Here is a 72,089-nt window from a genome sequence, read left to right as displayed (position 1 = left end):
TTGCTTTGATTCTTTTCCTCTATTATTATTAAGGTCTTCCGTTTCCAACGGAAGACCTTATTGTTATTGCTTTGTTTCTTTTTCACTATTATTTTTATTGTTTTTTTTTTTCTGTCACGTTTTCTCAAAAATGCTTCAGCCAATTTTCATGAAATTTTCAGATTTCATTCATGACAAAATTTGTAAGAAAAGTACACGGGCTTTTTTTGATCGTCACTTCCGGTACCGAGATATTAAAGATTTTACGTTTTTGCTTGTTCACGATTTTTCTCAAAAAGTATTTACGATAGAACCTTCAAATTTTCAGAGAAGGTAGAGAGTGAACGGCCGCAGTGCCCTTCGTATATCCGAACGTCCGCCGTCACTTCCGGTCGTCACCGGAAGGAAATGAAAAACCTTAATTTTTCAAATTTTTAGATTTGAATTTTTTTTATATTTTTATTCGATAGAGACGCTTAAAACACCTCAGAATATGAAATTCGTGTTAAAATCGATCCAGGCATTCCCGAGATTTTGAGTTCAAAAGTTCTGAAGCGAGAGTCCGCGTAGCTCAGTCGTTAGAGTGTTGGACTTGTGCCCAGGCGACCCGGGTTCCATCCCCGAGTGCCGATTATTTGTTCTTCCCTAATTTTGTTTTGTTTAACGATTTTACCTTTAAAATGATGGTTTTTATTGTTTTCCGTTTTATTTTTATCATAAATAAAAATAATAACAGCTTTTTTAGTACAAATATAGAGCTCGTTTTTGTCAGCAGTTCGCATCGCCGCCATCAAAGACATGCCGCTGAAGCGCCCCTGCAGTACGACCGCATTAGAGTTCACTGGGTCGCTTTGCCGGCATCAAAGAAATGCCGCCATCTCAATGACTGTATGCACACAACATTTAGCAATGCATCAACGTTATTCTACATGGCTTTAAAAGGAGGACTGATTAGTATTTGTTCACATATATAGATACACGCTTGCATGTATGCATGCGTTTATTGACATACGTTGCTGATATACTAATTCCCTAAACACTATAAAAAACTAGAAAATCTCTCTCTCTCTCTCTCTCTCTCTCTCTCTCTCTCTCTCTCTCTCTCTCTCTCTCTCTCTCAAGTACATAAGAACTAAGTACAGGTAACATGCAGTAAATTGGATAGAGGCTAAATGTACATTGGCGTCAAAAAATTATACATGTATTTATTTCAAGTTACGGGATAATGTCTATGGATTCAAATAATTTGAAATTCATTGTTTAATGATTGTCTTCTTACTGATTGGAAATCAACGCTAAAAAGTCATTTTTATTAATGATGGTGTACTTTTTCCTTTTTTGTGCATGTCTATATACTGATACAAATCTGTTGCCTGTCTGGGATTAAGAAAAACCTCCGAAGTTTATACTCGTAACTATACAAACGAACGGGTGACTGCGACAAGATTTGAAAACTGACCACCCGTTTATGACTGTTTGAGCCTAAAAATAAACGTTTTTAACATATGTATTTTATTTAATACCACATATTGCAATATGTGATATTTAGAATTTAATTTTCTACGTTTAATATAGAAGTCACCGACCGACCCCCCCCCCCCTCCAAATTCATAAAATCATTTAGTTTTTAGGGCCCGATTTTACTTGATCTTTGATCTTCGACCTTTAATTTCAACTAATTACCATTATAGATTACTGTACTAATTACCAGACCAATTCGTTCATTATTAACAGAGTTATGAAGCTTTTGGCATTTGAGTTTTAGTTGTTGTGTTTGACATGTACTGTAAAAAAAATTCTGACTCCCAAGCCCTTCACTCAATCCTAATGAAAATTCGTGAAAATGAACCTCTGACCCCATTCTTATTGTCTGTCAAATATGCAGCGGATTGAACAATTAAGACGAAATTCCTGAGATTAAACGGCGCTTGTTGCCTATACGTGGAAATTAAATTTACACACTGTACACGCACCGACCCCCCTTTCCTATTCACAAAATCATTTAGTTTTTCTGGCCTTATTTTACTGGATCTTTCATCTTGAGCCTTTATTTTCAATCTAATTCAATTCTAGATTACTGCACTAATGACCAGACATATTCGTTCATTTTTAAGAGAGTTATAAATTTTTGGGCATTTGAGTTTCGATTGGCGTGCTTGACATGACTGTAGAAAAAAACCTTGGACCCCATTCTTATTGTCTGCCAAATATGCAGCGGATTGAACAATTAAGAAGAAATTCCTGAGATCAAACGGCGAGTATAGCCTGTACGGAGACTTAAAATTTACACAGTACAAGGGATGTAAGCAGCCGCGTTATATTTCTGTTGCATGTATATTTCTTGTTTTCTATTTTGTCTGCATTTACGATAGCGTGTGAACTACTTATGAATGTTAGAACTGTGGAAATTACTGTCATCAAATTTTAACCGAATAAATTTACGTGTTACTGATTTCGTTATTTCTACATTTATAAAGATTTTATCAATCAAATCAAACAGTCAAACATAATAGAAAACGACACGAAAAAAAATCTCAACACTGAAATACATGGGTAAAATGCATCAGTCATTGTTTTAGGACTTCCCCTAATTGTTGTTAACCGCATCCGAGATCCACACCTCAAAATTCTATTTTCGATTTATTTAAGACGAAAATCAAGCTCGGGTCTTTTCAACCCCCTCCAGACACAAACACGCATTAATATTTCAAATGACCTCGCACTGTTACCAAACCTGAATAGTCAGACATCTTACACGTTGTTTTTCATTTCATACAAAAACTCAGCTCCTCTTCCGGGCGAAAACGCCCCAAATTCAAAGACAAATTCGGGAATTATTTCGCGTCAGCCATGTTTTGAGATACCTGCAAAGGTTGTGTGTTCGAATCTCGCTGGAGCCAAGCTTTGCTCTTTCTCTCTATTACTTTCTCTCCTTTTTGTTTCTTTTTCTAACTAAAATATTCAACATAAAAGGGTTGTTGGACTATAGTACAAGTCGAAAAACACTCTTCAATTAAGATTTAGACAAAAACAGTTTTTTATTATTAGGGTCTTCCGTCTTCAGCGGAACACCCTTCTATTCTTATTGTTATTAGGGTCTTCCGTTTACAAAGGAAGACGCTCTTTTTTTCTTTGGTTTCTTTTTATTACAGGTCATTAGACCTGTTATTAGGTCAAAAGATCTCTTATTTAATATGATATAAAATGGAGCTGGTCCTTCAAATTAGGAATCCAACGGGGTCTATAATCCTTCATCCATCGCTCTTTTAGATCACATCTGCATTTCTTGATATGTTTCGTTGATGAAGATAAAAGGCAAGGTCATTTCCTCTTCTAAAAATCGGACGGAAGACCTCCTCGTTGCTCGCAACGAGATCGTATCTAGTTATTATTCTTTTTTTTTTCTCCTACGTTTTCTCAAAAATGCTTCAGCCGATTTTCATGAAATTTTCAGTTCTTATTCATGACAAAATTTGTAAGAAAATTACACGAGCTTTTTTTGATCGTCACTTCCGGTACCGAGGTATTAAAGATTTTACGTTTTTGCTTGTTCACGATTTTTCTCAAAAAGTATTTAAGATAGAACCTTCAAATTTTCAGAGATGGTAGAGAGTGAACGGCCGCAGTGCCCTTCGCATATCCGAACGTCCGCCGTCACTTTCGGTCGTCACCGGAAGGAAATGAAAAACCTTAATTTTTCAATTTTTTGAACTTGAATTTTATTTATGTTTTTATTCGATAGAGACACTTAAAACACTTCAGAATATGAAATTCATTTTTAAATCGATCCACGCATTCCCGAGATTTTGAGCTCAAAAGTTCTGAAGCGAGGGTCCGCGTAGCTCAGTCGTTAGAGTGGTGGACTTGTGCCCAGGCGACCCGGGTTCCGTCCCCAAGTGCCGATTATATTTCTTCCCTAATTTTGTTTTGTTTAATGATTTTATCTTTAAAATGATGGTTTTTATTGTTTTCCGTTTTATTTTTATATTAATAAAGATAATAACAGCTTTTTTAGTACAAATATAGAGATCGTTTCTGTCAGCAGTTGGCTTAATTCAGATGCTCGTCGCATCGCAAGCATCAAAGACATGCCGCCGAAGCTCTTTGCAGTACGACTGCATTAGAGTTCACTGGGTCGCTTTGCCGGCATAAAAAAAATGCCGCCATCTTCTTGACTCTATGCACACAACATTTACTTAGCAATGCACAAACGTTATTCTACATGGCTTTAAAATGAGGACTGATTAGTATTTATTTACATAATTATATAGATTAACGCATGCATGAATACATGCGTTTATTGACATAGGTTGCTTATATATTAATTTCCTGAACACTATAAAACACTATGAAATATCTCTCTCTCTCTCTCTCTCTCTCTCTCTCTCTCTCTCTCTCTAAAGTACAACTGTTTTAGCATTTGAATAAGAACTAATACAAGTAACATGCAGTAAATTGGATAGAGGCTAAATGTACACTGCGCACAAAAATTATACAGGTATTTATTTTAAGTAACGGGATAATGTCTATGGATTCATATAATTTGAAATTCATTGTTTAATGATTGTTTTCTTACTGATTGGAAGTCAACGCTAAAAAGTCATTTTTATTACAGATGGTGTACTTTTTTCTCTTTTTTTTGGTGCATGTCTATATACTGATACAAATCTGTTGCCTGTCTGGGATTAAGAAAAACCTCCAAAGTTTATACACGTAACTATACAAACGAACGGGTGACTGCGACAAGGTTTGAAAATTGACCACCCATTTATGAGTGTTTGAGCCTAAGAATAAACAGATGTAAAAAAAAAAATCAAAAGTTACATCTTTCAAACAACGCTTATACATTGTTCTAACATATTTATTTTATTTAGAAATTGTACATGTGTAATATGTGATATTTAGAATTTAATAATCTACGTTTAATATAGAAGGCACCGACCGACCGACCGACCGACCCCCCCCCCCCCCATTCATAGAATCATTTAGTTTTTCTGGCCCGATTTTACTTGTATTAATAACAGAGTTACGAAGCTTTTGGCATTTGAGTTTCAATTGTCGTGTTTGACAATTACTGTAAAAAAAAATTCTAACTCCCAAGCCCTTCACTCAATCCTACTGAAAATTCGTGAAAATGAACCTCGGACCACATTCTTATCGTCTGTTAAATATGCAGCGGATTGAAGAATTAAGACGAAATTCCTGAGATTAAACGACGCTTATTGCCTATACGTGGAAATTAAATTTACACAGTACACGCACCGACCCCCCCCTCCTTCCTATTCACAAAATTATGTAGTTTTTCTGGCCTGATTTTACTGGATCTTTCATCTTGAACCTTTATTTTCAACCTAGTTCAATTCTAGAATTTTGTTCTAATGACCAGACCTATTCGTTCATTTTTAAGAGAGTTATGATTTTTTGGGCATTTGAGTTTCGATTGGCGTGCTTGACATGTACTGTAGAAAAAAATTCTAACTCCCGAGCCCCTTACTCAATCCTAATGAAATTTTGTGTAAATGTATCTCGGACCCCATTCTTATTGTCTGCCAAATATGCAGCGGATTGAACAATTAAGAAGAAATTCCTGAGATCAAACAGCGAGTATAGCCTGTACGGGGACTTAAAATTTACACAGTACATGGGATGTAAGCAGCCGCGTAATATTTCTGTTGCATGTATATTTCTTGTTTTCCGTTTAGTCTGTATCTACGATAGCGTGTTAACTAGAACTGTGGAAATTACTGTCATCAAATTTTTTACCGAATAAATTTACGTGTTACTGATTTCGTTATTTCTACATTTATAAAGATTTTATCAATCCTGCTGAAATAAAACAGTCAAACATAATAGTAAACGACACGAAAAAACATTCTCAACACTGAAATACATGGGTAAAATGCATCAGTCATTGTTTTAGGACTTCCCCTCATTGTTGTTAACCGAATCCGAGATCCACACCTCAAAATTCTATTTTCGATTTATTTAAGACGAAAATCAAGCTCGGGTCTTTTCATCCCCCCTCCAGACACAAACACGCATCAATATTTCAAATGACCTCGCACTGTTACCAAACCTGAATAGTCAGACTTCTTACACGTTGTTTTTCATCTCATACAAAACTCAGCTCCTCTCCCGGGCGGAAACTCCCAAAATTCAAAGACATATTCGGGAATTATTTTGCGTCAGCCATGTTTTGAGACACCTGCAAAGGCTGTGTGTTCTAATCTCGCCGGAGCCAAGATTTGTTCTTTCTCTCTAGTTCTTTCTCTCCTTTTTATCTAATTTTCTAACTAAAATATTCAACATAAAAGGGTGTTGGACTGTAGTACAAGTTGAAAAACACTCTTTAATTAAGATTTAGACAAAAACAGTCTTTTATTATTAGGGTCTTCCGTCTTCAGCGGACGGAAGACCTCCTCGTTGCTCGCAACGAGATCGTGTCTAGTTATTATTATTATTTTTTTCCAAATTTTGTGCACGCGATTTCTCGGAATCTATTCGACCGATCTCAACCATTTTTTCACAGATGTTAGGGCGTGATCTAAACTTAATACATTTTTCTTAATTTTTTCGTAGTCACTTCCGGTACCGAATTGTCGGCCATTTTGTAATTTTTGACGACCCATTTTGTGCAGCTATAAACTCGGAAACCATAAGAGATATGAATATCAAATTTTCAGGAAAGGTAGACGATAGTTTGGAGTTGTGCAGCATGTAGTTGTTTAATGCCTGTTGCGCCATTTCTTGGAGCTCGCCTGGGCACAAAAATTGGGTACGAATTTTCATTCAAAATTTTCACACGTTTTGATTTATATCTTTTTATCAGTTGATATTTTGTTAAGACATATATAACAAAAGAGGTAGAGAATCAAAAGTTCTTTCCAACAAAATCAAAAAAAAGGGGCTGGCCCCTTTAATCAGGGGCCAGGGCACTCTTAAACTCTATTACAAATAACTTAAAAACGATAAAGATTTTGTAATGCTTTATAGAAGCAAAGTTGTTGATCGTACCAATATCTATTAGAAAAAAATATTGCCATACCCATTTATTACGTTATTAGGGATTTTTAGGGGCCAAAATACTTAAACTTTGACGCAATATAACTATAGAAGGAGAAATATTTTGTTAGACATCATAGAAGAGAAAATGTTTGAAATAATGATTTAAATCGATTCCGCTTATCAAAACACGAATTTCTGTCCCCATTAAGGATCTAGAGGGCTGGCCCCTAAAATATTCATACATTTGTATCTCAAAAATGATCAACAATTTTAGATGGGTGTAAGAACAAAAATTGTTAGTATTCTTAAGACCTTTTCAAAGAAATCAAGCAAAAAGGGGCTGGCCCCTTTATTTGGGGGGGGGGGGGGGGCAAGAAACTCGTAAAGTCTATTACAAATTACATAAAAACGATTAAGATTTCGTAATGCATTATAAAAGCAAAGTTGTTAATTGTAGCAATATCTATCTGCAAAACTCATTGTAACACCCATTTATTACGTAATTAGGGATGTGTATACATTATCTGAAAGTGTGTGTGTGTGTAGGGGGGGGGAAATTCTAAAATTATATCGATTATTCATGGTATGATTAAAAACAGAAATCGCAAGGAAGACCTACTCGTTACTCGTAACGAGATCGTATCTAGTTATTATTATTTTTTTCCCAAAATTTTGTGCACGCAATATCTCGAAAACTATTCGGCCGATTTCGACCATTTTTTCACAGATGATTGCCAGTGGTCATAATTCTAGAAGTTTTTTGAAATTTTGAAATCGTCACTTCCGGTTCCGATTTACGGCCGATTTTGTCAGTTTTTACGACCCATTTTGTGCAGACATAAACTCAGAGACTATCAGAGATAGGAATATGAAATTTTCAGGATAGGTAGACCATAGGTTAAAGTTGTGCACAATGTAGTTTTTTAGCGCCAGTGGCGCCATTTCTATGAGCTCGCCTAGGCTCGAAAATTGGGTACGAATTTCGAATCAAATTTTTCATACGTTTTGATCTGTATCTTTTTATGAGTTGATATTTTGTTAAAACATATATAACAAAAGTGGTAGATAATCAAAAGTCCTTTCCAACAAAATCAAGAAATAGGGGCTGGCCCCTTAAATTAGGGGCCAAGACACTCATAAACTCTATTACAAATAACTTCAAAACGATAAAGATTTTGTAATGCATTACAGAAGCAAAGTTGTTGACCGTAACAATATCTATCAGGCAAGATTGTTGCTACGCCCATTTATTACGTAATTAGGGATTTTTAGGGGCCAAAGTACTAAAACTTTGACACAATTTATCTAGAAAAATAGACATATTTTGTAAAGCATTGTTGAAGAGAAAATGCTTGCATTGATGATTTTAATCGATTCCATTAATCAAAACACCAATGTCTGTCCCCATATAGGTCTAGAGGGCTGGCCCCTAAAATATTCAATCATTTGTATCTAAAAAATGAACAACAATTCTAGATAAGTGTAAGAACAAAAAATGTTAGTATTCGTGAGACCGTTCAAATGAACTCAACAAAATAGGACTGGCCCCTTAAATTAGGGGCCAAGATACTCGTAAAGTCTATTACAAATAACTTAAAAACGATAAAGATTTTGTAATGCATTATAGAAACAAAGTTGTTTGTCGTAACAATAGCACTTTGTAAAACGAATTTCTAAACCAATTTATAACGTAATTAGGGATTTTAGGGGACTAAAATCTTAAACCTTAAATGTGCTGTATGTGAAAAAGCAAAACTCTTTGTTAAGCATTTCAAGGGATATTGACAATCGTTTGCATTATCTGAAAGGGAGTGGTTGAGGGGGAAATTTGAAATTTCATTGATAATTTAATCGTATCGTTTAAAAATTGAACGGAAGACCTACTCGTTACTCGTAACGAGATCGTATCTAGTTATTGTTAACCATTTTAAATAAAAGCTCGTGGCATAGATCGATAGCCTTCAACAGGGATTTTATTCTCGTACTTAACTTGTACATGCATTTCGGATGGCAGGTGTTCATTTGGTAAGCTAAAGTAAAAAAAAATCACTTTAAGTTGAAAAATATATACTAGTACTCGAAGGATATGGAATGTTTTGAAGCCATTCCTTTATGCATTTTATCCGAAAGTAAAAAAAAAAACCCAACAATTCCAAAACTGTACGGAAGCGTATTAGTGCCACTTTGTATTTTTTTCTTTAAATTTCCAACTTTAAAGTTGGAATTTCCAACTTTAAAGTTGATTTTTCCAACTTTAAAGTTGGAATTTCCAACTTTAATCTTGGAATTGCCAACTTTAAAGTTAGAAAAATCAACTTTAAAGTTGATTTTTATTATATTTATATATATAGATAGATAGATATATACTATGATTTTTTGTTCAGTGTGAATTAGGCTTTACTCATAAAAAGAATGGGGGAGCTCATTTGCTTTCAAGAAGAACTCAATATAATAATACAACAACTCGAACTCACTGGAATTAATAGAACATGTCATAATTATAAATTCAATTTTATTTTTTGAATTCCGTGAAAACAATAACTACCGGTATGTCATAATCAATATATATATATATATATATATATATATATATATATATATATATATATATATATATATATATATATATATATATATTTGTGTGTGTGTGTGTGTGTGTGTGTGTAGAAAAGGTTGCTTGATTGTATCATATACATATAAGATAAATTTTAAAAATCCTCAATAAATAAAAGAATTAAAAGGATTAAGCATAATGAAGCATAGTACTGAAAAACATTAACGAAAGTAATTATAAAACAATAATCTATTCTGCAATTTTCAACAAAGAATTTTCAGTTAACACATACATATACGGTAGTATGTGCATGATAATCTTGAACAATTAATAAATATGTTGAATCCCATTATTAAAGTTGGAAATTCCAAGATTAAAGTTGGAAATTCCAACTTTAAAGTTGGAAATTCCAAGATTAAAGTTGGAAATTCCAACTTTAAAGTTGTTTTTTCCAACTTTAAAGTTGGAAATTCCAAGATTAAAGTTGGAAATTTCAACTTTAAAGTTGGAATTTCCAACTTTAAAAGTTGGAAATTCCAAGATTAAAGTTGGAAATTCCAACTTTAAAGTTGGAAATTCCAACTTTAAAGTTGGAATTTTAAAAAATAAAAATATATTTAGAGTGGCACTAATACGCTTCCGTAAAACTGAAATAGAGCATTTTCAACAATAATATACTGTGCATTTTATAAATAGCAAAGAATGAACTCTTCATCACTTAAAGATCCTTCATTGAGAATTCTTCTAAATGTTACATAATAAGTATCGGTATCATAAATACACTGTTTTGTATTACAGCACTTAGGTCATCCCAGAAAAAATAAATCTAAAACAGGTGTCGATTATAAAGTAGGCTGGATGGTTGTGGCCATTATAAGACCATCTAAATCTCCTTACAAAGAGGATCTCTGTATAATGATACATGTATAGCAAATCATTCAAATTTTAATGTTGAAATTTATTGATTTTTCTTATCAAAGAAAAGTTTATGGTTAAACAAATCATCTTTTAAAATTAGGGTAGATCTGATGGTTATTGCTGTTGACTATCCAGCCTCCTTAATTTGCTTGCTTAATAAAATAAAAAATGAATAAAATATATTTAAATTCATCCTATAATGTTTAAAACTCAGTTACTGTATTTTGTGCTTGCTTAAGAAATGGAAAGCAAATATACTGGCCAAAATTTCTAACGCCCCACCTTTATTTTTTTATTATTATCAAAAATTTAAAATCAATTTTTAAGTCGTTGCCACTATCGACTGCTGTTTAAAATGCTCATCTGTTTCATGTCAAACAATTGTTATCGAGTAAGTAATAACTCGACCATGGCCGTTTTTGTTGAAAAGCATGGAAAGCTTTTCTCGGATACGTTTTTCAAAAGGACTCGATTTAATCGATTCCCTATCTTTAACTGATTGTGAAAAACAAAACCAATTTAGAAAAATGCGGTGCATGTCTGCCCAAGAACCTTCAAGGTCAGTTGACTTGGTCCAAGCAGAGCACGGTTGACAACTGTTTTGTTTCCTTTCGCAAAGTTTACTGTACTTACTTTTAACCTTTAGAATTGAAGTCCTCAACAATTAAACAGCTTTTCTTAATTCATAATTTTCAACACAGATCACTAGATTTTTTACAGACACCACTATATGATTCTAAGGCTTGACCGGAAGTTCAAAGCAACCGGAAGTGTTGAAGACTCACCATGAAGGCCAAAACGTCACGTAACAACAGGTCAACATTATCGCTACATTAGGGTAACTCACCTTTCCGATAGACACCGCACAGCACGTGCAACTGCACGGCACATTTTAGACCAAATCAATGGCCTAAAGTTATGGGCGGGACGATATAAATCCAAGAGTGAGAAAGTTCCTCAGCATCCGAATTTTGCAAAACTAGACAACATAAACATGTCATAACCTTCAACAAAGGTTTTTTATACAATTAGGGATTTCTTTGAGATGCTATTATTAGAGCAAAAGGGGAACGTATGAGGTACAAATGTTGTGATTTTGAAATCTTTCGGTACCTCTACCTTTTTGATATTTTCATAAAGTCCTAGAATAAAGTTTGTTTGAGTTTTTAATAATTCTTTATTTTTTATTCTTTTGATTTGATCACTGTCATGGTCAAAAGAATTAGAGTTACGAACAGTATAATACAAATACTTTCCTCGGGCGGTAGAAAGTTTGACTAGTATACATGTGTATTTTTCTTCCATTTTCCACCGAGTACAGAAAATATATGTGTTAATTGTTTATGCTAGTTAATTGTATTTTAATCTTAGGAATTTGAAATGAAAACGGATGTGTTATAACAATGTTTGTTAATGATAGATAATTATATGCATTGTATCAATGTAATTGGTAAGACTCCATGTATATTTAACACTGATTAAATTATCGATAATATGATGTTTAAATTTGTTGTGTGTAAACCAGGGGCCCGTTTCACAAAACAATCTTATGACTAAGATCTGTCTTAGGACCAAACTTTGTCATAAGTTTTCATCACTGCTGTTTCACAAAACTGTCATATCTTATGATTATCATAAGATCCGTCTTAATCTTAAGACAACCATATACATGTCATAAGTCCAAACTTAACATGGCGGCGGCCTTTGTTTTGATTCAAAACAGAAGACAATTAAGAAGAGAACGGGTGTTTAGAGATAGAAATAATCCCTTGGACTATATGGACGACGTAGATATCATAGATAAGTTTCGACTACCGCGTTTTCTGATACTAGATTTATGTGGGGAGCTCAGGGTCCATCTGGAACACCTGACCGGTAGGTCCCATGCCATACCCCCATCCCTGCAAGTCATGGTGGCACTCAGATTTTATGCCAGTGGGAACTTCCAGGCTGTTAACGGGGATGTCCATGGTATAAGCAAAGCTAGTGTGTCAAGAATTGTAAATACTGTAACATCAGCACTTGTAACTTTAAGCCCAAATTATGTAAGATTTCCACGCGATGACAGAAGCATAAATGACACCATACTGGGCTTTTCCCGCATATCCAATTTCCCTAATGTCATTGGTGCCATAGATGGAACTCACATTCCTATAAAAGCTCCAAAAGATGACGAACATCTCTTTGTCAACCGAAAAAATTTTCACTCTATAAACGTTATGGCAGTTTGTGATGCAAGTTTGAAATTCACCAACTTAGTTGCTAGATGGCCTGGTTCATCACACGATGCTTTTGTGTGGACAAATTCTACGCTATGTGATTCATTTGAGAGTGGTGGCATGAATAGAGGGTGGTTACTTGGAGACAGTGCATACCCCTTGAAAAAATATTTGTTGACCCCTGTCATGAACCCAAGTAACCCCCATGAAGAAGCGTATAACGAGGTCCATACCAGGACGAGAAATACAATTGAAAGAAGTTTTGGGGTCCTAAAGATGCGTTTTCGTTGCATCGACCATTCCGGGGGAACACTTCTCTTTCATCCGTCAAGAGCATGCCGAATCATTACAGCTTGTGCGGTTTTACATAATATGTGTATTAATAACCATGTACCAGCACCACGCCCACAGAACCCCCGGGGAAATCGATTTATTACGCCAGACAACTATGTGTATCAAGGCCCAAATAACGATGGGATGGAGGTTCGTCGAAGACTTATCCATACTCGATTTTAGGACCTTAGTTCGGAGAAAGAATTCGTATAATTTCAGTGAATTTTTTCCTAAAACCATGAAGACATTATTGTGTATGATTCCTTATTCCGCTTTAAAATTGAACCTGTAACAAACAAGTTTGTTCACTTATTGGACTAATTGGTTTGAAATGTGTATTCATGTATATTTATTATTCTTATTAAGGGATGCTTAATGAACAAGATATAAAATGAATCAAACACATATTTTTAATCTATTACTCATTTTCAGTCAAAGGCACATTGAGGGTGGCATTATTTACTATTCCGAGTTGACACAGGTGAAGCGAGTGCTGCTCACGCTGTATCTGAAGCTGTTGCTCAGCAACCGCAAGACGCCGGTCCTCAATCTTGAGACGCTTCTCCTCGGTGTCAAGTCTTCTTTTCTCTATCTCAAGTCTTCTTTTCTCAATACTCAGCCTTTCCTCTTCTGCTGTCACAAGTCTCGTCATGAGGTCATCCCTTTGCTGCGAGTCACTAGTACTAACGGTTCTTTTCGTGCCCTTTCTGCTTAACCGCGAGTTTTCAACGGAAGGTTGGCATTCTGTAAAAAAAAAATTATCGATAAATCTTTCTATATACAATGCAAAACAATGTAAATATTAATTTAACTTGTTTAAGTATGTAGAATATAAAATTATAGTAGATATTCCACGTAAAAGATGCGTGTTTAAAAATAACTAAGTGCACAAAAAATAGCCATGTAATTACATTTTGTACCTATTGAGGCATCTGTCATGTTGCTTGGAGGTGCTAATAATGCATCTCTGGTCGTAGAAGAGTCTAGGACATCAATGCCACCTTCAACTCCGGATATGGAAGTTTCTCCGATAATTCCCTCTATCTTCTCATCTATAGGTCGTAGTGTAGCTTCTGATGGCAAACACCCCCCTCCAGTCTTTCTCTGCTCTCTCCTATTCAAGGCTAGTTTTTTCCTACTTTCACTGCTCAAGCAAATCCACTTCTTCTTCATTTCTTCCCCCGTCCTGACGTACCCTGTTGTATTTACTGCATTAACTTTTAATGCCACTTCTTTCCATGCATCTCGCTTTAAAGCATTTGAGACAGTGGAGTTTTGTTTTGAAAAAAGAATATCTTTCTTACTTTCAACTTCATCTGTTAAAACAGATATTTCTGCAGCCGAAAAATTTGGACACCTCTTTGCCATCCCCGAGCTCACTTAATGTCGTTTTTCTGACCGCACGGACTTTCGATTTCCTACCCGCTTACTGGTCACAACTGAGTGCATTCAAACATCATGCTTTGGTTTTTTTCTTGAATAGACACAAAGGCAGGGGCGGATCACATTACTTGTAATGATATGATTACAATATATTTTATATCTCTTATTTTCTGTTAAAATTTTATATTTTAATATTTTTTTTTTCAAAATTGTATTCCACATGCGTACATTGTATACTAGTATAGCAAGACAACAATTCCCTTACTTCCAAAAAAAAACCCCACTATTGTCTTATGAATACAGCAATAAATGCAATTAAAAACTTAAGGTAAAACATATGAAAATTGTTTAGATAAGTTGAATATGTTTTAAAAATCAAAATATTAATTGATAAATAATGAAATGAAAATAATCCCAGAGTGAGCGCATCTTTTTTAACGTATCGCATTAAAAGTTGTATATGTTTAAAAAGTATATACAAGTATAAACATATCTTAAGATTTATAACACTTAAGATTGTTTTGTGAAACGCAAGTGATAGATCTTATGATTGTCATAAGTCAGATCTTATGACAATCTTAAGATCTGTCTTATGACAAATCTTATGATACTTTTGTGAAACCCAGCCCAGAATACTATATTTGAGAGAGTTAGCTCTCTTGGTTAAATTATATATGTTATCCCTTTATCATGCCTGTACCAATGATGTTCATCTATTATATATATTGTAGTTTGTACAAACTGTACATAAGTATTTTCTCTACACTGTAAATCCAGTTTTGAGAATAAAGTTCATTGTCATTGTCAATAAACATGACTTAATTAAACCAAATAATTTGGTACAACAGAAACACGTATATATAATAAAAACAAATCGACAGAAGAATACATACACAGTCAAGCAGGAAAAGGATTGTAAAAATTGACGTTTAACAGAAAATATTTACATTTACTTTCTTTCCCCATCAAATTGCATTGATTTTTTTGAGTGATATTTACGCAGAAGACCCAATCACCAAATCTGGTGCGTACGAATACAGTCTTCCTTTAGTATTTCTCGAAAAACATGACTGACTCTCCTCGCGACTTCAAGCCAGATCACGACCTGATATTATACTTACGCTGATAAATATTTCTTGATGTAAACATAATTTAACAGTAAAATGAATTCAGTTGAATAATTTCTTAGTATACCAAAAGTAATTAATCAAATTAAAGAATGAAATTAAAATAAATTCTCTTATAAGTTATCAAATCTCTGTGCACTATTTTTGTCAGCATGATTCGGCTGTTCCAACGGCTCTTCCGTTAATTCCACATCACTCGTTGAATAAGGCAGAGATTTTTACAAGTAAATCATGTTTTCAGAAAGAGAATAAATATTCAAAAAACTTAAATATAAGCATTGAATCATTATGTTTTGAAAGATGTGATCTAATAACTGCAACGGTGTGTGCAAACAAAGTTTCATAATGCGCTAGCGCGCGTTATTCAATTTGTATGCACACACCGTTGCAGTTATGAGACCACATCTTTCATAAAATAATGATTCAATGCTTAATCATATTTATGTATCACTTTAACATAAAGGATGGGAGATCACATAAGGTCAATGTACATTTGACCTCAAGGGTCAGTCAAGCGTGACCTAGGAAAAACACACCAATTGTAGCTGTTATAAAATATTCAACAAATGAAATCCTCTTTCAGTTCTATTTCTTGACACTTGGACCATCATATTCATGCTTTGGTTTTATTAAGCTTGACTTTGTATAATACCGAAACCAATTTGCGGAATAACCATATGTCATTCATTTGAACCTACATCCTGATTCCACTAATGCACGGAGCAAAGCTATCTGTGAAGCAATCCAACAAAAGCTAATGGTGCCTGACCGATTGCGGTAAAGCACTTGATATTGTAAATTAATCAGATGCGATCCGGTGTTTTTTGGAAATTATTTGCTTTTTTAAATATAATAATTATTCACTTGGGGATTTTGTATCAGTAGGGATTATATAATGTAAATTGTTTATAGATATAGATCATTATGAGATAATAGAATGTTAAATTTGAAAGTCAGCTGGGAGAATGTGTATATCTTCCAATGAAAGTCATGTGTATAATCGATGGGTTAAAGCTTTTTCACCGAGATGTTGCATGCATCCTGAGAACGGCCATAGTGTGTCATTGTGATCACGTGACAGATGAATTCAACAGTAAGCATGATAACAAACGACAATAACAACTAATTGTAAATTGTAAATACAAATTTGATGCAGGAAACATTGCATAATTTGATTACAATTTTATTGAGACGACAAAACGTTTTGCGTTCAATTTCAAAACACTAAAGGATGTGCGACGTTTATATTTAATTTACTGATGATGAAACCAATGTTCTAGGACTGTTTTTTTTTTTATTCCAATGGCGAACATGGCATTCATAGTTGTATTGTTTGAAAGCTTATCTTTAAAGAAAGATTTGGAAGCTAGCGCAGTTGCTCGTAAATCCTTACAGAAAGTCATTAGAGCAATTTTTAGCCTTTTTTTTTCTTATCTTTGTTTCCATCTCTTTTGATTTCCAAGCTAAAAGACCGTCACGTTATTTTGTAAGATTGCATGCATCGCACAATTGAAAAAAAATCATCTTTGGCTAAAGTGTAATTAAATCATAGTCTTTTTTCATTTTTTTTTTATCAATTAATGATTAATAACTAATATTTTTTTTTTTCAAATCATTGTCTTTTTTTTAATCAATTGATAATTAAATAAATTAATATGTTTTTTTTTTTTGCTTATTGTTTCACAAAATCCTAATAATGCAAATTTTATTACAATTCCCGTATAGTAATTTACAGTACAAGTTGACTGTTACAAGAATGGGTAATGGTACACGTATTCATGTTTCTGAGCATGATTATCTCCAGAAAACAATTAAAAAAAATAATGTAGATACTATCGGTCATTAAAAAAATTCACAACTTCCTATCTCAATAGCTTAGTAACAAGAGACAGAAAAAATAAGTCAGCTATAATAAAAACACAAATATTACTGTAACATATATTGAAGCAAAGAAGAAAAAGAAAACAATTTTTTTAAGCGTTTCCTGTATTAATTTTATTTATATCTGGGGTTTTTAATGTAGTCTTTCGAATGTTCTCTTATATTGCATTACATTGTTTTTAATTCATCCAACTAATAGGCCTTTTTAACCCACGCAAAAAATCTTTTCATGTATTTAAAGTCAATATATTGGTTTCATTTGAAAGTGCATATACATGTACTTATTTCATGAATGAATGAATGAATAATATGAGAATTAGGGCAGGAGTTTAAATTCAAAAAGCAGTAAAACAACTAACAGATTGTTTCCGACAGAAATTATATGTCTTTCTTCAACTCCAAACACGCAAGGTAAACACACTTCAAATTGAAATCGATGTTAAATTCCTTCGCCGGGTTTTCCGGCACCTAGTCTAACTGAGACATGGCTTATCATCAGAGCGCATGCTCGTTCCCGCGTCAGCGTGGCTTAAATCAATGCTCGCGGAACCTATCGGATAATCCTCGCTTCCACTCACGGAAAACTGGTGATTGATGCTTTGATTGAATGTGTAACGTTTCGCTGTTCTATGAAAGTATGCAGAAAATTCGTTTCCTCTACATACTTTTCTATGCTTTTTTACCTTTCCAAGATGCCAAAGTTTTACCAAAGGACAAGAATAAGATTCAGCTTGACGGGGATTTAATTTTTGGTGGACTGTTTCCCATGCATGAAAAAGGCAAAAGTGGTAAAAGTTGTGGAACGATCAAAAAGGAAAAGGGGATACAGAGACTGGAGGCCATGCTGTTTGCAGTAGACAGAATTAACGCGGACGACTCGCTGCTACCCGGTGTGAGTCTAGGGGTACATATTCTGGACACGTGCAGCTCTGATACGTACGCCCTGGAGCAGTGCATGGACTTCATCAAGGCTCGGCTGACCAGCTTTGACATGAGCGACTACAAGTGTGAGAACGGGAGGAACCTGGTCTACGCCCCCGTGAAGCCTGTAGTAGGGGTGATAGGAGCCGCCGCTAGCACTGTGTCCATTATGGTGGCCAATATCCTCCGGCTGTTTCAAGTAAGTTACCCCCACCCAAACCCCTCCCCGCACCAACATAATAGCACTCCATTTTCAATAATGCAATATTTTCCCCGCATTATACGGCGTTTTATATAAGTTACCCCCTCCCCCCCCCCCCCCAATTTCCTTCCCAACACATATAGTGATACTCCATTTTCAATATTCATTATTTTTCCTCATTACGGCGTTGCATGTAATGATATGCACGTGTACACTTTGCAAACAATCGACTTTTACTTTATGTTAAGGATAAAAAATGTCGACTCTTACATCATATATCAGATAACGGAGTTCATTTATACGGGATCATTTCACGGCAGATGAAGACAGTTCGTTTTGTTTCAGCTCCATTACATCCATTACATTCTCGTTTTAAGCGTCTAAAATCTCGAGTTTTAGATTTTTAATTAGTGTGGTCGTGCCAATTAAAACTTTGTATACACCGAAGTGCAAGAGCAAAGGGTTTTGTTTTATCGTTTTTTATTTTGTATTGGTTTATTTGCCTTTTTTATTTGCAATTTTTATTCAACAACATGTCACTTCCGTAATCTGAGGAGAGCCTCTGCCTCTCAACTAAAAGAAAACAGTGACAGCTATATTTAGAATTATCAACGTTAAGCAGCAGGAAGTACTCATGTTCATAAACATTATACTACAAGAGATATGCCCACATTTTAGAATTTTAGCTGCCTATGATTCTTCTTCTTTTCTCCCTTCCTTCCTCAATAAATCCTAGACCAAGCAGAGTTACAAGTTCAAGTAAACTTAAGAAAACTTCCACTTGACAATTAAAAAGAAAATTTATCACCAAAAAAAAAATATATATATAAATAACTAAAATTCAAAACATAAAAAATATATTAACACCAAGAACCTGTCCCGATTTTGTTAACAACATCATGTACGACTAGTTTGGGCAGCATACTTGTGTTATAGTTGTATATCTATGCATGTTCGCTAGAGATTTTATTTCGAACATACATGTCAAATGAAAATTATGATCTTTATATGCATCTGACCAATTTAACACTGTAAAATTCAAACTGGAGTCTTTTAGGTACGTGGAATTACGAGCTAATATTTAGAATTGTTTACCATTCCTAATTTATCTTATGGTTCACATCTTTTGCAAACGTAAAGTTTCTATGCATGAAGCAAGTTAAAATTAACAAAGACTTGTAGATCTAAAACCTGTGTGCAGTGTAAGGCTGATTTGGTTGTGGTTTTGTAAAAAATGTTAATAAATCATGAAGCTACACGAACAGTTAAAAACTGTTGTTCTCTACTAATAATTTAGAGCCTTTAAAATTGCCTTATCCATACCAACAAATGAGATGCACTAATGTCGGTCGTAAAAACCCGAAGATTTATAACAAAGATTACGATAATCAGAGAAATCAATATTTGTATTACAAAATTATCAGAAGAAGCTGTCAGGGAGCAAATCATTTTTTCATTAATATTAAAAAAATGGCCACCACAAACCCCCCGAAAATCAAATTAAAAATGCAACAAAAAATCAGAAGCCTGACTCCTCACGGTGCGGAGATGGCGCCATTTTAAGCACGACTTGTTTGTCTCGCGTGTCCTGTCTTTTTCCCCGTAGTTATAGAGACAGCAAGAAGTGTACAGATATACACGTACATGTATGTGACTGCATTATAAAATACTGCAGTAATTAGTTACTGATAAATGACGGTTTCAGTACTGTGCTTCACACGTTATATAGAAAGCATTACAAAAAGAGTGGGGTTTGTGTTAAATACCTGTTTATATAGCTTTCTGTACATGCCAACATTTTCTGAGATGCATGGTTGTATTACCCACGGACGTGGATCAGTATGCTAGTTGAAACTGGATAATCACAATTTTCAATTTTACAACATTCCGTATTATGTATAGGTGACTTTTTTTTCTTTCGAAGTCTTATCAATGTTCTAATTCCTCTACCACTTTCGCAAAATTAGTTAAGCCGCTAATCAGTTTTTGTCTTAGTTTTTTTGTGTATACCCCGTATTTCATAGGGGGCGAAATTTCCGTTTAAATTTGTAGAAGGGCGAAAATAACCTTATTACAGTAATTCATGTAACAGGGGAAGAAAATGCTGAAGGAGACCATTGAAACGGGACTATCCAGAGTGACAGTGATTTCATATCAAATTTACTGGTGCTTTTATTTTCATAAAAGGTCGTAGGTTTTTTGAGAGAAGTCTAATGTATAAAGATTCATAACTCTATGAATTAACTCTATTGACATGTTATATGTGCGTAATATATTTGTAGAAAAAAAATCATATTCATATAAGCACAATACATTAGAGGATACTTTCCCCTTTTAAAAAGTATGTTCAGATCACATCGGAACAATGTCTATTAACACAGCATTTGTCATTTTAAATTCATATTTAGTGAATATCTTACTAATTATTTAGAATTTCTTCATTTGATACGTTGAATGTTTCCCCCAATAAATGTCAAAGATTCGGCTATTTCTTGAACATAAGCTCCCTTCTTACCTAAAATTAGATCTCCTTCTCTTTCAGTTATCTGTTATGAAGCACGTACACTTAGTTTGAACCTACATGCATGCCGGCATGTCACGATAAACTATAATTGATGTTTTATACACTTGTATTTTGCTGTCTCTTATATTCATCTGTGTGATGTTAATTGTCAATTAAAACCAGCAATGTCACAGCGTTCCATAATCTTCTTTTTAAATGTATTTCAAGGCATGTTTTAAAACGACTTATACTGTTACTTATTCAGTTCATGAATTCCCAATACCTTGTGTGAATATTGGCGTGTACAAGTGATAAAATGTCAAAGAAAACTACAAATGTTACAGTAGAAACTTGCATCGTCATTTCATTGTTGCATTGAATAATTACAATTCTCTTGGATAACCTATGAAAACAAATATAAACCATCGCCTTCTTGCATTAGGTAATATGTATTGATGTTTGTTCTCTGTAATTGAAACAATCGGTAATAAACAGACTAGAGGTCTCAATTTCGGAATTTAGTTCAAAATGGCTAAGCAAACAATCTCAATCAATAATCGATACTTGAGGTTTTTCCCAGCCAGCTTAAAAGTTGTGACTTCGTCAACTCGCAAGATGCAACAATAAATTACAATTTCAAACTGTTGCAATTGACATGATGCTCGTCCGATATCACTTACGTTTTGGTATACATGTATATATACATGTTAAAAGCGTAGCACAAAGGAGCAAGGGTTGGGGGGGGGGGGGGGGGTTGAGCATTGCATGTCAATATTCATTTCACACACAAAGGAAACGTTATACAGCTTGTGACCAAACATCGTGTTTGTTAGAATTTGTTATTAACAATAACCACGTGATTCTGCAGATATAAATAATATAAAGCTCGTAATATTCCTTATACCTTTGTACTTTCCATAACTCACAATGAACATCAAATGATAGTTTGGTCAGATATTCTTACAAAGCATAATGAATATATCGAACAAAATGTATGGAGTCGCTTATTACATGTAGCTGTGTAAACAGTATATGTAGTCTTATTAATTACTGGAGCTTTGATGTACGAACACTGGCTTTATCATGTACGGAAATATTTATTCACTCTATTACAATGATTATGAACAGCCTAAGTACCTTTAACTACATGGTCGATCGCTGGGACTTCTGATACTTAGACCGACTTCAAAAATACAACTACATGTACATGTGACTCCATGTCTGAAAAAACCCCCACTAACACACGCAGTCGTCTGATCAAAACTGTTTTATGCAAGGTACTTTTGTCCAGTGAATTGTGACGTCCATTTTTTGCATACTTTCCAATGCATTCTCCCGTTCGATCTTACAGGTAATAATGATTCCGGCGTTTGTTACATGTTGTTTTGTAGAGTATGAAATGTTAACGTTGATTTCATTGAACCATATTCAATTTATTTCATTATTATCTTGCATTGTAACTGTTATTATTTGAATTTTTTTACTAAACTAAGTTTAAAGAGTATGTCACAGGATAAGTTTTTAAAAAAATTTTCATTGCATGGGTAGCTAATATAAATATATTTTCCGAATGTAAGCTGCATATATAAATGTGCTAGTTTAGCATAAAATTGTTCTCTCTCTCTCTCTCTCTCTCTCTCTCTCTGGAAAGTTTATGAATGTTCATTAATTAGTCTGTCATTGCTAGTTATCCAAGTAATAATCTACACAATGATTTACAATTCATTAGAGACCGTATAGAAGAAAGCTCATTAATACGATTATAGTTAATGGAGTCTCCCTTCATAAACTCAATGAGGGACCAGTCATTGTAGATTATCGCTAATATAATACGTCACAGTCATTCAATTCCAAAAGCTTAGGTTTTAGTTGCTGTTAATTACTATTTCACATGAATCATCGTTTTGGGATAGTTGGATTTCTTTTTTAAAAGTAGAACGCGAATAGTGAAAAGACTGAACTGCATTTGTATAGCACAAGACTGCACTTTCTACAGTTTCCTCTGAGTGGGTTTGATTTATGAATAAACCACCACAGTAGACGTCATTGCAAGCTTGAGTTTTCTGAAAGTTAATTTCAAATCAATTTCATTTTAAAATTCTAGCTAATTGCCAGCTGTTTCGAGAATGAAGAATTTTTATTATTATTTGAATAACGCATCTCATTCTAACTTATCGTAAATATTACATTTGTATTAAACAAAATACTCCACATACTCAGCGTGTATATCAAAACTGATTTCAGCATACAGTTCATGTACATCCCAACCCATTTCAGCTTACACAACATGTACTTCACAACTCATTGAAGCATTAACTACATGTACCCTCAAATTAGTTCAGCTTACACTACGTGTACACCACAATTCAGTTCAGCTTACACTACGTGTACACCACAATTCAGTTCAGCTTACACTACGTGTACACCACAATTCAGTTCAGCTTACACTACGTGTACATCACAATTCAGTTCAGCTTACACTACGTGTACACCACAATTCAGTTCAGCTTACACTACGTGTACACCACAGTTCAGTTCAGCTTACACTACGTGTACACCACAATTCAGTTCAGCTTACACTACGTGTACACCACAGTTCAGTTCAGCTTACACTACGTGTACATCACAATTCAGTTCAGCTTACACTACGTGTACACCACAATTCAGTTCAGCTTACACTACGTGTACACCACAGTTCAGTTCAGCTTACACTACGTGTACATCACAATTCAGTTCAGCTTACACTACGTGTACACCACAATTCAGTTCAGCTTACACTACGTGTACACCACAGTTCAGTTCAGCTTACACTACGTGTACATCACAATTCAGTTCAGCTTACACTACGTGTACACCACAATTCAGTTCAGCTTCCACTACGGGTACATCAAAACTCATTTCAGTATACACTAATGTACACCACAACTAATGTTAGCATACACAAGGTGTACACCAAAACTCATTACATGTACACCTCAACTCATTTCAGCATAAACTACGTGTACACCACAACCCAGTTTAGTGCACACTTCATGTACATCTCAAATAATTTCAGCACACCACAACCTACCAGCATAAACTATGTGTACCACTTTACTACTTCAAAATACACTACGTGTATACCTCTACTTATTTCAGCACATACCACATGCACAACACATCTCATTTTAGCGTACTCTTTATGTACACATCAACTCATTAGAGCATACACTTCAAGTACATCTCAACTTATTTCAGTATACCTCACACCACATCCCAGTTCAGCGCGTACTACGTGTACACCTCAACTAATATCAGCATACACTACATGTACACTACAGCTCATGCATTTTAACATATACTACATGTACATGTACAGAACCAATCAATTAACGGTCTCGTTTCGGAACAGAATTAGTCTTGTTGCAAATTTGCACTACCCTCCAGCATATTTAGCAGAGAGATACATGTACGTATTATACAAGATATGTTAAATTATTTCATGTTGTATATTTTCATGTCACACGGGTTTCTAGAAAACAAAAACATTCCTAGAAGGTTGATTCTATTGGATACTTTTGGTTATTACGGGACAGAGACCTACATCTTTAATTTCAAAAACTTTGCCATGTGAATTTGATTAGTTTGAATTTTACAGAGGTTCCAGACCCCCGACCTTTTTTAACTTTAGATTTTAGACATAAACTTGTATCGAGAGTGTAGCAAATCAAGTCCGCATAACTTCGTTTATGTATGAATGAAGACAAGTTTATTGATATTGACCGGAAAGGTCTAAATTTTGACATTTTGCCCCATCAGCATTCCAAATTGATTGGAGTTTTTTTTCTTTTGTTTTGTACTATCTTTGAGTGTTCTTTGTAAATTCATGACCTCTGTCACTACCTAACCCTATTTATAGCCTCTCTGTAACCAAGGGGGCCTGAACTCGTCACTTCACAACACTTAATTAAAGTCAAACCTAATCCATCATCCCTTTAATCAAGACCTCTCCGGTATTCGTGGAGGCACCAAAAGAAGATCCGAGCTTAGTTCTTTCTGAGGAAGACGGCAAAAGAAACCCTTGATTTGTTGCCAACACAAAATAAAGCCGTCTTTAACAAGGGCAGCGAAACAAATCAAAGCGCAGCCATATTTACGAATGCGGGTAAAGTAATACGAAACTCATCCATGAATCTCCGAAATAAGATTAAGAAAAATATTTTTTTTTCATCTTTAACAAAGAGGAAATTGGTCTACTTTTACTGTTCCGAATTTCACTACAGGTAAAACAAGAACAGTTTTCATCAGTTTTCAACCGATAGATAACGAAAATATGTTTTAATTGCACTCTGGAATAGAGGTTCAGGATCAAATTGCATGAACTTACTTTTGATAGCAATTACGTCTTTTTCCTTTGATTGCTGACATGGGAAGGTGATTTATTGAGCACTGTTTTGGGTTTCATCGCACAATAGGAAGGAAGAATCTTACTTAAGTTTTATCAGTAGTATTCTTAAAACAAATTTGCATAACAATATACTCTATAGCTTTTACATGTATGTCAGAACTTGTTAAAATTGTATTTCATACAACGCAGTGATATGTTTGTAGTTTTATACAAAAACAATTAAATTCACACGACAAAAAAAATCGCTCTTTCTCGAATTGCTCTTCTCATTTTTTAAACATACAAACATTAAAGTCTTTATTTAAAAGTAAAGCTGTATGCTAATTTTAAGATAGAAGCGTATTAGATTGGCGCAATAAGTAAATATATCAAAAAGACTGCCTTCCTGAATTCTCGCCTAATAGACAAAACCTCAATTCGTGTAGAATGTTTCAAATATTTACTAAAATTAGATAGAAAAGAAAAATTTTATGTTATTTTAATGTGCTGAATTATTTTAACGTGAACAAAATATCTCTTTCTCTTGAAACAAAGATGTTGCAAAAAAGTTTAAAAGTATACCGCACAGATAAATCAGCAAATTGTTATTTTTTCCTTCGATTTTTTTCTTATCTCCGAGTTCTCAATGAATACATTCTACAGTATACAAAGATCTTTAATCATTAAGTTGATGGTCATAAAATTGTCTTTTAAATTTTAAATGCAGTTCTTAGCCAAATGTAAGACGTTCTTAAAACTTAATTTGAACAAACGGATTTTGCTAGAAACAAAGCACAAAATATTCTAATTTGAATTAATATAAAAACGGCCATGTCGACCATTTCAGCCAAGAAGGCGAAACTTAGTGGTCAAACCCAGGCCAGTGATCCGGACCATGTTTTAAAGCATACCAACGAAGAGACAGTTTGGAATAATTAAGCATCGTTCATGGTACAGGATAAAGAAACCTTTGAAGTGAAAAATAAAAATCCTTCTAGTGCCAGATTTGTTTGCTGATAGCTGTTCTCTCAGTCGGAGTATAAGCTGATTGTTACCCTTAAGTTATAACAAGTAATTTGTTCTTTGATTAGTGTTTAAGTAGTTATTAGAAACAAGAAAACCTCATCGACCGCGTTCGCGTTCATTTTGTGTGTTTGAAAACGGATCAATACATTTGGGCGCTGATAGATTTCGGGCGACATTGGAATTAATTTATCAAAGCGTGTGATATCCAAACCTCTCTATGACAGAGTTTCTGATAAGTGATCATATCAATGACAACCAGGAAACAGGTCTGACGAAATGAGTGTATGTCTGCTTCAGATGGTCTGTTCCTGTATCTGAAGGCTATAGGGCACACCGAAACTTTATACCCGCCATGTAATAAGTTTTCTTTTGGTGTCTTTTGCAGTTGCATAATAGAAAAAAAACCTCGTAGTCCTTGTATAGGAATCAATTTGCATAGTGTTTGCCAATACAGAAACACCTAACCTTCAATTTTGTTCTTCCGAATTGAGAATGGTCTATTAATCTGTTCTCTGTAAATCTTAACTCTTTAAAAGAGGGCGTAGACAAAATGAAGATTTATTTACTGATAAATTGATTTGTTGATTGATTGATGGAAAGTCAGTTGATGGATTGCTTGTTTGCTCGAAGTCGAAAAAAGGTTTCCTTTTACTGCAAGCCCCCCCCCCCCCCCCCATAAAAAAAACCAAAACAAAAAACAAAACAAAACAAAACAAAACAAAACAATAAAAAAAAGTCATGTGGTTATTAATGAACACGCTAATGTAACATGTCAGCGGTTGAAAACTCCAGTTAAAACACCAGTTATAATCTATATACGACCACCTTTAACGACCGGATGTTACTCTTATTTCTAAAAATTTAGAGCTTTCTAAAATTCTGAAATTACCCTGCTTTAAAAAGGCTGGCTGGTCAACAAATTACCCGGCAGATCTACCTTAAACATTTAAATATGATATATTTGTCCTTAAACTATTTTTTACTAAAGAAAAAATCTAAATATTTTATCTTTTCTCATCTGAACAATTTCCATTTATACACTGTCATTATACAGAGCTAATCTTCTTAAGGATGTAACTATAGCATAAAAATGGCCACGATATTCCAGTATACAAATTGCAAGGTTGGGATTGTGAATAAACTTGTATATCTAAACCTAAAAGATTCACAAATATTAGAGTTAGTCAATATCAACGTTTAGGTATGAGGCTTTCGTTACTAGTTTTAAAATTTCAGGCGCAAATCTGAGACAAAGAATAGGTCGGCTCTTTTAATCCAATCGATGCACTCAAACATGCTAATAAGGTTAAGGCGAAGAAACCAAACGAGCCTGAATTATGCTGACAACGTGTCCAGTTGTCCCTTCCGAAGACCCTAGACCCGTTACTTTGCTTTACAAACGATACAGAAATTACACCAGTCACTTCTCTCGATTGACATATTCTTTTTCGTTAAGCTTGTCTTCAAATCAAAGAGAATTTCCAGCGAACTGCCAATTGATTAGCATGGCACAAACCGAGGGAAATTGAAGCCCGGCCTTTCTAATGCTGTAACGGCGGGGCATCACGCTAACGTTGTTTTTCTTAATGAAGAAACCAAAGAGATTTGAGGTCTGAATTTCTTCGAGAAAGAACATAAATATGCCCTCAATTAGAGGACATGGTTTTACGTTTATGTCTTTCTTGTGCTTGCTTCCATGTTTAAAGGAATGCATGTACGTTTTATGGGAATTGAATGGTTATTAAACCTTTGAAGATTCCCAACATTAAGACGTCTTTGTTGAGGGTATTCTTTATTCGCTGGAAAGATACATTTTAACAGAATTGCCGTATCAAATTGTCGTAATGCTAATGCCGAATCACTTCACGTAGATGTACGGCCTTTACATAAATCCTATAGCATATTTGTTTACTTCCATTGAGTTTACCAACATCCATGGCTGGAATTCCATGGTCAAACTGATTAAAGTTAACGATCCGTTTGACTCCGTTTGCTATCGCATTTAATTTGCAACCATACACATATTAATTTTACTCATTCCAATGCATATATTGCAAAATTTTCTACTAAAAATATATTGATTCTTTGTTTTAAATATTGTATTTATTAATTATATTTTTTCATTTGTTTGTTATTGTTAAGTAATCATCGTCAAAACACAGTTGAAAAATACCTTGTTTGTAATTAAGTAAAAATATATCATATGAAGTCGTAAGATGCAAAATTAATTTAAATTTTATACATTAAATAATGCAGTTTTGGAATCCTTCATGATCAAAAATTATGTGACTGCACATATATACACAAATTCACCAACTTAACTTATTTCTCAAAGATCACCAGCAGGCATGCACGTTTTCACCAACTGGTACAGACCTTGGAATTTCAGAAGGGCGTAGCTATCTATTTCTTGCGTCAGAACAAGTTAAAAACGACGCGGTTTCAAGCGAAATATATGCACCGATTGCGTAGTCTCAACTCAAAAGCCAGACAAATCTTGTTGATTTCAAAGAGCCAAGGCTGAATGGCTAGCAATGAAATAGACAGGCATATGTCACATTGAATTGCTGTTTGACATAACTACCTAAAGTCCAAGCTCGTATTAAAATTGTTCTATTTCTTGATGAACTGCTGCATGTACGTGTCAAGTACTGAAATAACATCATGATCAGTACAATAACGACAGACGTTGAATAACGAAATTGTAATCTCATCCAAACTTCAAATAGCTAAATAGTTAAGTTTTTCTGCTCATAGTACTTCACCTGAGCATATTGCTATCTTCTGACATTTTATGCCCGGTTCGTGTACCAAGAACACGAGTTTACTCCAAGGGGTTGTGTCTTAAAAATTTGATTGATGGGTGTCTTCTGTACGTACTAGACTCAACGACCGAAAGACAACTTGAATTAACATTAACGTATGAATCCACAAAACGCCTATACAACTGTTTAAAATGAGTGAAAGCAAACTAAAAACAAAAACATCTCATTGTTTACGGGGAACTCGGCATGGCTGTTTCACTGTAACATTTTATCACTGGTGTAGGTGTACTCTGCATTGCCCAACATCTGATGGCAGGTGATTGTTTACTCGTCAGTATGACATAATCCTTTAACCGCTGGTTGTAGTCAAGTGTTTGGACTATTTCAATATTTACGCAGTCTAGTTTAATTCACTTTTCATCAGATCGATTACTGTATTTACCATAGCTTTTAATTAAGATGATGTCATCAAATCTGCTACAACAACGTATGCAGAATATTGTAAACAGTCATATATTTCCAGCTACAGAAATTAGATAATTTTGAGGTATCTTTAGAGTTGAACAATTTTGATAAAGCAATAAAGAACTGTGTTGTTATGTGAAGTCAAGGGGGGGGGGGTGCATTTACAGCCATGCAGCTTAAGTTATTTTTTTTTTTTTTTTTTTTTTTTTTTTTTTTTTTTACAAAACAGCTATTGTGACATAAATAATATGAAAATATATCTAGAGGGAAGCAAGAGAGAGAGAGAGAGAGAGAGAGAGATTTTAAATTGTTTCTGTACCTACTTAATTAGCGTCGTAAAGCCTAAATATCATACTTTTCATGAAGTTATTGATATTTTGTAACGTCAGTTGAATATGATTTGACACTTTAGGATCATTATAGTTTCCATGTCTTGAGCAGTTTTCCACGTTAGGTTTGTACGATGTATTTTTTCTAATGTATGAAATTTGAAAAAAAAAGTGCGTTATTGTTTTATATCTATAATGTTCCAAGACAGTTGCGGTACCTTATTTGCAAAAGAAATTCAAATAAAAAGTTTCTGAATGACACAACAGATACTTAAAAGAAAGCATTCGATACTTTATTTATTATGATACTAAGTACATGCAACTGGTTCAGTCGTCACAATTTTATTAAATGGCTATATGAAGTGCTTGGTCAGTGGTTTAGATAATATACTTACACTAGTACAACCTTTTCATCCAGATCTCTATAATACACGTAAATAGTTACCAGTGCAAGCTAAATCCTGAATGTAAAATTGTCTAGTAAGTACCACGTGACCTAGAAATCACGTCATTATATCCAAATCAGTTATGTTTGCAGTTTCTCGCCATAGTAATCATTATTTGTTCGGGTTTTGTTATCTAGCACAAATTATCAATAACGTCACCAGAAATCTCATGAAATATTCACTGGTCTATCTTTTGCTTCACACACAATACTGTACTGCCTGATTTATAGCCTTAATGACTGGTGGTTTTCCTTGGACTGATTCTGTGTACAATATTCAGTGGTGTGACAATAAAGAACTGTATGGTTTCCTTTTATGATAACCAACGCTGCTGGTCAACTCTTGTACTTGTCAGAAACTTGTAAAATTAATGTGTATGCACTCGTGGCCTACTTTTTTGGGAACATTGATAGACGAGAAACAAAATCAGTATTTTATGACAATACAAAGCTTTTTTTATTTTACTTGAAAGTTAATGATTATAGCATCAAGTAATCAAAATAACTTTAAGAAGTTTTTACCACTTGCTGAAGTTCAAAATTATTCAATAAAATTTCTACCAAAATATGTTACAATAATCCTATGCCAGTTATAATGATTTCAGCCTGATTCTCTTTCAAATTTTATTAAATGTATTTTAACCATATTTCCAGATTCCCCAAATAAGCTACGCCTCGACAAGCATAGATCTAAGCGACAAATCGAGGTTCGAGTATTTCTCCCGAGTAGTGCCCCCTGACACATTTCAAGCTCAGGCAATGGTGGACATTGCTAAGGCCTTTGGTTGGAATTACGTCAGCACACTTGCAGATGAAGGGGACTACGGGGTGAAAGGGATCGGGGCCTTCAGGGAGAGGTCTACTGACGCAGGTAGGTGCGCGTTGTATATGTTCAAATTGTCACGTGTATGACAAGATAGGACCATTTACTTTGCATGCACCCCAAAAATACAATTTCGATTGCAATTGCATTTGATTGGCTTTTTGTGTGAAAAGAAACGGTTATTTCTGTGACCTTTGGACTAAAGTCAAAAACAAGTTCGATTGACGCAGCATTTGAAATTGTGGAAATTTGATGTCATTTTAAGGGTCAAATGGATATCAGTGCAATTTGGAGGGAAAGGTTTTCTTTGAAAAATTAAAATCGCGTCTTTTAAAATATGACAACATCAAAGTATGAAAATTCTCTAAAGAATGTTAACAGAATTCAGTGCTGTGTACTTGTTATATTTTAAAATAATCACGTCACATATAAACTTTATTAACATCATATTATGATAAAAGATATCAATTAAGTACACAATCATCTTATCCATCTTATAAAACTCCGTTGTTTTTTATAGATTTGACTGATGACCCTTGTCACACAATATCGAATTTGTGTGCTGCCTTGAAAAAAAGATATAAACATCCAATTGTATCTTAAAAGATTTCTTAAATGCTATAAAGTATCCAATTTTATGAAGTTTTTTCGTATCACATTAAGTTATGCAAAACCACGTATACGCAAACCTCCAAAAAGCAAACAGAGTGCATAAACAACAAAATATACATCAGGGTGGTAGATTTTAATACAGTTAACAAAAAAAAAACCCCTCTTTTAAAACCATTAAACACAAAACAAGACTTGCAAGCCAATAAATTACTAGTACGCAAAACCTTGGGTAACATGCGTTTTCTTTCAGAACTGAAGAGTTTAGTGTCAACACAATTATATTTTCTGTGGGAATTTTTTTTTCTTTTCAATGACTCTGCATTTACAACAACATGTTTGTTTTCCTTACCTTGATTTTTAATTTTGTACCAGCAAACCTGAAACTTGCCATAACAATGTACAGGGATGACGCAATGCTTTGGAATTGATTTGATATTTTATCAATTTCAAACGCAGAGGTTTGCTTTAGTAGTTCATGGTATAAATATATCAGTATCCGTTGTAGTGTGTCCCTGGGAGTTTTTTTGCTTTTCCTGTACGTCTTGATAAAATATTTGGACTACATTACTGATTCATCAATACCGAATAAAATTGATAGTTTTCTATACGTTGCACAAAGTTATTTCCGATGCATGTCAAAAATAGCATCGCCTGTAGTATTGTTTCACTTCAATTATACGTTTGCAAAGAAGAAAACGGATAATTGTGGTTAAGAAATAAGTGAAATTTAGAAAAAAAAGTACGATATTAGGAAAGACCTTGACGTGTGGTAAACATGACTATAAAGTTAAAACAAAAAAAGTTTTATATTGGAGGTCGCTTCAACAAACGAAAAACCACTTCACGCACGGTGCACTAAATTCCGGCTATTAACAAACTAAAAACCACTTCACGCACGGTGCACTAAATTCCGGCTATTCCAGATCTTACTTTAAAACTTGAACAAATGTGTTCTTAACTTTATTATCAATCTCTCTCTATGTCTCCTTAATTTCTAGCAAATCTTATTTATTATTCATTAGCTGATGTAATTGGCTCTGCCGTAAATGTCGCACAGTTTGAGATGAATTTTGCTTTTCACTTATTCAATTACTCTTGTATTAGCCGTCCAAAAAAGGCGCTTGAGAGATTAAAGGAAATCCATGCACAGCGCCTCCGTGGGAATACTACGTAATGTTGTATTTTTTTAAAAGGTTTTTATTCGTGTATCTCGTGCACTTCAGTACCTCTTTTTGTCAACAAAACTTTAGACTTTTTCGTCTATCATTTTTCCATTTGTATCAAATATATGCAGTTTAAAAGCTTACATAAATGGAATTTTCACTTTATCTTAATATAGTATCAGTTTTAAAATGAATTGCATTGATTGAATATAAGCTACCTTGCTCATAAATTGAATTTGTTGTCACGGCTTTTTTTTAAAATTTTGAAAAATTCATACATAATGTAAGGCAAAGTGATCTCTTGATTTGAAGTATACACTCTCATGATCATCTTTTGGGATTTAATGACTGAAAAAAATAACACCGGTAAATTTACAAAAACAGTTTTTCTTTAATTAGTCTCCATGCATATCTTAATCTTTCAGTTGCGATCTCATGTGCCACCGTGCAGACACAAACTCTCAACAAATCCCGCGAGAATTAATACCGTTCGATTCAGAACTCCCGCAGATGCAGCAGAACTGCTGCAATTTTTCTTTATGTTAGATCAATCTATCTTTGTATAGTACATAATGTACGGGCAATATCTCAAACTAATTTCTCTTTTCTCCTCGGAGACAATTGATTATTCGTCATCAGATAGAATTTCCAGATTTTTGTTTTTCCCTTTTTCATATTGTTTTCCCAACAGCCACGCATATTCTGAAATACCACACACATTTTTTTGTTAGAACACTTTACAGTACTTTTGACAATTCTGAAATACGATCTAAATACGACCGGTATAAACAAAGGTGCACTACAAATAATAATTACATGTACGATCATGATTGTATATGAAGCCACTGACATTTTCTTGTAAAGAATCTCATACATGTTAATATATGTGGCGCATACAATATTATATTTATTCACAATTTGATTGGTTTCATTGTTATCATCTAACTGCAAAGCTATTGCATACTTTAACTCATTTTAGGAATATGCGTCGCCCAATCCTTGACCATTCTCCGCGATGATGCAGATTCTAGAATTGAGCAGTTAGTTTTAGAATTGTTGAAGAATGAACGAGCCAAAGTAGTAGTGATGTTTGCAAATGAAGACAACGCCAAAAGGGTTTTGAAAGCACTTCTTAAAGTCAACACTACCTCAGAGTTCACGTTTCTGGCTAGTGATAGCTGGGGCGCTAAGATACATCCGGTGAAAGGCCAAGAGACGGCGGCAGAGGGCGCTGTTACGTTACTTCCGAAACGACATGTCATAAAAGGTGAGTGTGTACAAGAGAAATATTAAAAAAAATAAATAAATAAAGAAATTAACACCCTTCCCCTCCCCCCCCCCAAAGAAAAAACAACCTAAAAAAGACAACCCCCCCCCCCAAAAAAAATAAAAACAAAACAAAAAACACAAAATAAACAAAACTCAAAAATCGTGACTCGAAGCCTTACTTCCAATATTAATTACAATGATGACAATTATGAACAATGCTCTTGTCAGCGTACATGCACGAGGCGGCACAGTAGTTGAATTTGGTTTTAAAACTTTGAAGAAATTTAATAAAACGAAATGTCGTAAAATTAGAATTCAGAGACAAGATTGCAAAACACATGAACAAGATTTCCTTATCAGATGATGAACAAAAACCTTGGAAGTCCTGCGTGTTTCAAAAATATCTGGTCACGGAGGTACACAATAAGCGGTGCAACTATTCGACCAGGCACTTGAAATATACGAGGATTGTTCGGAAATTTTTGAGACAACACGGATATTTCCATTTCTAAGTGACGAATTATGGTGAAAGTTGGCATGAACATTGAAGAAACCTTAACAAATAGTTAAAGAAAGTAATATTTAACAAATGTTTAATATTTTGTTTAAAACGGTATATTAACAAATCGGTGGTCAGGGTACCCGGCGCAAGCATAAACTCGGAGAATAAAAAAACTAAAACATCGTCTATCTAAGTGTCTGCAAACTTACAGCTTATACTAAAAGAAATCAGCTTATATATGTTAATTTTGCTATTTATTGTGATTAACATTTGATCAAGTTTCACGAGTGTTTGAGTTGAAATACGGATATGGTACAGATATATTTACCAAGCAATAGGAATTTAAAAACAACAGTATATAGAAATTTGACGTCAAGGCGGCGCAGCGAATATACATCAAATTGATGGAAATTTCGGAAAAAGACCTTTTAATACCACCCAACTGCTTTAACAAAAACTATACGATGGCAAGGGATAAAGAACTTCAGTTTATCGTCTTTTTTCACTAATTGTTTAGCTAGAATTCAGACCAAGTGACTAACTTTTAAGTACTTTTTACACACTAACTGATGTAAACAGTTCTAAAATATGTACAAAGAATCACTGTAGGAGACATTTCACAGTAATTTGACTTTCAGTTAGAAATGACCCGATTTTTTTTTTCTTTACAAAATTAAGAATAGAAGGAATATGCGAATGTTGACATCTTGAAATGTAAACAAAAGATGAGAAATGAAGAATTAATTCTAATTTCCCTTCGTTTGTTGGGTTTTTAAAACATAGGATCAATAGGAACCGTCAAAATGACGTTGCGGTAAGTTTGTGGTTGCGCCAGGTCACTGGGCGATGGCAATTTGGTCAGCTTACCAGGAATGATCCAATCATGCTATGGACAATTAATTTTTTACATTGATAAATTCTATCCTGGTGTACATTTTGGTGAAATTTCAAGGATTTATCTTTTTCCCCAAGGAAATAAGAGAAAATGTCTCAATAATTTCCGAACAACCCTCGTACATGTAGTAACATACATACGCGGCAGATCAAAGAGCATCCCTAGTGTATTATTGTACAAGTACATAAAGATATACGGGACCCTAGTTCTATAGCCCCAGAGTAAATCAATCCCCACAGAGACACACATCAATCAAAGGATATAAACTTCAACCGCATATAAAAATGGATCAGAAGAAATTATTAAACAACATTATACATATCTTTGTAAGGAACGGAAAAAACAAAAGTAAAAATAGGAAACGCGATGTATTTTCTGCCTGGCTGACGGGCGGTAATTGAATCGTCGCGGGGTTCGATAATTCATTAGCTTGTAATCAGAGATGAATCTTAGGCAACGACAATCACTTCAAGGAAGGCATACAAAGAAAGAGGGTCTGTATCATCTTGGTAAATGTACACCAAAGTCCGGGCCATCTTGCTCGCACAAACCGTCTGCAAGAGATACACGACACCGTGACTTCTCAAAGTAGTCCGCGGCCACATTACTGTGTTTGCATAAACAACACAATTAAACCTTACAGTATTTCTTTTTTATATATCGGGTTCCTTGAAAATAACGGCTATTAACTTGTTAGTTTTTGTTTTCCAGCAATGACTTGGAATCAACAAACTCGGATCTAATATTGATCTCTGAAAAATATTCCTTTTAAAACGCAGAGTTCATGCTAAGTCTTAGAAAGATGTATAATTCTTTTCTTTGCATGATAAATATTCAAGTATTATTTTCAATCTTCTTCGAGAAACAAAATAAAACGATCGATGTGTTGTGTATAAGCCAGTTCATTAAGGCTTGCTATTGCATTATAATTTTGACTATACTACATGTATCTTGCAAAGTTTTAATGATCGCCTGATATAACAATAAGACATTTGTCATAGACGCATAAACCAACTTGTCGTTATATACTGACACTGGTTTTGTAGAATTAATAAAGCTGGGTCGTCAACAAATTGTCAACCAGTTTAGACCTGCTATTATACAAATATTTACTGGGGTTGAGGGCAACATTGATTATATTAGCCCCGAGGGACGAAATATTGCCCGACGCGAAGCGGAGGGCAGTATTTTCGTCCCAAGGGGGCTAATGTATATAATCAATGTTGCCCGAAAATACAGTCAACATTTGTTTTGTTATATGAAGAAACAAACCAAAATTTAAGAAAGTAATTGAAAACAGATCGCCATAATTTTCAAAGAATTCACGCATTCAATTTTGTGCAAAGTTCATTTCCAAAAGATCCTCGGCATCAAACGGTCACTGGTGATATGAATTACAGATGTTCAACCTGATTTTACTTCACAGTTATTCGCAATTCCGTTATGATAGCAAACCGTCGCATTGCGCGTCCGTTATTTGCTTCCCTTGACTGACTGTCTAATATGACATCACCTTGTTTTGGAGTCGCGAAGAATTATTTACGTCATCGTTTACGAATCAACAAATCAGAGGCGATTATTTGAAAAAGAGGGAATGTTCTCTAGATATTATTCCTAGCCGGTCAATATAAAAAAAATATTGACCGGTCAATATTTTTCGGACGAGCTTACAATATTTCCTATAAACTGTTCTTCAGTAAATTTTCAAATATATTATCTTTAGAATTAGAATAATGTCATGACCGTCCAGTTCTCTGAAATGTCATTCCATCGCTTAAAATGACAACTATCCTTACTATATGGAGACAAATCAATTATAAGGAATGCATTCAGTCGCTATCCAATTTATGAACATAATGATGATCTAAATTGTAAGTTGAAACAGTTACATGACGCACTTGTAATTAAATAAACCGCTTGAACTTTCTTTACTTGATTTATATTTATACGAATTGGATGGCAATTGTACATATTTCTTACATCGATATATAAAACAGTACTTTTATTTATAATTGCTTTTTTAAATCAAACATTTTGAAAACCAGCAATGATCAAGGAGACCGAGTTAAAATTGCATTCACATTTACTTGTACCTCTGCTGCAATGTTTAAGATATTTAAGCAGAGTCCAATATATCACATTTACTTTAAGACCCCATTATGCCTTGTAACTGAGTACTACTTGATACTGCAAGGTTCATATCTCATTCGCAATGGAAAAACTTTAGCTGCATTGCGTTGTTTTATAATTGCAGAGTTTGACGAGTACTTCACCAATCTTACCGTGGACAACAACAGGAACCCCTGGTTTTCGGAATTCTGGCAAGAGACATTTAACTGTTCACTGACCAACAAGTCACGGACCAAACAATGCTCAGGTGAGCTAATTATATCTCAAAACTTATTAATAAAACAATATAAAGGTGAGCTTCTTCTGTCATATTTAAGAATGCATTGATTATGAAATTTTAAAGTTTAGCGACCATCCTCTTTCTAAACTACGAGGGTTGTTCGGAAATTATTGAGACAACTCGAATATTTTCTTTTCTAATTGACGAATTTTGGTGAAAATTGGTATAATCACTGAAGAAACGCCAATAAATAATAAAACAAAGTAATATAAAAAGAATATTTAATATTTTGTTTACAACGATATATAAACAAGTCGGTGGTCGGGGTACCCGGCGCAGCCATGAACTTGGAGATTTAACAACTTTAACATCTATTTTATAAGTGTCCGTAGAATTACAGTTAATGATTAAAGAAATCAAATTAAATATGTTCATTTTGCTATTCTTTGCGACTAACTTTTGATTAAGTTTCACTGATGTTCGAGTTGAAATACGAATATGGTACACACATATTTACCAAACAATAGAAATCTGAGAACGACTTTACATTGAATTCTGACGTCATGGCGGCGCATTGAAAATCGTCAAACTGGTGGAAATATCAGAAGACGGCCACGCAATTGCTTAAAATAAATATACGATGACAAGACAAGGTAAAGAGCTTGAGTTCATCCTATTTTTTCACTGATTGTTTAACTAGAATTAGGCCTTAGGGATTAATTATCAAGTACTTTTGACACACTAACCGTTGTCAACAATTTTAAAATATATATATAAAATGACTGCAGGAGACATTCACAGTAATTAGACTTTCGGGTAAAAAAAACTCGACCCCCCCCCCCCAAAAAAAAAAAAACAAGAATGAGAGAAAATGTAAATGATGACATCTTGAAATGAAAACAAAAGATGAGAAATAAAGAATAATTATTATTTCCGTTCGTTTATAAGGTGTTTAAAACACAGGAGCAATAAGAAGCGATAAAATGACGTTGCGAAAAGTTTGCGGTTGCGCCGGGTCACTTGACGAAGGCACGTTGGTCAGCTTACCATGAATGATCTTTTCATGCCATGGACAGGAAACTTTTCACATTGATAATCTCTATCCTGATTTACGTTTTGGTGAAATTTCAAGAGTTTATCCTTCTTATTAAAAGAATAAGAGAAAATGTCTCAATAATTTCCGAACAACCCTCGTAGTTTCGTATACGAAACAATGCTTAATTTAGTCCGAGATATCTTACGCTTTCTTGGCTTTTGAAATGTTTTTGATTGTTTACATTCCACGAAAACGTCAGAACCGGCCGGCGCCATTACGTAAACTGGAAATACACCAACATGTACATGTATCAAGTCCTGCTAATTTAATTATGGACCTTTGTTCATTGCAGGAAATGAGTTCATCGGGATGAAAGGCGCCGCCTACAATCAGGAAGGCCTGGTTCAATTCGTCATTGATTCTGTGTATGCTTTGGCGCATGCGTTACACAACCTACTGGCCGAGGAGTGCACAATTCCTTTCTCAAATTGCACAACAAATGCCATTAGATCCGGAGAGGAGGTTTTGAAATACATCCGAAATGTGTCTTTTCAAGGTATCTCAATAAAAAAGAAAATAAACCAATTTTATTATGCCATCCTTAAGACACGTAGTTAACGAATGTTAATTCCGTGTACAAAAATGAATATATTTAATGCAATAAAGCTGAACATCTAACAAACAAATTCAATATAGTATTTGCGTAAGTTAATGCATCAAGTAATTTTTGAAATTTTGAAAATAATTAAAATTTCCCGAATTTGAAAGTTTGTAGGTTCCCTAGTCCCTAATGGAGCCAATTGATTCCTATTTTTTTCTATTTTCAATAGGCGTAGGAGGTGATTTGGTAGGCTTTAATGAGGAAGGCGACAGTTTTGGAAAGTACGACATTTTCCAATATCAGCAGATTTCAAAAGGAGTTTATAAATATGTCCACATTGGCGACTGGATTGACAGGTTTGGATACTATCAACATGAAATGGAGAATCGAAATGTTATATATGTTCAGTTATACAGCCATATGTCTTTTTACTGTTAACAAACCAATAAAACATTATCATAAAGATACAAAACAATAGGTGATAGAATACTATACATGTACTTTGTCTTATCTGTTCTATAAAATCTGTTCTCTGCTATACTTAGTTTAAAGAAATGCACAATTGTAAGATTTTTTTTAAAATTTAAGATTACGCTTAAAAAACTCGAGAATCAAATGGAAGAAGGAAAATGCCCCTTATTCCGTTTGCAGCGAGGCGTGTCCTTCGGGCTTTGCAAGGCTGGAAAAGGGGTTAAAATGTTGCTGGGGATGTTTCCAATGTGCATTCAATCAGTATTTAGCAGACGAATATACTTGTAAAGACTGTCCAGAGGGATCAAAACCTTCTCGGAACCAGTCGATATGTAGCCCTCTTCCTGTGCTCTCCTTGGAATGGAGGAGCTTTTGGATGTTGCTTCCGGTTGCATTCACCAGTATAGGAGCAGTGTTAACTATACTAGTGATAGCTGTATTCATACGCTATAATGAAACACCTGTCATCATGGCTTCAGGAAGAGAATTGTGCTATGTGCTTCTGATTGGGATCCTAATGGCTTACGGGACCTCTGTTATGATGCTTGTTCGTCCAACTGTAATTTTGTGCACGCTTAGGCGACTTGGGCTCGGGGTATCTCTGTGCTTGATTTACGCGGCGATGCTGACAAAAACCAACAGAATCTATAGAATATTCAACAATGGGATCAAAGCAATGGTCAAAAGACCCAGCTACACAAGTCCGCGGTCGCAGATAGTGATATGTTTTGGCATCGTTTCTGTTCAAATCGTAGGAGGAATCACGTGGCTCGGGTTTGAGAAGCCTGACACAATGTTTGTGCTCCAAAACCAGGAGTACTTAGTGTTGAAGTGCAGGGCCAGCCAGACTGCTATCATTGTGTCGCTTACCTATAATATAGTGCTGATAATAATATGTACTGTGTACGGAGTCAAAACAAGGAAAATACCTCAAAACTTCAACGAAGCCAAATGCATAGCGTTCACCATGTACAGTACCTGTATAGTTTGGCTCGCCTTCATTCCTATTTATTTTGGAGCAAGTGGTGGCGATTTCAAGGTATGAAATACATTATACACAAAAAGTCCCTCAATTCTACAAAAGTCTACATATAGCATGTTTGCTGAGCTTTTGCAATAATTTGATTTAATGTATTCAAGTATCGAGAAAAATTATAGCCATTTGTAGACACGTCGTCTGCTGTTAGAGATGCTAGAATGCGTTTTGCTATTTACGACACAAACAGAGTTGCGTCTTTGACAATTCAATATAAAATGAAACATAAATGTTTCCTGTGTGAGAGAAAATTGTCTTTCCAGATCATTTAGCTGTCAAGTTCGGATTGGTTTACGAAGGGAAATACGGAATACTTAAACCAAATTAAGATATCAGAGTTCTCGTATTTTTCAAAAATATTCTGCGAGAAATACATATGAATTTACATACTGAGAACAGTAAAAAAATATGCCTTTTTGTTATCCCTTCCTGAAACGTTCGTTTGCAAAGTAATGGTATATAAATATATTTTTGTTTAAAATTTAGACGAATGCATGAAACTGAATCTGATAAAAAGTGACATTATAATACGCGATAAAAGTGTCGGACCTCCCTGTCATGATCTTTATTATTACATTATGTTGCTACATGTACATGTACCTATTCAATAATTTAAATATTTTTAATGACAATTTGCAATTCAACTGAAATTTAAAAAGAAATGACGGTGTGTATCAATTATCAAAGGCATGTTTTATTTTTTCAGATTGAAGTTACCTCTCTTTGTATGTGTGTTAGCATCAGCGCCACTGTCGCCCTGGTTTGTATATTTGCTCCAAAGGTATACATTGTGTTGCTTCAACCTCATAAAAACATCAGACAGGGTGCATCTACATCTCTGAAAAACAATCACCCAACCCTCTCCCGCATTATATCGGAACAGGCGGAGTCTCTAGGGACATTTCCTTTTCAAAACGGAGGAGTGTACACCCATCCAAATCAGACCACGCAGACAACGCATACAACAATCAATGACGTATTTGGTGATGACGTCGACCTCGACGACCTTTCTAGTGATGATGCAACAGGAGATGACAAATCCAGGACGAAATTGAATCCACCAATGGAAGCAGATATTTGAGAGCATAGTAGCTTTTTGTATTGTCCTGTTTCCCGCATGGTTTATCAACTGTTGAACATTCCAAAATGTTATCAGACTTCTAAACACACATTGTGACCCATATTCATTTGATTCAGTTATTATCTCGTGTCATTGTATAGTATTTATAATAACATTTTAGTATTTATTCAAGTTTGCTTTGGTGCTGTGAATTGTCCTTGCCATTGTGTACAGACTTTGTTTAAAGATCCGTATGTACTAGTGAATGTTGATTGTAATGCACATTCCTCTATATATATAATCATGCGTTGTTAAAGCATAATAGATATAATTATTTATTATGATTTGGTGTTTTGAAGTTCCTATAAAAATTTCTTAAACTTCAAGGTTTGATATACTAGTACTCAGTATAACTTTTTCCTAATTTATTTTTACACGTGCTCCTTTAAAACATTATATATTTTCAACACTTTAAAAACATTAATGCACTTTGAAACTATTTATACCTTACTCTTTTACTTGGTATCGCAGCTGGTTTCTGTTTTCTTTGCAAAACGAGTTTATAAAAATGAAAAAAAATCGCAAAGATATTGTTTTGAAATTGAGAGAATTGAAAGGTTTGAACTAACACATTTTTTTTTTAAAATTAGTAATTCTATTTAAATCTTTGGAGATAGAGAAACTGAACAAACGTTTGAGTTTTATTCCGTTTAAAAAATACATAAACGAATATGTCTTGTTTTTTTTTATATAATTTATAAGAATTGAAAGCTTGTTATAGGTTTTTATAGGATTTTAACATTGTTAAACTTTGTTAACATCAAAATAATCTCCTCCTATGTGTAAAATCATTTATTGTTCCACAGTGGCATAATGTAAAAAAAAAAATCATATTTTGTATTGTTTTATTTTTTATTTGGTTTTTAAAAAGTACAACAATCATCTAAGGTACACTAAGTTACAGGACTGATTTTTATCAGGTAGTAAAAATATAATTCCAGACGTTGATGCGAGTTGTTTCAAATTAAATATATATATATATATATATTGAATCGATGTACTTTCATATTAATTTATGCCTTCAAAAACACACTTTTGTTATTTCTTTTAAGGCTGGTCTATTCTGATGAAAAATTTCAAATAAAATGGTAAAAAATTAAAGTGCATTAGCTGCGAAATTTTAACGTATTCAATATATGTGTCTAGAACACATATTATTGTTATTAATATACACTGTTTAAAGGAACATTAAATTGAGCAAATGTGTTGCTGTCACATAGACCCGAAAACTTCAAATCGGAAGCGTTTATTTTCATATTTTTTAAAATAAGTCGTCAACATACAGAAATGGCAATATTATAATAATTTCTTGAATCAATTCCTATTCTCAATTTTTCTGCATGATTAGGATATACATTACACTCCAAAAAATCTTTTCGTTCATTAAAATAAATCTGAAATTTTCATTACAATTCATAATGCCAAAACATAGGATTACAAATATCATTACTTTTGCAAAAAGGAGCCATGAAAATGATTTATATTGCAAATGATGTTAATGTATTGAAAAAAGTAATTATGTGTTATTGACCGGTACATTTACACTGCAATATTTCAGAGAAGACAAAGGTGAGTGTAATATTTTTTGTTCTTATTCAATGTTTCATTATTTCATTATGAAAAATGTAAATAAAGTACAGTATGATAAATACAATCTGCGATCTGAACTGTTGTAGAACATGCATTTGAGGTGACATGTTTACCCAAACGACGAAATATTTGAACACGTATCTACAAGTTGTAGCACCATCAAAAACAGGGAATAGTATATAATGGTTTACTTTATCTATCTTAACTCCCTCCTTTTATTACATGTATTGCACTAGGAATATCACAATTTGCGATATTTTCAAACTAAACTGTTTTGCTATTGTTTTCAATGCATCACAAAAATAACATGTTGTTACCAGAAACTTGTCATCATCTTACCTTCTTACGAATTCTATAAAAATATATACAGTATAACACAGCTATCAATAACACATTAAAGGGGCATGGTCACGATGTTTTTTTAATTTACAATGCTTTTATAAGGCATTTCTAGTGATCAAATAAAATTTGAGTGTCAGTAGTTAAGTTATAAGCAAGTTATAGAGCTTACAATTCTTTGTCATGTAAACAAGGCTCGTGTCTTGTTTTTGTTTACATAGGTTCAATATACCAGTAAAAATATTTTTCAAGCTGATTTGTCTATCTTCTTATTCATTTTAAGCATAAATAAACAGTTCCAAACGTTAAACACGTTCATTTTAGGTTTAGATTTGGAATTTTCACTTCCACATTGAAAATGTAAACAAAAGCTTTGTTTACATAGCAAAGAATTGTAAGCTTTATAACTTGCTTATAACTCAACAAATGACACTCAAATTTCTGGTTGCATATTAGAAATGCCTCACTGACACATTGTCAACATGAAAATCGGAAAAAAAATCGACCAAAATCGTGACCATGCCCCTTTAAATATGTAAAGTTTACTTTTTCTAAATGACATATTATTTACAAACAGATTTACATGATATACATTTGCATCAGAGCGCAATGGAAACACAAATGCAGTTTGAAAGGTAAACAGATACAATTTTCATATATTCTTCTGCGCCATGTAGCATATTCATTTCATCTATCTAGGATACTTTTGTCACTACTTTATATGGCTTTTATTGTCCTTCTAAGAATACAATCTCAAGGGAATTCATATATTTACAATACCGATCAGACCCAACCTACTATTACTTATTAGGTCAGTTACTGACTCACTACGGAAATATATTGGGTTGATCAATCTCATAGATGGCGAGGCAAAGCGATATATGAGGCAATCACGTGCTATGTTTAAACCAATGAAAATATGACATTTCAGTCCAAGGGAAAACAAAGTGTAATAGAAGGTAAAGCCAGACTAAACCCTGGGTTAACTTTCGGGGTTTCCTTTGGGGTTACTGCAAGTTTACAAGAGTGGGCCCAGAGTAGATCCAGAGCTAGTAAACCGAAAGTAAATCCAAAGAGTACATGTAAACCCAGATCACAAGGGTACCACTGAGGCAGACGCTACATCGCCTATATCTGTATTTGGAATGGGTAAGGGTTAAAGAGGACCATGAAAACTAACCGCAAGTAAACCCAAAGTAAACCCTGAGTCGACCCAAAGTTAACCCAAAACTGGACACCAACTTTCCTAATGTAAACCCGAGGTAAATCCAAAGTAAACCCGGGGTTAGTTGGGTACTACTCTGGTTTTAGGTTGGGTCTGATCGGTTCTGGACTTGCTAAGTGGTTAAATAAAATCAACTAACTATAGTTGTATGACCCTACATGTATTTTTGTTTAGTTATCAGCTTGTCTTCAACTTAATGTCAGCATCAGTTTTAGCTTGTTCTGATTTGCGAACCAGATAGCGAAACACTTTAGTTAACAAGAGCATTTATTCGAATCTAACCCCCCCCCCCCCCCCAAAAAAAAAAAGAAGATCAAGAATAATTATACAGATGAACAGACAAAAGACTTTTAGGTTGAACGTTATTACATGTAATATACAACTGATATGATTGTGGTAGAGAATTACCTAATAAGCCAGAATTTTGAGTATGTTCATGGTGATTATAAAAGAAAAACTTATAATTTATTAAATTTTCACATATACATTAATTGTGCGGTTTATGTGGCTCATTTTCTTCTAATTCCAAGTGGTTACGAGAGAGGAGTTGTCTTGACCTCTGGTATTGACTCAGAACCTGGGCCTTTGCTAGATATCATGAACACTTTCGGTTTGGTGGATTTTTCCTCCTAGCTCTTTGGAATGTTGTTAGTTGTCTATGGAAATGAGGTTACAATGAAATAACTTTTTAATGGGATTGTTTAATATTCTTAACAATATCAAGAACGAAATGAACAGTACATTGAAAGTGGGTACAACCTGTCCTAAGAACAATTCAGACACCAACATGTTCAAACGGCTCTTTTTATCCACAAAGGCCGTTCAGCAATTTTGTGTATTTCATGACAATGAAAAATGACAATAAGAAACGGTCAACCATATCATTTGAGACTATAATTAAATACTTAAATTATTTGCAAGAGTTCCTATTAGTATTGAAGACACGGTTTACAAATACCACCAATTTCTTGTTTTGAGATTTCATCACTGGGAATTGATTTCCATTTCTTATTGTATTATTTTATTTGTGCTAATTGTGAGAATAAACACTGTATATCAGTAAAAAATTGAAATTTCATAGCATTTAATTTCATAATTTTCAAATTATTTTACCTCAGAGAATAAACGCTTAAATTTGGTTAAGTTTATAATGTTAGAGTGTTTTCTTAGATAACGAAGAAAAACAAAATACAAAAAAAAAACAAACAAAGATACACTCGGCTTCAAACAGATAAGATAACTTTCGACTAAGTATTATCAGATAATAATTGTATTGTTTGGAAGCAAACATGTTTCTATAAACATTCTTTTGGTTATAGATTTCGAAATAATATTTGCATAGAGTCTTCATGTTTTCACTTTACATTGCTGGGTATATTTTTAAAATAAAATGATGAACTTTTCTAAGTTTTGCTATATTTTATTATACTTTTCAAAAAGGATGGCTTATTCATCAAACTCTGTAAATCAAACTTATCTATTATCCATTTATCCAATCTAATCCAATATTTTTCTAAATATCAGTCTGGAGAGAATATTGGAAAAAGGAATGTAATTGTTTTCACTATTTGAGTCGAATACTTTTGAGATATCATACAATGTACATTACATATCGAACGACTCTCGTATAAGCCTTCTAAATCAAACTTGATTCAAGGAGGCCTACTGACAAAAACTATATCATCAGTTCAGGCTGAAATTTTTAAATATGATTTGTTTAGCCGTGTACTATAATGTTGTTAAAAATATTTATGTATTTGAGCTTTGACATTTGAGCATTTCTTTCTTTTTGTTTTGCAATATCTTTATACAGATCCCATCGTGCCAACATAACGTTATCAAAATCTATCATATTTAATCCAGTATTTCATTCCATTCATTTAAAGCGCTTCTCATAATTTTGTCTGTGTTTTTTTTTTATTCCAAATCAACTTAAAACGTTTTCTCTCAAAAGTTCTTTCAATTCCTAGTGTTAAGTTAGTTATTAGTTGAATTTTTTTGGAAATATAAGTAACTATAAGTAACTCTTATTTTTTTTTTTTTACAATTGTTTGTTTTCTTATATTTCATCCAGTTAGAAGTTTGTAAAACTTTTCTATTAATGGCTTGTAATTAACATCTATCATATCTTTCAAAGGACTATGTGCGGTATGGTCAAATATCTGCCCCGATTTCAACAAATTTTTAAATAGCATCGTATAAAAATCAAATCTTCACAAATCATTGTACAGAGGATATCTATCACTTTAATATTGATTTTAGTCATTATTGCTCATTCGCTGTTTATCTATGACGTCAGCTAAATGACATAGTTTCCGCAAATTTGCAAACAAATGAAAATATTCTCAATTTTGCTTTATATTTTGCATTCGGAAGTATAGAGCGCAGGTCTGCTCAAGTACGATTTTAAAATATGTTTTTCTTCAGATAGTTATACACATTATACTAAAAAATGGTACTTGAGCAAGCCTGCGCTCGATGTTTTCCAGTCGAAAAACCATCGGAAAACACCAATTTTTTTTGCTACCAAACATCAATTTATCAAAATAAGGCAATCTTCATGACGTCATTTCTACATTATGACGTCACTGTGGTAATAAACTTTTACACCCTTACTTTTAATTTGATTTAAACTATCTTTCACCTTATCTTTAAAGCTCTTTATAAAACTTTGATTTTGGGGGAAAAAATGCACAATACCGCACATATTCCTCTTTTAAAATATGCCCAAGAAATTAAATACAGTGTAAAATTCAGTTATTTTCCATTTGGAGTAATGGTAAACCTTTTTTCAAAAATTTGTACATCCTATTAATATTATTTTTTGATTAATTTAAGCAAGATTAAATAGATGATACAGGAAACGGATCTCCTTATCTACATTATCTCTATGGTTTGTTAATCAGATCATTTTGTATAATGCATGACGGTTTGTTGCTTTAAAAAAACTTGTATTCATTTTTAATTGATTTACCAACATTAAAATATTGTAAATTGTACAATACCTGAAACAATGAATATTAAGTGCTTTTTCCAAAATTGCTTTTTGCTTTTGAATACCAAATCGTTTTAACTCCTTTGATACAAAAAAAAATACTAATCTATATCATTTATTATTTATGCCATGAAGACAGAATCGATAGAATGTCCATTAACCGGATTTATTCCTCTAAACTGGAACGAAAGAAGTGAATTCCTTTCTTTGTTTTAAAACTAGAAAAGGTAATTGAATGAAGAGTACTTACTTATAAGGAGGTTGGCACATGAAATAATAGTTATGTCAATCATCCAAAAACCACTAAAAATTTCAATTAATTTATTTGTTATTCATGTCACATGCCATTGTTTTGAAATATAAGGCCCCAAATAGAAGTGATAATTTTACTGAAACTTTTGCTAATATTTGACATGGAAATTAATTATTTGAAGAAATGAAACAAATATTTATACTTTAAACTATTATATTGAGCTTTGAATTTAATACAGTATGAAGTTGAACACATGTATTGACTATAAAAGTAAAATCTAAGTCAAAGTTTAAAAAGTCTTGCTTTACTGGAGGCTTCAAATGCCAGTATATATTGAACACAACAGCAGATGTTACAAAATTTTGGAGTAATCAAATTATAACGCAATAAAAAAGTATTGTTATGTCATCTTTCCAAAACTTTGCATATAAATAGACATACATTTAATGTCTCATCTAAAAGTAAAACAAGTAGGGGTCACATCTCAAAAATTTGAGATATAGCATGAAATAAGCTAACTTTTAGGCCAAAATTGGAGTTAATTTTTTCTTAACTTCTATGCAGTTTAAGCTAGATATGCAAATATATCTCTAGAAATATCAAAATATTGATGGATTATGTTTTAAGAACATCAAGAATATATCGTAACACACAAATTATCTAGAAGTTTGGTCTGCGCTGAAAATTAGGAAGATAAAGTAACAGTACTCTTAAACTAGTGAGTTATGAAAATGATTCATTTCCTTCTTGAAAACCTTCCGCTGCAAAATATAGTCCCTTCCTAAACTCTGTAAAAATGTAATTTTTTAAAAAACAATTTTATTCAATAAAATTTATTTGACATTGTAAAATATAAATATACTACTAGAATTAATATGTGATGCAGAATGTTCAGACTAGAGGTGACCCAAAATGGCTACCCAAAACCTAAGGAGCGAACCTCTTTAGATAATTGATTGAAACAAATCCGGTAGTATTAAACATAAGAATGCATTTTCGTTATATTATTAATGTATTAGAGGAAGCCTACATTGTTGATTTTATCTCCCACTCTAGGAATATGTCATTCTATAGTAAAGCTTAAGAGTCAAGATTTAAATAGTGATAATGAAAAAATCATTAATAATAGCACTTTATACTTATACAACCTTTTTGTTTAATCAAACGCTTATTGAAAGAAGTGGTTAAATACCTCGGGGATACTCAGAACCAAATGAAACATTTTAAAACGTATTACTTGTGGTCAGGCATAATATGGACATTAAATTACCATTACCTTTACTTAATTTTCTCAGAGTATTGTACCACATTAACATTGCAGTATATATACTGCCACAACCTAGCAAGACAACACCTAAACTTCAATACTTTAAAATAGCCCCCATATTTATTTTCCAATTCGAATCGAATTGGAATGTCTAACGCCAATCTTGCTCATCAGATATTCTACTCGGTACCAGTTCAGTATGGATACTATGGAATCATTGAAATTCGTGGGGGCCAGTTTTCGTGGATTGTGGGGTTTTTGCTTATTAGTGGGGATGCAATTCGTGGAATGGTAGTTTTTTAGTTTTAGTATAAAAAACTAACTCTTTCAAAATTGTTTTCGTTGAGGATGTAAATTCGTGGGGGAGGGCTACCCACAAACACCACGAAATTGAGCTACCACAAATTCTAATGATTCCCCTGTATGCTGACGACTGTAACGGGGAACAATTCAGGGACACTAATCCTCACATTGGGACAGCCACCATTGATACTAGAGGGACTGAGTGATCGTTGATTCTACAGTATGATCGAACTTTTGATACTCTTTGTGGCATGTACCTGTTAAATAAAGTTTACAGATAAATTATAAGTCAAACAAATATATAAATGTATTCTCAAATTAACCAAAGTGTAAATCTGTTGATGTTTTATGCCTAAAAAAAATCAAAGATATATTAAATCGATACATTGATTGGCATCAGTTTCTCTAGTATAAATAACAGAAAATCTTTTCTTTGTAGCTATCTGCTTGATGTACTGATTTCTTTGCTGAAAAATGACACCAAAGAAGATTATTGGAATTATGTGTCTATTTTTTTATAACGAAGTCTTGTGGAAAAACGGGTATCGTAACATACAAATTATCTAGAAGTTTGGTCTGCGCTGAAAATTAGGAAGATAAAGTAACAGTACTCTTAAACTAGTGAGTTATGATGAATATTCATTTCCTTCTTGAAAACCTTCCGCTGCAAAATATAGTCCCTTCCTAAACTCTGTAAAAATGTAATTTTTTAAAAAACAATTTTATTCAATAAAATTTATTTGACATTGTAAAATATAAATATACTACTAGAATTAATATGTGATGCAGAATGTTCAGACTAGAGGTGACCCAAAATGGCTACCCAAAACCTAAGGAGCGAACCTCTTTAGATAATTGATTGAAACAAATCCGGTAGTATTAAACATAAGAATGCATTTTCGTTATATTATTAATGTATTAGAGGAAGCCTACATTGTTGATTTTATCTCCCATTCTAGGAATATGTCATTTTACAGTAAAGCTTAAGAGTCAAGATTTAAATAGTGATAATGAAAAAATCATTAATAATAGCACTTTATACTTATACAACCTTTTTGTTTAATCAAACGCTTATTGAAAGAAGTGGTTAAATACCTCGGGGATACTCAGAACCAAATGAAACATTTTAAAACGTATTACTTGTGGTCAGGCATAATATGGACATTAAATTACCATTACCTTTACTTAATTTTCTCAGAGTATTGTACCACATTAACATTGCAGTATATATACTGCCACAACCTAGCAAGACAACACCTAAACTTCAATACTTTAAAATAGCCCCCATATTTATTTTCCAATTCGAATCGAATTGGAATGTCTAACGCCAATCTTGCTCATCAGATATTCTACTCGGTACCAGTTCAGTATGGATACTGTGGAATCATTGAAATTCGTGGGGGCCTGTTTTCGTGGATTGTGGGGTTTTTGCTTATCAGTGGGGATGTAATTCGTGGAATGGTAGTTTTTTTAGTTTTAGTATAAAAAACACTCATCCTCACATTGGGACAGCCACCATTGATACTAGAGGGACTGTAGTGATCGTTGATTCTACAGTATGATCGAATTTTTGATACTCTTTGTGGCATGTAACTGTTAAATAAAATTTACAAATAAATTATAAGTCAAACAAATATATAAATATAGTCCCTTCCTAAACTCTGTAAAAATGTAATTTTTTAAAAAACAATTTTATTCAATAAAATTTATTTGACATTGTTAAATATAAATATACTACTAGAATTAATATGTGATGCAGAATGTTCAGACTAGAGGTGACCCAAAATGGCTACCCAAAACCTAACCATGTACCTGTTAAATAAAATTTACACATAAATTATAAGTCAAACAAATATATAAATGTATTCTCAAATTAACCAAAGTGTAAATCTGTTGATGTTTTATGCCTAAAAAAAATCAAAGATATATTAAATCGATACATTGATTGTCATCAGTTTTTCAAGTATAAATAAGAGAAAATCTTTACTTTGCAGCTATCTGCTTGATGTACTGATTTCTTTACTGTAAAATGACACCAAAGAAGATTGTTGGAATTATGTGTCTATTTTTTATTACAAAGTCTTGTGGAAAAACAAGTAAGACTTTTAATTATTCATTTAGCAGGTATATCAATTTTAAAATGAAACAAAAGTAAAGCAGATAACAATGCTAAACTAAAAAAAAAGATGTGACTATTTCAATAAATATAATCATGATGATGCAAGTTATTTCGCTTCTTGTTTTTGAATACAATATGTAACTCTAACTATTATCAGTAGGTACGCTATATGTTTTTTATGATAATATTATAAGATGCACATATTTTTGAAACTGCAAAATGAATATTACTTAGTGGAACTAATTTATCAAAATAAAGAGAATCGATTATGATGGCAGTACATATATTAATGTGTTACTATTTTTGCAAATATATGATTTTGTTGGAAACAGCAGATTCAACAGTGCAAAAATACACCATAGTAAAGACCAAAGAAATGACAAAAAGCTAAAACATTCTGAAACACAAAGAGTTCTTTCAGCATTGATTTAATTGCGAGCGAAGCGAGCTCTAAGAACCAGTGTGTGCGGGAAAAAGAGCGAGCTAATATTACAGATTCATCAAGAATGGTTTTTTGTCTACGGCGCAAAATGATCTCTTATGTTTTCTCCTGTGGTGCTATGCCAAAATTGCTAATTTTTAACTCGTAATTTGTGGTGCCTTGAGGTTTGAAATCACGTTTTAAATACTGCAAATTTAAAGCTTTCGTGAGACCCATAAGATTTTTAACATGCTTCTATGTCTTCGTTTTGAGTCAAGATAGGTAAACGATTTATTTTAACGTAAGACGACACAGTGATCTCGCGCTATATTTCTAGCGATAAAAGATGTGGATCAAACATCTGTAATGCGTGTACAAGCTATTTCAGTATAAACTGCGATAACTGCCTGGATGGTTTGTTTTCATTATGATTTGTTTTGGTTTGAAAGAGAGATTATATAGATACAAGCAAGATCTATGCTTTACTGTCATATCGATCCAATTTTAAGATAATTATGCATTCATGTACAGTAAGTGTAAGTAGGGAGAGGGTATGAAAAAATAGTTCAGTTTGAAATATATATAAAAAAAAATTAAAGAGAAAAAAATCTATGCAGATATTACATATTGCCAAACCCCTTCAAACAGGGACCGGGTGCACATTCAACGTATGGAATAAGAATGCAAATAAGAATGCAAAAATGAAATATTTGAAAAAAAATAAATGAACAAGGGGAAAAATAAAATCAAATAAAAACAAGGTACAAAAGAAAATTAATACTTTACTGATTGTTTACTCTTCTGACATAACTTAAACAAATTACATTTTAGAGACTGAACAATTCTCTCCAAACGTAAGGAACAGTTTAAGGGGGAAGCAATTCTATGTCTATTGTAAGAATTTTTCAAAACTTAGAAATAATATATAAATATCTCTCTTTCTCTCTCTATCTCTCTCTCTCTCACCCCGTCTGTTCTCTCTGTTTATTTATCTGACTGTTTTTCTTTCTTTTCCTCTCTCTCTCTCTCTCTCTCTCTCTCTCTCTCTCTCACACACAAATTCTTTAATGTTAGTTGATAACTAAATAACTTTAAGTTGACAATAATGCAATGTATGTGTAATTCTTGCTGCGCTCGCCCCAACGGTAGGACCGTAAAACATATTAAACAAGCATCATAATTAATGAGTAAGAGTTGTCATCAACCACTTCATGTCATTATCAAATAACCAAGGTATGGTGACGTAATACAAATTTATTTCCTTAACAAATAAAACTTATGGAGAAAAAAAAAACAATTTTGTTGTAGCTTTCAGTTCATATTAGCCTTTGTAAAATAATCAATTCAAATTGTCAATAGGATAAGAATACCTAAGAAAAATCAAAATAAATGATCCATTTTTTTTTCTACAAACAGATGAAATATGTGTTTTACAGCAAAATTGATAAAAGGCTATAAGTTTGGTCTTAAACAGTGGTGTTTACTAGACTCTTTGCATTAACATATCGTTGATTATCAAACAATATTGGCCCTCTACATTTGGATTAATTTTTTAAAAATTTTGTCGGCACGGAATTGTTTGGATTTCTAATTTAGTTATGATGGGTTAGTGGGAAAAGATATTTGCAGAGCGCAGCACGTATGTTGTTTTAAACAACTACGAACTTTTTTCAAAATGTTCAAATAGGGTAATATGAAGTTTTATTGTTGCATGCTAGAATTGTTACATTTAATTACATTTTAGTGGTTCACATGTCTATATGATAGTACATTTCATAGGAAAACTGAAAAGAAACTATGGTGGATTTGTTTCATTTTTCGGATTCGTGCTTCAAAAGGAGGAAACATTTCGCCTACGAAAATTGAAGTAATACGTATTGCATTTGAAAGTGTTAATGATAAGGGACAGTTACAAAAACTCTCAGTTAAGCAATCCATATACCTGATCATAGAAAAGATAATTAAATATACATAACATTGAAGAAATGTACTTTGGTCGACTTTAACACCCAACTGGTCATACGTTGATGCGTTAAACTCAAAATTTCGGAAACCATACTCTGGGATTTTTTTAATGTTAAACGGAATCTTTTCATAAAAGAAAAATGTAATAGTACTAGATCAATAAAAAGGATTATAATCCCAATGCAACCATCTATCAAGCTTTTATTAAAAAAATCTGACTTCTTAGAATCTAATAATTTATTTAAGATATCAATCTGTGTTTTAATGCGTCTTATAATACATATGTTAGTAGCATTTAAAAGATTGACTCAGAAAGTCGTTTTGATTGTTTAACTGTTACAATTAGATAAAATTTCACTGGAAAAATGTTCTTATTATTGCGCCTTATTGTGGTTGTTATTCTATGATTTTACTAAAATAGGATGTGCAATGCACATCCAAAACAGGAAAAAATTGAAACACTATTTGTTGACAATAAGTAGATGCCCATTTTGTGCCCATCGTAATTCAATATAAGAGGACGTTTTACCTATTAGAATTAACTGATCTAGATTCCTAATTATACGAGAGGAATTATATTCCACGTAAAATCGCGAGAAGACGTCTAGCGAACATCAAAACCTTGCATTTAATTTTTGGACAAATGTAAGCTACATGAAACAATGAAAAAATTTCAGCATTCATGTTTGCACTTTGATGGAAACCCGTTGAATCGCAGAGTTAATGGCGTAAAATAGGGAACCTACAGTATTTTACCGTATTTAGATACGAAAATTATATATATATATATATATATATATATATATATATATATATATATATATATATATATATATATATATATATATATATATCACTATAAATTTGTTAGTCATTTCATTTAGAGGTTCAGTACCTTGCTCTTAAGAACATTTTCAGATGTTGTGTCCTTAAAGACAAAAAGGAACACAGCGTGCACAATAATATCACTTTTTTCTAGAGGACATTTTTCTGAGACGGACTACAACCCGTGTTGACCTTGTTGAGCCAAACATGGCGATATGGTCGGGACATTACTCCTGTCTTAGTTACTGTGCTTCTAAGTGTATCCAGGAACCGGACTGTGTGTCGTTATTGTACAACATGGCTAAGGGGTCATGTGACCTCTTCAACGTGATCTATGACAGTGACGACAGAGGTGACGTCGACTATTACTGGGTACTGGAGGACAGGGGTACTCGAAGGGGTAAGAACAAAAACACTAAAAATCGGCGAACCTATAAAAATATTTTTGTCGACTAACATTATGATCGAAATCGCCGTCTTTAATACACGTTCAATATATTTCTATTAAAGAAAATGGTTTGCTTACCATCGTTATATATTTATATTACAATGTACAACTTATTTTTATAATAATGTTATACATGTATATCGGAGTTTAACGAAAGTGAATTATATTTCGAAGTCTAATGATTATGAAAATGTTAGACCAAACGGATTTTTCACGCATTGTTTTAAAAATAAATCTCAGGGGACCAGAAAAAAGACAAATTAGCCAAAATGTTGATAATTAAAGATAAAGCCTGTACATGTACATGTTTTAATGGTTAGTCAAATTATCAAAACACACTGTTAAGATTTGTAATGTTCAACAATGATTTTTCATAGATTTCTCCAATAACAGAATTTATTTTCAAATTTAAAAAAATTGTCCTTGCAGTTCCAGAGTCGTGTCTCGCCGTCTTAAATTGCTCTGGTATTACAACAGACGGAGAATACTGGGTCTATCCTACTGTAACCAACCGAAGAAGAACCAAAGTATACTGTCACTGCCTGGTTACTGAACCATCACATTTCATAACTTTAAAATACCCCAACGACTTCATTATGCATGATCAATCGCATTTGATAATACAGCAGCAAGAGTGTCAATCGGATATTCTATTTCCGTTGAAAAAGACCGAGTTTTTAAAAGTGAAATTACAAATAGAGGTAAACACTATGTATCGCATGCATTATTTTGTGTATAAACACAGATGAAATCATATTTATAAATTGATGCATTTGTGTTCGTTATGTTTGAAAATACTCCAAAAATGCAATATTTCTGTTTACAGAGCATGACGGTAAATGGAACTGATTATACATTCACATCGCTGACCGGATCAGTACCAATGCAGTATGGATATGCTCATGATTGTAATGGGGAACACACCAGGGACCCTTGTCCTCACTTTGGGACAGCCACCATTGATACTAGAGGGACTGGACTGATCGTTGATCCTACAGTATGGTTGAACTATATTTCATATTAAGAGCTGCCCCCCCCCCCCCCCCATTTATACCAATTTTTTAAAAGTATTGTATCAAAATCATATCTTTATAAAACATTATGAAGTGGTCGTCTCTCATAGTGGATTTGAAATAAGGCAATAATTGTCCAAAAGATGTTGATACTGAATTCGATATAAGTAATCATTACCCAAAAGCTGTTGAAATTAAATTCGATATAAGTAATCATTGTCAAAAAGCTGTTGACATTGAAATTGATGTAAGTAATCATTGTCCAAAAGCCCTTGATATCGAATTTGATAAAGAACTTTTGTGCAATAGCTGTTGACATTGAATTTGATACAAGTAATCATTGTCCAAAAGTGGATAATGAAATTATTGTCCGATAGCTGTTGACATTGGATTTGATATTATAAAACCATTGTCCAATAGCTATTGACGTCTTCTGGCGTCACCAAAACGGACTAATTCTCGTAATGAAAGAAACTATTCTCATATTGCTTCATATTCTGCTTTTAAAAAGTATAGAGCACCGTGCCACTTATGTACGATATTAACAGATGTAATTGTTCATATGATCATAGTTTAAGTTGGTACTTAAGCAAGCATGCTCTTGATGTGTCACGGTGTGTCTTGATGTGAAAAACAATTGAAAAAAACACCCATATTTTCCTCTTATACATTAATATATCAAAAGAAGACAAACTTCTTGATTAGTCAGATTAATTAGATCTAATTACGTAAGAATGAAACTTCAATTGCGTTTGCGTTAAATTGAAATTCTAGACAGAAACTAGACAGTTAGTGGTAGGGAAATTCGTAAAAATTATGAAAAAAGCCAGTTTCTACGTCATACTGCGCATCGACTGTCCAAAGGTATCGTCCGCAGCCGTGGTCCCGAGTCCGCACATATATATATATATATATAAATATATATATATATATATATATATATATATATATATATATATATATATATATATATATATATAGGTGTGTGTGTGTGTGTGTGTGTGTGTGTGTGTGTGTGTGTGTTTGCAGTAGTGGACCATGAAATTCTAAGAGCAATCTTAGCAAAATAACAACTGAAAATAATAAGTAGGTGTGCAGTTATTCACTGTATGTACACCGCTACACCTTGTCTCATCGCTTACATCCATAAAGGTGTAAACTGAATGTACACATGCCTGTATATTGTGATTGCTCTGGAAACTGTATATCTCGTTATTTAATAGATTGTGTATTCACATTCTTAAAATAATATTCCGCTGACTGACTTTCTTACCTTTTTAAAAAGCTAACCTAGAGTCATCTTTACATTATGGCATTTTATATAGTTGTCGTATTTAATTTCAATATTTTACTATCTTCAACCTTATTCTTAAAGCTCTCCTTAGAACTAAATTGGGACAAAAAATGCATAATAATTCATATAGTCCATTTCAAAAAGACTGTAGCACACGAACAATTTTACATGTAACTTTGTCAAACAGTTCTTGACGAATATATAACTTTATCTTTTTCATGCGTTAAAACCCAGGTAGAAGAATAAAAAGCAATGGAAGGGAGTAAATTTAAGAGGAAGAAATGGGCAATTTAAAATCAAATTAAAAATTTGTGTATCACTCTAGTAGGATTGTGTCTTACAAACACCTCCATATTTTTTAAAGATTTATTACACACGCAACCATCACAAATAAGAATTCTGAAAAAGAGAGAAATAAGGAACAAATGAGTATGATTTTTTTTGTCTTTTTAACACGGTTTCTTGTAAAGTTACCTGAGACGGGAAAGGTTGTTAATAAACAGCTGTATGTTTTCTTTTGTTAAAGTGCCTTTTTCGCTTTGTAAATGAATGAATGAATGAGAGAGAGAGAGAGAGAGAGATGGTTTTTTTTTAGAGATAGGTAGTCAGATCAGGACGTTACATTGCATGATATCAAATCTAAATATATTGTACATCGTAGTGAATTTATCCGTCTTAGACCTAAACTAGATTAGGAGAAGAAATAAATTGTAAAACGATTAAACGCATTTTATTTTCATCTACCGGACATTTTCTTTATTATTTCTCGTATGCATTTTTTTCTTCAATGTCGCTACCTTGTAATTGCTTGAATGATAAAAAACGTTATGTTGTTTAATTCAACTGTCAGCGATTTATAATACCGGTAACAATTTTATGTTGGTAACATAGTATTTGTGTTTTGACATTATCTTTTATAATCAGATTTACATATTCATGTCTGTATGATCACTGTAAATCTTAGGGTATAGTACTTCGCCGCTAATTGGAGAACTGTAGCCCATTTAATAGATCTCAGTGTGTATCATAAAATAAATGCTGCTCTTTAAATTGGCTAGAAAAAGCAGTCCGAATCAACAGAGATTACGCAAAGTACAGACAGCAGTATACACACAGCGCTACTTGGTAGTATACATGTACATATGCCGCCGGGTTGGTAAGGTGAAACTGTGATCGCGGCAAAGTGTACACATCGGGATTTGTTTTACTTTATTCGTAATCTGAATAAGCTGGTTTCTTCATACAGAATCTAATCACATAACATGAAAGAGAAAGCATGATTTTTTTTTCAAGCTTGCTTAAAGCTGATATATATTCATAAAAGCATTTGGTGGCCATATTAGTTTTGATCCCTCATCTACTGCCACTGGGGTATATATACCGGTTAAGAAAGTTACGATCAGTTGCTTTCCGATCGAGGCATTCACGTTGCGCGGATTTCTAAATGCATGAACTACACACTGTAGAAAAATGCAGAAATAAAGAATAAAGAAAACAACGATCAATGAAATACAAAAAATATTCTTTCTTTGAAAGTATGTCCAAGGTATCCGAATTATTTTGCACAGACAGTGCTGCCTTACTTCGCATGCACATCGAACACGTGTGTCGTTCATACAGAGTGCATAACGCCTGCATCTTCTTGAACTTTATCATCCGTTCCTACAAAAACTCCCCGTTTATAAAATCCATGCGATAATTGACATTGCTCGATCTACCACAGTGTGTGGTTTGCGCATGTGCGATGTTATAAAATACACAGGAAAACGGTCTACAGTCATCGAGGAATTTTTTAAGTATCTGCGCCTGGGTTTCAGTCTGTCTTGTTTCGTCGTTTATTGGATATATCTTGCCAGTAAAGTGGTTGTCATATTATTTGTTCAAAACGCATTTTTACAAGTCTTTTCGTCCAAGGTAACGTGTTCGGGTGTATGAAATTCCTGAATGCGATGAGGTATGACGAGGGCTCTCAGCCGTATATAGGGGATGTGCAGCGATGAGCAGAACAATAGAAATCGACAACTTATATGGCGGTAGTCGGAGTTAAAAGTGAAATAATGCGTATATTTATGAATTCAGCTTTAATACAATTATTTAATGGTTTGAATGGAAATTCCCGCTCATTGGTCGGTCATATTATGCATGTCCAAGTTGTAAATATATTTCTGTAAATCATGCCTATACTTTTTTTGTCAAATTATTTTACCATTATTGTATTTCTCCAAAGCATTTGTAGAGAAAAAAATCACATGGCCATTTTGTTGTATTTTTCAACGGAATACTTGTTATCCGTAAAGCACAGGAAATTAAATTTCACAAAAAAAAACTTCGAAACTTCTCGCACGCTTTTTATACAGTTCTTATACGGTTTGTACGATACGATACATTTCTTATATATGCGATACAATACGTTTTCCATACGATACGATACGTTTCTTATAAAATACGATACGGTTCTCGCCCAATACGATACGTTTCTTATACGACGCTCCTCATACGTTTTTAGGTATATTAGTGGGATTCAGGGTCTGTAGATCTATACAATAAAAATATGTTTTAAGAATTATTAAAACTGTTTTCATCTAAAGTGAAAACATTTCAAATTCCCACTGCTCTGTATAAAGAAGGTTGACCCTAGATCACACGGAAACATAATGACTACACCAAAAATGTCAACAAATAGATTAATGTGAACACAGAAACAATTGAAATCAGTGACCTACTTTATTGATTTGCCACTTGTGTCCCATGTAAGGTCGACCGGGGGATTTGAATTCCTCATTAAAGATAAAACATGGTGTTAATTCTCTCTTTGTCTATTCACTTCAATTACTTCATCACGATTGAAATGTTTAGCTTTTTGTTTGTTATGTGGGAAGGCTTTATACATATCTACGTAACATCATGGTCAAAAACTTGTTTTTCAAAGTTTTCTTAACAGCAGAATTCCTAGTATGAGCTGGGCAACATTTTCAAACCACTTCTGCCGATTCGAGGTCATGGGATGCAAAAACAATATCTACATTTATGATCATTGATGTTTGGCTTTGCCTCATCGCCTCCATGTTCCTAATCACAACCTGCTGCTTGCTGCTAGTTGATGTCAGGATTATCATCACTTAAAGCACTTACATTTTCACTAACACTTGTCTCTTTATCAGTATTGTCTTGTTTACAGTTTTTAAAAACAACACACAGGTCAAAATTCCATTCATTATTTGAAAATGGAGCTCGGATTGAATAAAGTTCGACTTATGTAGTTTTCAAACAAACTTGCCTTCTTGGTTGTGACATTGACATGGTAAAAAAAAGAGATATATATTAGAATGCTATACATTTACTGATAATTTCCTGTAGACTGGTTAGACTCATTCTAAGACAGACTTTTTTACTACACCAGGGGTACCAGACTAATATATAACATTTTTATAAGTCAAACAAGTACTTGTTTCTACTTACAAAGGAAAAAAAAGTTAAGTGCCACAACTATACCCCTGGTCAAAGATTCATAAATTACAAATATACAAAACACCAGAGGATAACTAGTATGTCGATTACATTATTACGCATTGTACAAAGTCCTTTTGAAATGCCTTCTGATATATGGTGTCTTCACACTTAGCTAAAATTCTGAGTTTTCAATGGGTGAATGATTTTAGCTTAGTGGGAATAGTGTACAGGTAAGGGGGTGTCAAAGAACAAAGGAAATTAATTACAGGTGAATTATAGTCTGTTCAAGTTTTGACCTTTGTTAAATTTTCAATTAAATAATAAACTTTATAACTAAACAGGCGATTTTTAAAAAAGATTATGTTTAAAATAAAAAAACCCCTTAAATACTATACAATATATATAGCAAAATGTGCCACATTATTGATCCTGAACACCCAGTGACTTCTACTTTTTATGAAGTATGTCATAGAAATCCATACCTTTGAGCTATTTATTAGGTTGGGTTTGTATGGAAAAAATTTTCCCAGCGGTGTTGATGACCCTTAAAAAATGTTTAAATTGTGAAATGCAATGGTACTTAAATTATGATTTTATCAATTCAAAGAGACATCTGTCATTGACTGTTAACTAGTTGATGTCCTCTTCCAGGGATATGTCAAGCAGCCAATGCATGCCTATAAAAATGTTTCAATTACCATGCAATAAGAATACAATTTAATAGAGGTAATTCAGTCATCATTTCACTTAGTTGCAATGGAAGACCTAATCGTTACTTTGCATAGGCTTTGCTCTAGTTTTTCTCTACTTTCAATACATGTATTTCAGTTTTCAAATGCGTCTTATCCAAGATCGACATATATTTTATGGGTTTTAATAGCGAGCGCAGCTCGCCAGCGCACAGCTCCGGAGCGAAGCGAGCTCTACCGGCAAGGCATGTGTGAATAGAAAATTCGGACTAGTTGCACATTCATTCAACGGATTTTTTTGGCGTCAGTAAATCGGACCAGTAATGCATTGTTTTAATCGTCCCAGTAGTTCCCTGTAATCATGGCAATTTTTATCACCTCACACTCTCACGAGAATTAGCAAGACAATATAAAAACAATGACAATGTATACGACATACAGTCAATGCTACCTCTAAAGCTTACGTCAGTACACTCTCACTAAAAAATAATCGAGTGACGTCACAAAGGTTTACACATTGATCCGATAGATTTTTTCGGCGTCAGTAAATTTTGACCCACAATTCATAGTACCAATGGTTTCCAACTTCACGTTCTCGCGAGAATCAAAGTACAACTTTTGAGAAGCATGTGTGTAATGTGTAATTTTAAGAACATCATGCTTTTTTAAGTAAATAAAACAGTATACTTCGCGTACTTTTATTTCTCAGGGGAGTTTTTAAGAGTCAGGCGACACTTAACCAACGTCAGCTTTGACGTCACAATAAGCACTGATAAGGGGAAATTACTCTAATTGAAGTTATTGTATTCTGCTGAAATGACCAAAATCCTCTCAAAATCTTGCAAAGGCTAAGCTAAAGAACAGCTGAAGAATAAGGACATTTCTTCAGATACAGAAAACAGTTGTAAATTGCACTCATTTGGATGAATGCTCACATTTATTTTATTCCCTAAAATTATGGTAAATTCCTGGAACGTACACGTAGCATCGCCTTTTTTTAAAATGGGGTGGGTGGGTGGATGGGTAGATGGCAACCTCATCCAAAAAATCTTTGCAAGCAAAAAGAAAAAAAAATCATGAAAATTCTAATCCTTCAGCTCTTAAGCAGTTCAATGGTTTCTTTATTTTCACTTCCATTTATTACATGTTGGGGGGGGGGGCACCATGTTCTATTAATATGATAAGCAAATATTAAATAAACATTAATTCTTTTTATAAGTGGAGGGGGCAACTCCATGATAAGTCGATTTTCTATGTGTAAATTGAAAAAAAAAAAAACGTGTGGGGGGGGGGGGGGGTTATGATAAGTCAATTTTTGAATGTAAGTTTAAGAAAAAAGTCTACTGCAAAAAAGGGGATGAACTGACGTACGTTACACTCACTTTAAAAGAGGAGATGGAGTGCAATGAACATTTATATTAAAATCTTTATTATTCAACAACAATGTATCTGAGATTGAATATTGTTCTATTTATAAATAAATAAATAACAAATCTTATAAACTATGAATAATGTAAATTTACTGAAAAAAATAGGTATGTTTTATTTTATTTTGCAATCAAATTTATTTACGTTGTTAATTTTATTTTCATTGATTTATCATAATTCATTGTTTGATCACATGCTGCGCTCGCCCCAACGGTCGCACCGTAAAACATATTAAGTATTGATTCTTCTAAATTAACTTAACCAAATAGTTGCTTAGTTGTAGCTCTCTGGGGAAGCATCATTTTTATCGTCATTAATTCAACCCGAATTTTCCCAGAGAACACAGTTACAGCCCTGTGCTACATGTTTACTCTTTTGCAATCGGTAATTGTACGATATAATTTTCAAATGAAAGTACATAAAAACGAATGCTTGACAATCAGTACCTCTGCTAAATTCATCCTGCAGTTCGATCTTCTGCCTCCGTGACATAAAAATGTGACGTATATTTTGTCATCGACAAAACTCAAACCGAATTGTATGAATTCCGGATTCGTTATCGAATTAGTTTTAAGAGGACACGTGACTTCTGTTAATAAAACAACTTTATTTATGCATAACTACATATAAAATTTAAACCAATAAACATGCACAATAGCAAGGCTTTTCTTTACACATGTTCACATGCATTCATTTCAGAGATAAGAGTGATAAAGCAACATCAGGCATGTACATGCAGATCATGCGCGGATCCAGAAATTTTTTCCGGGGGGGGGGTGGGGGTCCGAGGGATAATTGTGTTTGCCCGGGGGGAGGGATCAGAGATATATTTGCGATAATTTTACTGTGTAAATTTCATTAACTTTCATTATATATATATTATTAACGCACGTGTAACATATGGTTTTTAGAACTCATGTTAACCATGTGTTTATTAACATATGTGTAACATGTGGTTGAGATCTACATATGTGAAACATATGGTGTACATACGTTTAACATATGTAAAATCTAACGTTGTTAAACATATGTGATGTTGAACGTATGTTATAACACGTTTGTTAACCATGCGTTTCTCAACATGTGTAACGTACGGTTTGACTTCACGTGTGTGTCACGTATGTTTAACGTATGTTGTACAAGTGTTAACTTCAAACATATGTGAAACGTATGTGGCACAATTAGCTGTGTAAGTACTTGTAATAGAAGTAAATTTTAATAATTAAAAATGGTTTATTCTATCGATTAATTTCAGTATGCACATCTATTACAAACTTGTAAACATATTAGCAGATACATGTAAATGCAATCATTACATGCCACTGATCTTTTATTACACTTGAACATCTGTTAAAATCCGACATCACTCCAGATGAAACATAACACACGTTTGACTCGACATATCACTCCAGGTGAAGAAGATGGGAGGCTGCATCCGCATACTCCATCAGCTGGATGTCGCCTTGTCTGAGTTGGTCCTTCAGATGTCGAATACGGCTGTCAAATTGCTTGTACTTCTTCTTTGGACGCACAACACCACCAGCAGCTAGCTGAATCATCTTGGCTTCATTTACAGCTTGCTCCTTCTGTATAACCTGGATGAACCTGAAGATGTTGGGGTTGGGTCGCCTACACATCCTATTGAATTTGTGGTGCCAGCATTCTAATGCATTTGTTGTGCTGCATCGTTGTCATAATGATTCCAGTGGGTGAGGTGCCCTCTACCCATGTTTCCGTCACGTAGTCATTGAAGCGTTGAACATTGTGGTCGTCGTCTTCATTGTCCTCCAGCGCTTCTAGCCACACATCCTCCACACGATGTTCTGGGACGAGAGGAAGAACTGTTTCTCTTCTGACAAGCATGCGAATACTGTCCTCCTTCCGAAATCTGACTCCTAATCCACAACCCTAAACTTTCTTCCAAATACACTGGGAAAAGTGGAAGAAGCAACCTTTCAAGGAGATTCCAGGAAAGTTCCTCTGAACTGCATTCCTTGCCGCCATTTCAATGTCCAAGAGCCAAGGTTCGAGATTTAACACAGACTGTAGGTCTTGAATGACATCCTTCAAAAGTCCGAAGAACCGATTGTAAGTGGCCTCACTCTTGTTAGGTATAAGGACAAACACAATGGGAAACATAGTTCCATTCACACTGGCATGCAAAGTGTACAGTTGGTTGAAATGTTTTGTGCAGGAATAAAATGTCCCATCAATAAACACTGTCCACGGTCCCTCGAGGTTGATGTCTTCCTTGGTTGTAGGTAGCTTCGGGATTGTGGTGGACTGGTTCCTGTAGAGTGAGGACTTACAGGCCTGGAAAGTAGGAATGTTTCTTATCATGTCCTCCACCGAGTCGTTACACTCCGAGTTACGCAGTCCTCCTATTTCCTCATCGCAGATGGCGGGGATGGGTTTTGCTTCCTCTTTGCACCTCTTCTTCACGCCACTGATCAAGGACTCTGCCGCCAGTCCAATGTAGTCCTCTTCATGGTTATGCGGTCTTCCAAAGGCCGCCACGATGTTGTTGCATGTTGTCAGTGTGGCTGGACACTGCCTGTCGTCACATCTCCAGTAGACTTTGTTGTTGTACTTGTAGCCAACATGTAGAAGGAAAAAGCCTCCTCTTCCATTGTCTAGAAAATCCAACTGTACTAGCACGATTGCCATATTTAGGAAAATATCCGTAAATACTGTAGATTCCTTATTTTACGCGAGTACTTAATTCCGCGATTCAACGATTTACCATCAAATCGCGAGAACATAAAATCGCGAATGGCGAAATTTCATCATAGTTTCATGTAGTTTACATGTCTCCCAAAATTAAAAGCGAGATTTTAGAATTCGCGAGACGGGCTTCTCGCGATTTTACGCGGATATTAATTCCTCGCGTTTAATTAGGAATTTACAGTAAGTACTTACATGTACTACCAGTACATGTATATCTATTAGTAATGACTGAGAATGAGGATTTAATGACTATTAATTAATTCATATAAAATATCAAAGAAATTTTTATAACATTATGTTTTAAAGATACAAACATCATGTCATTTTTCTTTTAAACATCAAACAGAATACTTTGAACCAAGGAATGAGCATTTAATGAAATTTAATTGCAATTACACCGTACATCAGTTTGATTGAAGATTCATATTTATAACTGTTAATTGGTAAATTATCTCAATTATAAGTGAAACAAAATAATAATGATCTAATTAAGCCATCAACATCTGCTGTGTGATAATTATTTAAGCAATTGCTTACCCGGCCAATCAAATTTATTTTATTTTTTAACTTAATTTTGTTTTATTTTAATACTTTTCAAAATTATTTTCAATTTATAAATATCAAACATTTCAATAAACTAAAATTGTTAAATGCAAAATTTTCATAACACTGTAAAACCCATGTGTTAAAAATATATGACTATATATCACAGATTATTTCTATACATGTAGATCACACAGACTATACTCAATGCTCACTCAGGTGTAAAAAAAACACAATTTTAGCTAGGTGGGAATAAGAATTTCTGAATTTTAACTACGTGGGAATAAACCTTATATATCACGATAAAAGAATAAAGTTTAGTGACGAGGAGTATAAACGGAGGTAGAACATTGCTGTTCTAGACTGGAATGAAAATGTGGACCGAGAATACACATCAATGAGTCTTTAAATTTTGAATATGCAAGATGACCAAGGTCTCGATCTTACCACAAAACCTTGTTCCAAAAACAGACAAATTTGCCTTCGGTTTGTGGGGCAGGATTATAATAATTGTCTCTCATACAGAGGGTCTCCCCTTAATTGCACGTGCGTAATGAAACCTAATGATTAAACAATTACTAACCTTCGCAGGCAGCTGTTTTATCTGTGTACATGGCGTCTTTCTGACTCTTTGGAAATGTACGTCCTTCTTATTCATGAAATTGTTGGTGTTTCCCTGCTCACGCATGCCTCGTGGAATCCCCATGTTAGGTAAACACATGATTTTTGGAGGTAAAATCTACTTTTAACTTCTTAAATTCCACAATAAAGCGTGCAAGTCAATGGTTTACATCCTCCACGGTATACACTGTAAACTCGGGTATAACTTAGTCGTTTGTGTTTTGGTATTCCGCTCTTTGTTAAAAAAAACCCTTTCGCCATGTAGTGTTCCTTATAAATTTTTGTGGAAAGTTAATTAAAATCACCCTCATCAATGGGATGTTCAAGTATAGTGCGGTTTTTTACAAAATCAGATTTAAATTCTCAAGATAAAGTTTGTCAGAAGAACGCTCGAAATTAAGACTAAAATTCAGTTCGTTAAAATTCAATTCATCTTTGTGTAATGTACTCTTCTTCATGAGCTTGAATTTAAACCAAGGATCATGAATCCCACACCATGATATTTACACTTCACAAAACAGTAAAATATGTATGAAATACGCAATTCTTAGCATTGTCAAGTTGGTACTTATTATAACTTTCAGATTCAATTTGGTGCCATAACAGGGTATGAGGTGGGCATAAAACAGTTTTATCGCTCCGTGAATAGGGACCAGATATCATTCACCTGTGCTGCATGGTGCGGCCTTTGTGGACCGATTTCTGGACCAATCAGATTCGAGCATTCTATGGAATTCAGTGAGTTTGAGAAAGCTTTTTTGTCTTTTTTAAAATAAACATTATAGAACTTAACATTTTAATTGGTTTAGCAACATTTTTCTAGTTTCAGCTGCTGACGCACAAGCTGTTATTTGTAACAAGTGAAAAGTTCTTCAAGGAAATAGGTATAGAAATACTAACTAATAAAATTAATAACACTTTAATTGAAAATCAATTTAACAACAATTGTCTTAATACTTTAAATTGTTTTACAAAGGATGTGGAAGATATTAGACCAGCGTCCTCGACATTTTATGGATTTTAAATTTCCAATGACGATTTGTTTAAAATAGCATCACTTTACGTAGCAGAGGGTTGCATTTTAGTTTTATCGAACAATTTGACAACAACGTATTCAAAAGCGCTGTATGTCACTTAAATGAAGTATGTTGATGCGAAAGTTAAATATCCTTATAATAAAACTTTTTTAATCCTGTAGACAACGCGTATTTGCCTTTTTAAAGAATTAGTATTATAAGCATATCACTTGTCTTTAATGATTTTAAGAAAGGAAGAGGGCTGTGGAAATTTAATAACTCCTTACTGTATGATAATGATTATTTAGAGTGTATTAGAGATTTTATACTTCAAGTTAAGAAACAATATGCTTTACCAGTTTATAATATAAACAATTTACATCAGTTGCCAGATGAAAATATTCTTTTCACCATTAATGATCAGTTATTCCTTGAAACATTGTTAATGGAAATACGAGGTAAAACTATTTCTTATTCATCATATATTAAAAAGAAAAAAGATAAACAGGAAAAAGAATTGGTGAAAGAAATTAAAGACATTGAAAAGAATATTTCTGAAAGCAATGTAGATTTACTATATAACAAAAATCAGGAATTAGAAAAGCTTAGAAAACATAAATTACAGGGCAATTATATTAGAAGTAGAGCAAAATGGATTGAAGAAGGAGAAAAACCATCAAGTTATTTTTGTAAACTGGAGTCCAGGAATTTTATTAGTAAGATTATACCAAAATTGGAGTTGGATTCAGGGGAGGTAATATATGACCAGACAAAAATCCTGACTGAAACTAAAAGCTTTTATACAAAATTATATGAAAACAAGTTAGATAATGTCAACTTTGGTTTAAATAATGAATTAATATATGCTGACATTCCTAAATTGTCCGAAACGGAATCAGATTCTTTAGAGGGTGAAATTACTTTTAGTGAGGCTTCAAAAACACTTTCAAGTATGAAAGCTAATAAATCACCTGGATCTGATGGTTTTTCTTCAGAATTTTTTAAGGTTTTTTGGAAATACATTGGTGTTTTTGTTGTTAGATCTATAAATTATGGATATAAAAATAATATATTATCAGTCACACAAAGACATGGTGTAATTACTTTGCTACCTAAAGGTGACAAAGCTAGACACTATATTAAGAACTGGCGTCCTATAACTTTATTAAATACTGTGTACAAAATTGCATCTGGGTGTATTGCTGCTAGATTAAAAAAATATTTACATAAAATTATAAATCCAGATCAAACTGGATTTATGTCTAATAGATATATTGGAGAAAATACAAGGTTAATATATGACATAATGCAATATACTGAAGATGAAGAAATTCCCGGTCTTTTATTGCTTATCGACTTTGAAAAGGCTTTTGATACCTTATCTTGGAATTTTATACAACAAACTTTAGATTTTTTTAACTTTGGTCCCACTATTAGACAGTGGGTTAAGATTTTTTATACAAACATAACATCTGCTGTTAATCAAGGTGGCAATCTCTCTGAAACTTTTAATATTCGGAGGGGGTGTAGACAAGGAGATCCATTATCCCCTTATATATTCCTGATTTGTGCAGAAATTTTGGCGATACAAATTAGAAAAAATGAAAAAATTAAAGGTATAACAGTTGGTAATATAGAAAAAAAGATTTCGCAACTTGCAGATGACACCTCGATTATCCTGGATGGAAGTGAAGAAAGTTTATTAGAAACTATTTCTACATTACATAGATTCTCGGAAATGTCCGGCTTGTGTATAAATTATTCAAAAACTCATACTGTATGGATAGGTTCCAAAAAAGATAGTAATGATATACTTATTCCTAATAGCAAGTTGAATTGGGGATCTACTAAATTCACCTTGCTTGGAATAAATTTTGATGTTGATTTGCTAAATATGCCTAGTATTAACTATGATCCAAAACTGGTTAAAATTAAGTCTATCCTTAAACAGTGGGAGAAAAGACATTTAACTCCCATTGGCAAGATTACAGTTATTAAGACATTAGTGCTGCCTTTGTTGAATCATATACTAATGTCTATCCCAAACCCATCTGTCTTTTATTGTAAAGAATTAGAAAAGCTATTTTTTTCATTTATATGGAATGGCTCAACTCACAGAATAAAGAGGGATGTTCTTGTTCAAAAATATGAAGAAGGTGGTCTTAAGATGATAAATATCAAAGCATTTATATCCTCCATGAAATTATTCTGGGTGAGACAGCTTATTGTTACAAACAGGGGGTTGAGTCAATTCATACTTAATTTTAATCAAAATAAATTTACATCATGTGGTATTGAATACATTAATATACTTTTGAAATCATTAAAAAACAAGTTCTGGATAGATGTGTTTAAGGCATGGGTTGACCTGCATAATATATTAGAGTCTGGTGCAACTGCAGACTCACCTTTATTTTATAACCCTTTGATCCATATTGGAGGGAAATCTTTTTTTAATAAACAACTATTTGATAATAATATTAGATACATCAATGATATCATTGAGGAAGGTAGTACTTTTCTTAGTTTTGATAAGTTTTGTGATATGTATACGAATGTAAAGGTCAACTTTCTAGAATATGCAAGTATAATCCATGCTGTAAAGACATACATCAGAAAATTGGGTGAAAACCAAACTTTAAGAAAATTAGCAAACCCGCTTATTAGAGAAAACATACATAAAGTTATGAAATGTAAAAAGTCAAAGTTTTTTTATGATATTTTAAACAATAATACCTCTGTGACAACAGGTAAAAGAAGGTGGAATGAATTATTAGATATAGAGGACATGGAATGGAAATTAATCCATAAACTACCTTTCATAATAACAAAAAACTGTAAACTTCAATGGTTCCAATACAGAATAATTAACAAAATTTTAGCAACAAACTCTTTTTTATTCAAAATTAAAAAAATAAACTCTAAAATGTGTACCTTTTGTCACAGAGAAGAGGAAACTATAGAACATATACTGTGGGATTGTGAATGTGTTCAATCTTTTTTAGAACATTTTAAACATTATTTAGAAGAAAAAATCAATTTTCAGGTTACATTTACCAAGAAAACTTTCATTCTAGGCATCCTTGGTAAAAACAAAGATATCCTTAATATCATTTTTCTTTGGTTAAAGTACTATATTTACACAGCAAGGTGTACCGAGAAACAGTTGAGTGTTTCTTATGCAATGTCGTCTTTAAAGCTCTTTTATGAAACACAGAAATTTATTTCTTATAAAAATGGTGAAAATGAGATTTTTGAT

The 72,089-nt window shown here is 33.5% G+C and overlaps 4 protein-coding genes and 1 pseudogene across 4 annotated transcripts; 3 read left to right on the top strand and 2 right to left on the bottom strand.

The window, feature by feature from the left end:
- Window positions 1-12,008: 12,008 nt before the first annotated feature.
- On the top strand, window positions 12,009-13,196 carry LOC128161204 (putative nuclease HARBI1). Its single transcript, XM_052824428.1, has one exon. The coding sequence runs from the start codon at window positions 12,082-12,084 to the stop codon at window positions 13,189-13,191; it is 1,110 nt and encodes a 369-aa protein (XP_052680388.1). The 5' UTR covers window positions 12,009-12,081; the 3' UTR covers window positions 13,192-13,196.
- Window positions 13,197-13,420: 224 nt separating this feature from the next.
- On the bottom strand, window positions 13,421-14,553 carry LOC128161205 (myb/SANT-like DNA-binding domain-containing protein 4). The gene is made up of 2 exons (XM_052824430.1): window positions 13,929-14,553; window positions 13,421-13,752 (listed from the first exon to the last, which is right to left on the bottom strand). The coding sequence occupies exons 1-2, from the start codon at window positions 14,374-14,376 to the stop codon at window positions 13,427-13,429; spliced, it is 774 nt and encodes a 257-aa protein (XP_052680390.1). The 5' UTR covers window positions 14,377-14,553; the 3' UTR covers window positions 13,421-13,426.
- A 3,384-nt stretch (window positions 14,554-17,937) lies between these two features.
- On the top strand, window positions 17,938-42,625 carry LOC128161564 (metabotropic glutamate receptor 8-like). Its single transcript, XM_052824873.1, has 8 exons — window positions 17,938-18,519; window positions 31,076-31,292; window positions 33,999-34,286; window positions 37,940-38,062; window positions 39,424-39,627; window positions 39,902-40,028; window positions 40,261-41,182; window positions 41,886-42,625. Exons 1-8 carry the CDS (start codon window positions 18,007-18,009, stop codon window positions 42,258-42,260), a joined length of 2,769 nt encoding a protein of 922 aa, XP_052680833.1. The 5' UTR covers window positions 17,938-18,006; the 3' UTR covers window positions 42,261-42,625.
- An 11,787-nt stretch (window positions 42,626-54,412) lies between these two features.
- On the top strand, window positions 54,413-68,965 carry LOC128159195 (uncharacterized). Its single transcript, XM_052822256.1, has 6 exons — window positions 54,413-54,416; window positions 55,756-56,001; window positions 56,479-56,750; window positions 56,876-57,046; window positions 68,399-68,552; window positions 68,638-68,965. The coding sequence occupies exons 1-6, from the start codon at window positions 54,413-54,415 to the stop codon at window positions 68,676-68,678; spliced, it is 888 nt and encodes a 295-aa protein (XP_052678216.1). The 3' UTR covers window positions 68,679-68,965.
- Window positions 65,327-65,786, bottom strand: LOC128161453 (uncharacterized; annotated as a pseudogene).
- Window positions 68,966-72,089: the final 3,124 nt, after the last annotated feature.

This window comes from Crassostrea angulata, chromosome 8, assembly GCF_025612915.1.
Source record: "Crassostrea angulata isolate pt1a10 chromosome 8, ASM2561291v2, whole genome shotgun sequence".
Classification (NCBI taxonomy): domain Eukaryota; kingdom Metazoa; phylum Mollusca; class Bivalvia; order Ostreida; family Ostreidae; genus Magallana; species Magallana angulata.
This window is presented reverse-complemented; position numbering and strand designations above follow the sequence as displayed.

What these genes read in the sequence shown, in the direction of transcription:
- LOC128161204 (XM_052824428.1), top strand. Translation starts at nt 12,082, where the DNA reads ATGATTATCATAAGATCCGTCTTAATCTTAAGACAACCATATACATGT.
- LOC128161205 (XM_052824430.1), bottom strand. Translation starts at nt 14,376, where the DNA reads ATGGCAAAGAGGTGTCCAAATTTTTCGGCTGCAGAAATATCTGTTTTA. An exon ending in CATGACAGATGCCTCAATAG is followed by an intron (nt 13,753 to 13,928) that starts GTACAAAATGTA and finishes TTTTTTTTACAG; the next exon opens with AATGCCAACCTTCCGTTGAA.
- LOC128161564 (XM_052824873.1), top strand. Translation starts at nt 18,007, where the DNA reads ATGTGTAACGTTTCGCTGTTCTATGAAAGTATGCAGAAAATTCGTTTC. An exon ending in CCGAAATGTGTCTTTTCAAG is followed by an intron (nt 39,628 to 39,901) that starts GTATCTCAATAA and finishes TATTTTCAATAG; the next exon opens with GCGTAGGAGGTGATTTGGTA. An exon ending in ATTGGCGACTGGATTGACAG is followed by an intron (nt 40,029 to 40,260) that starts GTTTGGATACTA and finishes TTAAAATTTAAG; the next exon opens with ATTACGCTTAAAAAACTCGA.
- LOC128159195 (XM_052822256.1), top strand. An exon ending in GGACAGGGGTACTCGAAGGG is followed by an intron (nt 56,002 to 56,478) that starts GTAAGAACAAAA and finishes TTGTCCTTGCAG; the next exon opens with TTCCAGAGTCGTGTCTCGCC. An exon ending in AAGTGAAATTACAAATAGAG is followed by an intron (nt 56,751 to 56,875) that starts GTAAACACTATG and finishes TTCTGTTTACAG; the next exon opens with AGCATGACGGTAAATGGAAC.